A 72,089-nucleotide genomic window follows, 5' to 3' on the forward strand; every position below is an offset into this window, starting at 1 on the left:
AGAGCAGTTTCAAGTTCACACCAAAATTCAGCAGAAAGAACAAAGACTTCCTATATACTCCCTGCCTCCACACATGCATTGCTTCCCCCACTATCAACATCTCCACTAGAGCAGTACATTTGTTACAACAAATAAGCGAATAGTGGCACATCATTATCACTCAGACGCCATAGTACACATTAAGGTTCACTCTTGATGTTGTACATGGTAGAGGCATTTTTATCTCAAAGTCACAGCTTTTGTTTCTCTAGTTTAAAATCAACTAAAAAAATAGTATTTTTCATTGAAAGTAACATTTCTGTCTTTCTTTATTTTGACATATATTCATAGGAAAATGTTTGGCTAATATCAACGTTTCTGAGTAGTGGCACTTTAATCAATTATGGCTTTCTCTATTGCTTGAAACTTATAATAAGCATGTTTCATTTCACCAAAATAAAATGTCATTATTTAAAAATTTTAAAAACAAAAGAGAAAATATATACCTAAGAGACCACTCATAAATTGTCTCACTTTAAATGTTAATGCTGACTTTTAAAATGTTTGGCACAATAATCTTAGATACATATCTTGAAAAAAAGTGGGAGACTTAAAAAAAAACACAGAGAAATATATAATAAACATTTTTATTTCAGAAGGTAAGAGATAAGTGGAATACTTCAAATGTTTGTTTAGGCTACAAATGGGTAAGTATTTACATCAAACATGACCCACACTTAAGGCTAGTTAGACCCAGTCCCGTGGTGTACCAGTCTGCTGGTGCAGCCTTAACAAAACACCACAGACTGGTTGGCTTAAACACACAGTGTTTGTCTAGAAGGCAGGTTAATTTTGGAGGCTAAGTTAATAATCAGACCCAAGTCCTGCTTGTGTTAATTTTAAAGAAAATGTCCTGAAATCATTTTATTTATAAAACAAGACTAAAATAGAGAAAGAGAGAGCAAACTCCATAGCTAAAGAACAAGTTTGAATCTTAACCACCGGGGCTTGGTGAAAAAACTGAAAGGATTAAACAAACAAAAAGAAAACCTCACCCTAGTTGGTTTGGCTCAGCAGATAGAGTGTCCGCCTGGGACTAAAGGGTCCCGGGTTCAATTCCAGTCAAGGGCATATGCTGGGGTTGCAGGCTGGATCCCCACTAGGGGGCATGCAGGAGGCAGCCAATCAATGATTCTCTTACATCATTGATTCTACCTCTCGCTCCCTCTCCCTTCCTCTCTGAAATCAATAAAAATATTTTAAAAAAAATAAAACCTCATACACACAGACAACAGCGTGGTGATTACCAGAGGGAAAGGGAGGTGGGTGGAGATAGGAGAGGGTAAAGAGGGGATAAATGGTGATGGAAGGACACTTGACTTGGGGTGGTGAACACACAATACAATATATGGATGATGTGTTATAGAATTGTACACCTGAAACCTATATAATTTTATTAACCAATGTCATCCCAGTAAATTCAACTAAAAATAAAATGAGCCTTTAAATAACTTTTAAAAAGATCTATATTTACAATCAATTCAGATAAACCAAATGATACGATTTATGAATTTAATTAATTTTTCATATTTCATAACATTTTATAATTTGATATAACTTTCTAAAGGGATGTTTCCCAAACTTAAAACTAATTCAATCTTAAGTGGTCCTAATATATATTTCATATTACCTACACAGCAATTCTCAGACGGTTTGGTCTCAGGATCCTTTTTTACCCTTAAAAATTATTAAAGATTCCAAAGAACTTACTTTAGAAAAATCTAGAAACACACACACACACACAAACAAATAAATACACAAGAACTCCATAAGCCATCAAAGTAATATAAAGAAATGCCGTGTAGCGTCTCGAACACTCTATTTTGCACTCATGAGAGAATGTAAGTGCAAACAGCAAATAACATGTTAGCATTATTATGCAAATAGAAACAACCTTGAAGACCACATGCAAGGTGCTTGGACCACATTTTGACTAGAGCTAAACTAAAACAAACTTGAAAGCCCAAAGATCTGTCATCTTTTTTTAAAAATTAAATTTATTGGGTAATATCGGTTCACAAAACTATACAGGTTTCAAGTGTACTCTCAATAAAACATCGTCTGCACACTGCATCGTGTGCCCACCATCCCAAGCAAAGCCTCTTTCTGTCCCTATTTTCTGCCCCTTTGCCCAACTCCATCTACCCCACCCCCTTTCCTTCTGGCCATCACCCACATTTGTCTGTGTCCCTGTGTTATGTGTATATGTTTTTTGGTTAATTTCTTCACCTTCTTTCATCCAGTCCCCTCTTCTCCCCTCTGACTTCTGACAGTCTGTTCCATGTATCCGTGCCTCTGTTTCTATTTCATTCATCAGTTTATTTTGCTCATGAGTTCAACATATAAGTGAGATCATATGGTATTTCTCTTTCTCTGATTGGCTTATTTCACTTAGCATAATCCAAAGATTATTCTTCTATCCTTTTGTGTATCAAGATGTTAGGAAACTGAAAAATACAGAAAAATAAAAGTAATCTGATTCAGTACTTGTTATTATTCATCGGTCAACTCTAGTTAGCAAACCAATTGTGAATAAAAACTATTTGCACTTTAAAAATAAAATAAAAAAAACTTTCTTTTTATTACATATGTTATTTTCCTCCACATAGATCACAGCTGCACCCTTATGTATCTAAAAAATATGCATATAAGTCATAGAAGCTCATTTATATGGACAGTTGCTCCCAATCTTTAGTTCTTGTTAATAAGAAAAAAAAAAAAACAAAAACAAACAAAAAACTAGTTTGTCTGGCTGGTGTAGCTCAGTGGTTGAGCATCAACTTATGAACCAGAAGGTCACAGTTCAATTCCTGGTCAGGGCACATGCCCTGGTTGTAAGCTAGATCCCCCATAGGGGTCATGCAGGGGGCAGCCAATTAATGATTCTCTTTCATCATTAATATTTCTATCTCTCCCTTCCTCTCTGAAATCAACAAAAATATATTTTTAAAGAAAAAAATAGTTTAAATGAAATATACAAGAATTTGGTGATTTAAAACAAGTTAACTAAACAGAATACACACTCCTCAAGGATATAGATTGCATCTTGAGATTCCTGTACTTCTTCCATATTGTTCAATAGATAATATTCATGGCTGTGATAAGACACTCAGGGGTGACATGCAGATAAGTGAGGGCAATGGCACCAAATAGTTCTCTGCTATTCCAAATTTGTGAACAAATCCAAGGTCAATGCAAATCCAAGCAGGGCAGGATGAGGGCCTGTCAAGTCTAGTTTCCCTCTTACTCCCACATATAGCTGATAAGATTAGCAGAGAGGGTCTGCTGGGCACTGAACAGAGACTGGCATCCTTATAGTCTTCTTGCTCTATTGAGTGCTCGAATGAGGTTTATTTTTTATCTGAGTTGATATAAATCTGTTTGCTCCTAATCCGGATAAATCAAAGTCAGAACCTCCAAGAAAGAGATAAGGGTATAACAAAAATTAGGCTACTCATTACTCATTTCCACTCCTCTCTATATAAATGCAGATATTATATTCACACACACAATACAGAAGTCACCCATAAAACATGTTTACATAAGCCTTTAGAGAAGGCTGAAGCTCAAACAAACTTAGCTCCACCTGGAAGAGACAATGAAAACTTGTGGGATTTCATGCATTTTGCATAGTAACTTTGAGAGATTGCACACCATGTATTTGTCATGCAAATATAAAACCTTGTGAGATAAAAAATGACACCACTAAATTGCACACATAGAAATGAAAAATTTATAACCTGTTTTTGTTACATAGATATGGAATCCAATATCTATGAAAGTATAAAACATGGAAATTTATGCTGCTTAATTATAATGTAATGTAAATCATTCAAAGCATATTCATTATTTACCAATTGAAATAGGTTTCCTTTTTAACTTTATAGGTCCTATAAAAAGATTAAAATTAAAATAAAGTACCAAAGAATTAATAAACCATTTCTTGTGTCATACTCTTAAAGATGGTTACCAACATACAGATTATAGGATGCATATTTTCAGTTCAATTTGAAATAATTTTTTTCTTGCTCTTCAAAATATTTCTTTTGGATTAAATCTCTTTTCTTTGTTGCCATTTGAAAGGCAATACTGTGAGAGATCCACGGTGTAAACCCAGTATTATTTGATTATGTTTACCATATTTTTCCATGTATAAGATGCTATTTTTTTTTTCTAGAATCGTTTGAAAATCGAGGGGCATCTTATACACGGAAGTCAGTGGAGAAGGGAGCCACGGGGGTGAGTAGCTGCCCATACCTTGTCAAACAGGCTTCCTCCAATCACAGCCTTATTGAGGTCAGCTGATGCCATAATTGGAGGTGGAGGTGGAGAGTGCACAGATGTAACAGGGCCCGGAGCATTCTGAGCCCATAAAGATGTCAAAAAATAATAAAGATAAATACCGGTAAGCGATTATCTTACTCTGCAAAATTCAAACGGAATGAAATCAGCTATGCAAAAGAGCATGGAAATAGAGCCGAAGAGAGACAATTTGGACCTCCTCCCACTGAGTGTATGATCAGATAGTGGGGAACAACTCCTTAAGATGCCAAAAAAGAAGAAGGCCTTAAGAGGAAAACCAACAAAATGTTTAAAATATTGATTTTTTAATTTTGGGTTGGAAAAGTGGGAGGCGTCTTATACATGGAGGCATCTTATACACGGAAAAATATGGTATTTCATAGACAGAGATGCAACAAGTCATTTTCATGCCATTTCTACTCAGATAAGGAGGCCAGTCCCCTAGGAGCCAAGGAACGCACATCAATGGAAATACTAAAGATGATTCTGGTTTCCTTTCACAAACCAACAAAACAAATATACTACTTTAAATCCCTTAGCTCATACCGGACACAGGGGATGGTGCTGACAGTAAAAACCAAGTGGTGGGTGTAGGGGATGTGGGCTGGTTTTCATTATTGTGATGATTGTTTGCATAATTATGCTTTTTGTTTCATTACCTTTTTTTCTTTATTATTGAAAGTATTACAGATGCCCCCTTTATTTGTTCTCCCATTGACTCCCTCCACCCGGCACCTGCCCCCCCCACACCTTCACCTATCTATTGTCTGTGTCCATAATATGCATATAAGTTTCCCATTAATCACTCACCCCCTACCCTACCCACCCCACACCTTCCCTCTGAAATTCATCAGTCTATTCCATGCTTCGATATCTCTGGATCTATTTTATTCATCAGTTTATTTTGTTCCACATATGAATGAGATCATGTGATACTTATCTTTCTCTGACTGGCTTATTTTGCTTAGCATGATACTCTCCAGGTCCATCCATGCTGTTGCAAATAATAAGAGTTCCTTCTTTTCTACCGCTGAGAAGTATTCCATTGTGTAAATGTACCACACATTTTGATGGTCACTTGGGCTGTTTCCAAATCTTAGCTATTGTAAATTGTGCTGCTATGAACATAGGGGTGCATATATTCTTTCTGATTGGTGTTTCAGGTTTCTTAAGATATATTCCTAGAAGTGGGAGTTCCATTTTTAACTTTTTGAGGAAACTCCATACTGTTTTCCACAGTGGCTGCACCAGTCTGCATTCCCACCAGCAGTGCAAGAGAGTTCCTTTTTCTCCACATCCTCGCCAACACTTGTTGTTTGTTGATTTGTTGATGAAAGCCATTCTGACAGGTGTGAGGTGATTATAGGATGCATATTTCCAGTTCAGTTTGAAATAATTTTTAAACAAATTATCCAACAATGGAATTGACTCCCCTAAAAAAGTAGTGCTGTATTCTACAATAAGAAAAGTCAAGTGGTATCAAAGATATTAAAAAAAAAAAAAAAAGTATGGTAAGGGGGAACCTGAGGATGAGTGTTTCAGTGGGAATTGTAGCAATTTTAAACAGGATGGTCAGGTTAGGTAACATTTGAACAAAAGTTTGAAAGAGGTGAGGAAGCTAGCCATATAGATATCTGGAAAAAGAGCCAGTTATTCAAAAACCTAAGACAAAAGGGGGCTGGTAGGTTTGAAGGAGAGAGAGAAAGGCAGTGTCTAGAGCAGAGTGAGCCATGGGGAGAGTAGGAGAAGGTGAAGTGAGATTAGAGGAGTAACTCGAGTGGGAAGCAGAAGAGAGAGGGCCCTGGGAACACTGTAAGTTCTGGAGCTTTTACTCAGAGTGAAATGAGGAGGCACAAGAGTGTTTGAACAAGAGGAGTGACATAACCTACCCATGTCCTAACATGATCACTCAGGCTACTCTGTTAAGAAACAAACTGAGGCCAAAACGGTTTGGCTCAGTGGATAGAGCGTCGGCCTGTGGACTGAAAGGTCCCAGGTTCAATTCTGGTCAAGGGCACGTAACTTGGTTGCGGGCACATCCTCAGTAGGGGGTGTGCAAGAGGCAGCTGATCGATGTTTCTAACTCTCTATCCCTCTTCCTTCCTCTCTGTAAAAAATCAATAAAATATATTAATAAATAAATAAATAAATAAATAAATAAATAAATAAATAAATAAATAAATAAATAAATAAAAAAGAAACAAACTGAGTGAGAAGAGGGAAACCAGTTCTGAGGCTGCTGTAATAAACCCGTCCATGACTTCTGGTGGCTTTAATCGGGATGGTAGTTGTAGAGAGGTTAACTCGAGGTAGGAATCTGGATGTATTGTGAAGGCAGAGACAACAAGGGTTGTTTATGGATTGCATAGGGAATGTGACACAAAGGATTTAAAGATTATTCCAGGGATTTAGTCTAAGGAACTGAAAGAATGGAGTTGCCATCAACAGAGAAGTGAAGTATGTTTGGAAAGATAAGGGAGTTCAGTTTGGGACATGCTAAAATTGAGCTGTCTGTTAAACATCCAAGTGAATCTGTCAGGGATGCAGAGAGGCCCCGGCTGGAGGCCCAGACCCATCCCTATACTCTGAAGCTTTGATTTTGATATAAAAAGTTCAGTGTTATGCACAGCCTTTCTGATAATTCCAGTAATTGATCTCCCCTATGCAATGTCCAAGAGAAATTCATGTTACATTAAAACATTAGTGTGTCTTCTCCTCTTTTCTAATGAAAGGTAACAGGATAAAATGAAGAATATATAGAAGACAATGTTTACAGCCTAACAGATAAACTAAAACACTACTACCTATAGCCTACCAAATTCTCACAGGCTGTGTCAGAACTCTCATCATGAAAAGGAACAGAGTCTAAACCTTAAAAAAACAAACAAACAAAAAAAAAAAACACCGGAATCGTGGCCTAGTGAATAGAGTACATACCTTGGCATCAAAGAGACCACACTTTTCTGTTATCAGGTACGCAGCCTTACACAAAGCCCTTGCCTTTTCTGGAAGAGCAGGTATGAGGATTTTAGAGGCATATGGTGTAGCACCAGACAATAGTAGACATTCAAATAATGACACCTATTGCTGCTTATGGCTTGTTGCTGCTGCTGCTACTGTTGAAGTAGTTGTTGTTTCTACCTATCTGCCACAAGCATTGAATACGAGGACACTAGAGATAACACAGCAGGATCATAAACTTTGCTGCCTACAAATTCCCCATTTTAACACTTATACTTTGAGTGCACAGTCCATTTTAATTAACAAACCAATACTTGCCTGCAGTAAATTTCCAGAAAGAGACTGATCTCACAACAGTCCAAAGACCCAGAGGGAAAGAGAGACCTGTGCACAGAGTCTAAGGTATGGAATAAACTGGGGCCCAAGACCTTTAAATACAAAACCAAGTAATGCCTTAGAGGTGCATGCCTGACTGACAAGTCAGTTTAACCTACGGTGCATTATTGATGTTTATTAATATTTTTTGCTCAAAGTAGCAAAGGAATCTGGAGAAAGTTAGTTGTTTCACTTTTCTCTAAATAAATTACGGTATTTCTAGTGAAATTTTGCCTAAATTGTCTACAAAAAGTTCCTTGAGAAAATTACCTGTACATAAAACATCAAATGTCAGCATTCTGCTCAAAAAATTTTGACCAAAGTGCCATTTAAAATTCTTTAAAGAGTTTTATTCTTAGAAAATAAATATTACATTATACAGGGTGGGGCAAAAGTAGGTTTACAGTTGTTCTTATGGAAAAAGACATGCAGGTTAGGATTATTATAATAGCTTTATCAAATCTGTGTTTCATGTACTCACAACTGTAAACCTAATTTTTCCCACCCCTGTATAAAAGAAACTCAGTGAGGTATCTATATATATAAAAGCCTAAGTGACCATCGCAACCAAATGGACGACCGAACAGGCTGTGTGGGGCGACTAGGCCGGCAGGGGGGTTAGTGAGGGGCGACCAAACAACCAAACAGCAGGCTGCATGGGGCAACCAGGCCTGTAGGGGGAGCAGTTAGGGGCGACCAGGCTGGCGGGGGGTGGGGGGGGCAGTTAGGGGCAACTAGGCTGGCAGGGGGGCAGTTGGGGGCAATCAGGCAGGCAGGCAGGTGAGCAGTTAGGAGCCAGTAGTCCCGGATCATGCCTAAACCGGCAGTCGGACATCCCCCGAGGGGTCCCGGATAGGAGAGAGTGCAGGCTGGGCTGAGGGGAACCCCCCCCCCCCCATGCACAAATTTCATGCACCGGGCCTCTAGTTTTAGAATGTTTCCTCATATGATTCATAATATTTTTTAAAAGAAAAAAAAAATAAGAAAAGCTACCTGAAGATCTAGCCCTCCCCATTCCTACATGGTGCCTCTACTATTTCCACCACTCCTCTAATATTGCTTTTGTGACAGTCCTCAATGATCCACTGATCATCAATTCAAAGGATGTTTTAAGTTCTTATTCTATCTGATTTTTTTTTAAACTTTTGCTGCTTCATTCCTCAAACTGTTCTATTGGTTTTCATTAGTTTTCTTCAACCTTGATCGCATTGTCTCTTTTATCAGTTTCTCTCTTTTTGGCACACCCTTAAGAATGTGATGTTCCCTAGATTCCATCCATTGCCTGCTTCTCTATCCAATGTAATGCCCTGCCTTGAAAAATTGCACTCTCTCCCACCCGCTTACTTATGACTCCCAAATCTAAATCCCATTCTCACTTCCTTTGCTTTAAACCTTTATTGTCCAATTCATCTCAAAAGCAGATTAAATTCAAACAAACCATCTCCACTTTTTCCCTTGCACTCCTTCTGAAATCAATGACATCATCATACACATTACTAACAGTAACTCCTACTTAACTCCCATATTTAATTGATACAGAAATCCTATTGATCCCACAATTAAAATATCTTCTATATATTTTACATTTATGTCAAAGTCTATCCCTTTTCTCTATTCTAGACTATAAAAAATAGTCTCCAAACTGATCTCCCTGCCACTAATTTGTTTTAATCCTATTCCATGAAAACCATATAAAATCTCTTTCAGATCATGTCCTTCCCTTATCTGAGATCCTTTAATGTCTTTCTATTGCCTATTTCATAAAATACATGCTCCTTAGAATGGCATACAAAGTTCTTTACAATTGGGCCTTGGTTTATTTTTCAAGCTCTACATCTAATCCAGAGATTGGAAACACTGGCCAGGTCTGGATTACAGATCCTTATATTTGTTTTGAGCTCATGCAGTATTTTTTTAAATGAGAAAATTTTACATAACAACCTGATGTCAAGCTCTTTGGAGAAACTTAAAGATCTGACAATAATGGGCCTTCATTTTCTAACGGAAATCATGAGCTGGACCTGAAAAGTTAGATTAGTCTTGCAAATTTTCTCACCATTTAAGTGCAGTGTTGCTGATATTCACCACAGTTCCCCATCAAGCCCACTTGGACTCACCTATGTTAGCTGGCTCCTGAAGCTCCTTAATACACTGCTCTAGTCACCACTCACTCTCCCCACACAGAGTTTCCTCCAAGAAATTATATGAATATCTGTCTTTGTATATACAGTCATCTTTATTTAAAATGCATAGGCTCTAAAGTCAGATTATCTGGGTTCACATTCTGCCACAATTGTTTCTTAATTTTAAACAAGTGACTATGCTTCATCAAGTGAAAGAATGAATTAATTTTAACATATAAATTATGGTATCTATTGTAAGGTACATCCTGTGCTGGATTATTCCATTTGCCCCTCCAGATATATTCTCTATCCTTTCCTACCCTGATCTGTGCCCTAGGAGGCTGTATTCTGTGAAATACAAGTGAAGGAATACCAGAAGGATAAGGACCCAAAGAGATGAGAGATGAAACAGAAATAGCAAAAATAAATTAGGAGGGGTTCTTAATGAATGTTGATTTTCCTTCTTTTTTTTTTTTTTTTAACTAAAATTCCCTTTGTTCTGCAATCAGGGTAGTTACAAATTTGAACTCATGGCATTTCAAATTATTTGTAATGCATCTTTATTTCATTAAAATTGTTCAACTAGCATCAAATGACTTAGAGAAAGATGGGTAGAGAAGTCCATCTAAGTATAAACTTCTACTAAATACTAATCATTAAAATACATTGTCAGAATGCATTAGGTAGTGATAAACAGAAAAAAAAATTAACTTGAATGTAAAAATAGTCATTGTTTTAAATATAAACAGATTCTTCAAAAGATAAGATAGGGAAGAGGTATGAAAACTAATATTCATTGAACATCTATGTGCAAAGCACTTCTAGACTGAATAATAATGAATGTCCTAGAAGGGAGAAATGGCTATCCCCATTTTACAGATGAAAAATCTGCCTCTGAAGGGACAAGGCAAAGATTCATGACCATGTTTTTCTACATCACTCTGCCTCCAGAGTGCTTAAAACAAATGCTCCTGAAGTGGTCTAAATAGCCTAAACCCACATTTAAGGACCTTTACATTTATGTGTGAATTTGTCCTTAGACTCTTTTTTTTTTTTTTGCAAATGACACAAAGATATAGTCTAAGAATTGTTACAAGTCTCTCTCCTTAAAGAACAGGACTTCCTAAAGCCTTGCTACTCAAAGTGTGATCTACAGACCAGAAACAGCTGGAAGCTTGTTAGAAATGTAGAACATTGGGTCCCCATACAAGGACTATTCTAAAATTGTTAGCCAGGGGAACTAGAAAAGAAGAATAAAATTAAGCATTTTAAAGACATGGGAAATTCTGGTTGAAAACTAGATAAAGCATCTTTCTCATCATGGTTTTCTTTACTTCATCTCAACACATTTCACCCTCCTTCCCCCCACTTTTCCCAGCAAATTTACCAGCTGTGAAAGGGAGAAAAAAAATGTGAACAGTATGTATCTTAAGAGTGAAGGCATCTTCCAAAGGGAGATCCCTTCCATTTATTTTTCTGTCCTTACCTCTGTGTTTTACTTCCACCAGCCTATATACCTAGCCGTGCTCTTTTACTTCTCCTGCTCTGCCCCATAAGCACTGATGAGAAGTCCCCTTCTCTCTTACTACACTGTATTTCCTTCTGGTTGCCACAAACTTTTGCAGCAAGGATTCAGGATCTGGAGAAGGGACTGCGCAAAAACGGATATACTATACAAGAAATATAAATTTAGAAGGCATGGGAGACTTCAGGCGAAGGCCTTACACTCTAGTGGAGTGGCTCCCTGAATCTCCAGACCCATAGCTTTTTATTTACTAGAATACCCATTTGCCCTTTAGTAAAGCAAACATGCATATCAAAGATAAAGTTTGGTAAACAGTAAAAGATTATCAGGTTAGGGGATTGCCTTGAGCCACCATTGTCTCAACAGAACAATTGGTGATTAGCTTTTAGCCCTTGCTAAAGCCTAAGGTCCATCAGCCTTCTGTCTTCCCTGCTGCACTTTCATTATAGTATAGACCAGGGGTCCTCAAACTTTTTAAACAGGGGGCCAGTTCACTGTCCCTCAGACCGTTGGAGGGCCGGACTATAGTTTTAAAAAAACTATGAACAAATTCCTATGCGCACTGCGGGCCTGGGACAAGTCGGCTGCTAAGCAGGACAGGCAGCGGCACCCGGCGGGCTGGATAAATGTCCTCGGCAGGCCGGATGTGGCCCGTGGGCCGTAGTTTGAGGACCCCTGATATAGACAATGGGTAGCTTCCAGCACTGGTCATGAGCAATTTAAAAAGAAGCATTTCCTGTTTGGAGAGTTGAATTGATAATGATTGAACTTTCTGGTTTATGCTTTTATACATTTATTTCTCTCCAGAGAAGCATGCACATTCGACTCAATATTCAGAGCCTATGTAATCTATTGAGCTATATCCCAGACACTGTCAAAACAATTCTTATGAGAAATGTATAATCACATTCAATTTTGTAAATAATGAAGTAGAGAGTCAGAGAGGTTAAGTGCCTTATCCTAAGACGGTTAATGACAGAGCTATAGAACCAGGATAGAAACCAAAATCTTTTCATGGGTAGTTTCACTTCCCTTGCATTATATTTTATGTGTCTATGTATATTTGTTTGGTAATTTGTTGTGTGATTTATGAGAGAAGCCAAACATGATCTCTCCCTCCAGATGTATGCATTGTGATACAGAAAACACCAACATAGAAAGTGTTTAAGAGTAAAGCACTCAAAAAGATCATAATACAAATAGTTCTTCACTCATATGACCCCCTTCCCAGTAGGCTTGGGCTGGGGTTAGGGGCCAATCTAGAAGCAGGAATTAAAGGAAAAGGGAAATTTTTACTTCAATCCATCAAGTACATCCAATGCACAAGCCCTGGACTTCTGTTTTGCTCTGATGGGGAGAGGACCAGGCACCCCCCAAAAAAATGCTAGCTGTTCCTGATCTACATGTTGGCCTGGCATTTCTCAGGCACCTCCGACCTAGTGCCACCCCTCTGCACATGCCTCTGCCTGGCCTGCCTGTGCATTCACCCTCACACGTTCACATCCCGCCAGCATTTGGGAGTAGGATTACAAAGAAACATAAGAAAACTTTTTGGGGTGATGACTAAGTTCATTATCTTGCCTGGGCTGATGCTTTATGGGTATAAAACTATGTCAAATAACAAATTGTACACTTTAAATTTTTGCAAAATTTAACAAGTTGTGTATCTTAAATGTATCATTTATGCCACAACAACGCTGTTTTTAGGTGTTCATAAATAAGACATAGCCATTAATATATGTGTGTTACAATGGATAATTTGTAAACTACTGGAGGCGAAAGAAAGAAAAGAAATTAACCATTCCAGCAAAGCAGAGTAAAAGTAAATAAATAAAACATGGTGGGGATAGAAAACATAGTAAATGAGACATATAAAATAAGATTGTAGAAATATAACTAAATATGTAAGTAATCACAACAAATGTTCATGGCTTAAATTCTTTTATTAAAAGTTAAAATTCTCAAATAGCTAAAAAAAATTGCCTGTCTATATTTATAAAAGGTATAGTTAAGGTGTGCCTGAAATAAAATGTCACAGAAAAGTTGAAAATAAAGAGACAGATAAAGACATACTAGGCAAATGCTAACCAGTGAAAGGATGGGCTGGCAGTCAAGGTGGTGAGAAAAAAAGAACTAACTGCAAGGAGTGTAGCTGATGGTCACAAGTTGTTAACACCTTCAGGATACATTTCAGCTTTTGAGTTGAGGTCAAACTCTTCCCAGCCAATGACTAAGCTTGACGATGTATCAGGATTTGGCCATTTCTGCTCATGAAAGACTCTTCTTAGAAGCAATCTTTGCTTCAGGGTTTGTCATTGGTTTGGCCAAGACGTCGACAGCTCTATATAATGATCTTGGGCTCTCCTTCTTTTATCCTGCTTCCTCCCCTCTTTCTTTTTAGAGGTGTCATTCAGATCAGCTTCATGGTCTAAAGGCTTTTCCACCCATATCCTACCTTCTGCCCTTTTAATCTCTAACAAGTGTAACCTCTCTCCCACATTTAATCTTTATCACTCCTAACTCAGTTTAGCATCTGCTGACTGAGGATCTCACTGATACACCTGGTCCTATCTGTAGAATTTTCTGATTCAGTGGGACTAAAGTGGGTTTGGGGAATCTATATACAGTAGTCTCCCTTATCCAAGGTATTGCTTTCCTCAACTTCAGTTATCCATGGTCAATTGTGGTTCGAAAATATTAAATAGAGAAGTCCAGAAATAAACAATTCATAAGTTTTAAATTGCACTCTATTCTGAGTAGTGATGAAATTTCGAACTGTACTGCTCCATCCCTCCTGAGACATCCCTTTTTCCAGTGTATCGAGGCTGTATAGGCTACCTGCCTGTTAGTCACTTTGTAGCTATCTCAGTTTTCAGATCAACTGCCTTTGTATCACAGTGCTTTTGTTCAAGTAACCCTTAATTTACTGAATAATGGGCCCAAAGCACACAAGAGTAGTAATGCTCCAAATTTCGATATGCCAAAGAAAAGCCATAAAGTGCTTCTTTTACATGAAAATGTGTGTACATGGAGGAAAAAAAACATAGTATAGCTGGGATTCAGTACTATCCGCAGTTTCAGGGAACTATTGGGAGTCTTAGGACATATCCCCCATGGATAAAGGGGACTACTGTAATTTTTTCCCCACATGATTCTGATGTTCAACTACACTTAGCACCCTATAGTGGAAGATTTTAATACATTTTTTCCTGTGCTATATAATTTAGCATTTAAAAACCATCTGGAAATCTTTGCTATAGTGTCATTTGACATGGCTGTTTTGACATTATAAGGTGAAAATGTAAACACAGTTTTATTTTGTTTTGTTTTTCAGTAATATTTAAACAGATATTTTTGAACCTAACTAACTGTGAGCCTCATTCCAACTAGAGAAGATTGAATAATTAAGAAAAGGTCAAGACCAGGTTATGATATCTATTGTTTACACTGCTTGGTAATATTTATATGGGAAACTTAATGAATTAGGGTTTTGGGCCAACTCAAAATGGTATCAAAATGGCTTGATCAAATATCATGTGCCAAGTGCTATTATATAAATTTTTCATCCAAATAGATTAAAATTTATTTTAAAGATAAAGCCTAGAGTAACCAAAATGTCTGGAGGGAGGAAAGCATGTTAATAAGACAAAATAACTGTCTTAAATGTTTCAAATACATAATTGAAGAATGAGTGGATTTTGTTTTCATTTCTACCATGCTGAAAAATTTTAATGTTTTTCCTGCTGTGGAGAAACAGACTTAGTTTTTCATAAATAAAATATATTTTAATAATATTAAAAATGATTAATATACATAGTCCTAACATTTTATTCCACTGAAAATAGAGGGGAGGGTCATGTCACTCCAGAGCCATTCTCTTAGCACATAGAACCTATTTTATAGATTTCCAAGTCCTCCATAATGCATATTTAGCCACTTACATAGTCACTAAACATTTGTTATTTGATAAATACATAACAATAGAATATATGTTATAAAGTACACATTTCTAATTTATCTGCAAAACTCTTAAGCATTAGATATTAGACATCAATATCTCTATAGAGATACAATGAGCCAAAGTCTTCATACATGTTCTCATTCTGTCATAAACATGATAGATATAAATCTGGTTTATTAAATAATATAATTCTTATTATAATTTTGCATTAGATTAGCCAGCTGGTTGATTAACAATAAAAAGTGGGAATTTGTGGATATTAAAATAACAGTATGGGGACAGGCACATTCAAATACAGTTGGAGGGAATGTAAATAGATATAATTTGACATATCAATTAATAATAAAAATACACAAACCCTTTGACCTGTAAATTCCACTCAAGGAAATTACTCTATAAATATACTCAAACAAGTACAAAGACGTATCCAGAAGAAACATTCTGTATGGTATTGTTTATCATAGTAAAATAAACAAACAAAACTTAAAACAGTTTAACTGTCCATCACAAGAGTTGTGGTTAGTTAAATTACAACACATCCATACAATGAAATGTTATCTAACAATTAAGAAGAATGAGGTAGCTCTGCTTGTGTGGATAAAAGATCAAAGATTTACAAGACATATTATATTATTAGTTTTCTAAAAGTATGGAACAGCATTGTAGCACTTTCTCATTTGTGCATCATCAAGGATATATGTATGTATACTACTATGTAAATAGACACATAATATTCACATATACCATGGGTATATAAATATATCATAGGCACACAGAAATTTTCTGAAAGAATGCATAAAACCTGTTAATGAACATTCCTTCTGCAGAATTATTTATTGAGGGAACCAGTTTTCATTACCTACTGTACTGAACAATTTGAATATTTAATCATGAGCATGTGCTTTCTTTGTAATAATATCAGTTCTTCAGAGAACTAGCTTTTAGCAGCTAAGATTCTAAAGTTTCAATTGTATTAAGATATGAATGCAAATCCTTTAGAACATCTCTATCTTCTAAGAATATTTAAAAATCTAATTTCAAAACAGGTCTTTCTTTCTAAAACTCTAAGAAAATCAAAACAGTGACTGCATTGTATCTCGACTCATTTCTCCTGGTCCTAGATTCTAGTAACTTATAAAGTATGGAGATTCGTCCCATCAACTTCACTTTGTAACAACTGAGATGGCTTCACCCTGTTTGTAGTATCATAGAGTGGATTGCTCTTCTCCGTATAGCTGGCATAGGGCTGCATTTCATCCTAAGAAAAATATTAAAATCAAAATTAATTCAAAAAAGCCAAAAGTCATTACAGAAACTACCTATGTTTTTGTTATAGGTGCCCATAGCTTTAGTATCTACCAATAGGGTTTATATTTGTGTCTCTGGGCTTATCTGAACATAGATCAAGACTTTTTAAATTTTTTTATTAAAATATTTATTTATTACATAAATCTTGGTGTCAGATGATAAAGGTTGGGTGAAGGTAGGAATGGAGAAGAAAGAAGTGCTATGCGAAGTATTTCATAGGAGAGCATCAAAGACTTAGTAAACTACTGGTTATAAGAGATTAAGGAGCCCTAGCCAGTTTGGCTCAATGGATAGAGCATCAGCCTGTGGACCAAAGGATCCCAGGTTTGATCCCAGTCAAGGGCTCATACCTTGTGCAAGCTCCTCCCAGCCCCGGGCCCTGGTTGGGCTTGTGCAGGAGGCAACCAATCGATGTGTTTCTCTCAGATCAATGTTTCTCTCTGTCTTTCCCTCTATTTCACTCTCCCTAAAAAATCAATGGAAAAATATCCTCAGGTGAGGATTAAAAAACAAACAAACAAAAAGAGGTTAAGGAGTAAGAGAGGTTTTATGCTTGGGCTAGAGGGAAATGATGATGGTATTAAAAAAGGGAAGACAAGAATTAGAGAGATGGTTTCACTGGGAGGAAACGCCAATTCAGTTTCTCCACAGATTACAGTCCAAACGAAGCAAACATTAAAGTGTTTTGTAAGATTCAGTTCATGAAATGAAAATATGGATTTAGGGTGGTATATACATAGTACTTGGTAAATAATTAATAAAATAAATACACTTCACTATTAGCATTATAAAATCAGAATTTTTGCTTTTCAACTAAAACACTAATATTGATGCAAATTACAAATTATGTGGATAGATTTTCAAACTACAAGGTTTAAAATTTGCAAATATTCTATTAAATCTTATATTACCTCCTCAACACCTGGAGTAGGTTCTGTTTTTTTCAATTTATATTTTCTGTAAAAATAAAAATAAGTTGGAGTAAATTACAATAAATGTTATCATTTAGATTGAAAATGAAAACACAAAATAGTGTACTATTGACAATTATGGTTCATTTTGATAGAAGCGATACTAAATCAGAAATGAACATTCAGAAATGAGTGAAGAATGCTGCTTGTAGTAAATACACCCAAACAAGATAATTCTGGATTTGGGAAAAGGGAGTGAAATTATGCAACAGCAGTTTGTTGTAATAGAATATATGTGACACCTCCTCTTTGGTACATGAAATGAATTACGGTAATTCTTTTCCCAAGTAGTAAATTTGCATGCACAATCTCTCCCAAAGCCCTGCCCCAAAAGGCCTAATTCACTATGCTTGCATGCCTAGGTAAACCAGCAAATCCTTCTCATCATTCAGAATAGTCCAAGTCTAACACATTCAGAATATGGAATAAATGATGTTAACATCTTAATTTTATCCTCTTCCTGATCCCCTCCTAGCCCAATAAAGCTGAAGAAGAAAAAACATCAGTCAATACCTGCAGCCAATGATTTTCAAAAGCCAAACGAATCCCACGATGATCAAGATAATAATAGGAAGGATGCTAACTAGAATAATTAAGGTTTTTGATGTTTTGGCACCTGTATATATAGACACAAAAATACATGCTGTAATATTATTCAGCATTTTAAAAATGAGCTATTAAGGCATGAAAAGACATGAAGGAATCTTAACTGCATATTACTAAGTGCAATACGCCAACCTGAAAAGGCCACTCTGATATGATTCCAACCATATCTGGAAAAGGCAAAACTATGGAGCCAGTAAAAAGATCAGGGGTTGCTAGAGGTTAGGGTGAAGAGGGAACTGGATAGGTGGAGCACAGAGGATTGTTAAGGCAGTGAAACTGCTCTGTATGGTACTGCAATGGTGAATACATGTCATTCATACATTTGTTAAAACTCATTGAATGTACACCTAGACTAAACCCTCATGTAAACTACAGACTTTGGGTGACAATGATGTGTTACTGTAGCTTCATCTTTTATAACAAGTGTACCACTGCAGTGTGTGGGTGTAGATAGGGGGCATGCTGTGCATGTGTTGCGGCAGGAGGTATATAGGAACTCAGTACTTTCCACTCAATTTTGCTATGAACCTTAAACTACTCTAAAAAATAAAAATTGATTAAAATAAAGTTCCTATACATATATTTGTTTCAAGGATGCTGCACTGTACATAAAATACATTTCTGTGTTTTTATTTTAAACACTTCTGACCCATTAATCATTAATAATTGTTAAAGTTGTTTTATCAATTAAGACTTTAGGGTTTCTAGTAAGACATCATCTTATGTCAGGATTTGTGAATGGTGAATTCTATAGCAGAAATGTAAAATGTTGATCTCTGTGTTATAATAATAGCAGTGTTTCTCATCTGCAAGATTCAGAAATAAACAGGAAGTTGTAATGAAGGTAGTTGGAAAAATAACCCTAATTTTGAAGTCACCTTTCTATTAGGGCATTGAGACTAAAATGAATGTAGGGTAGCAACTTTAAGTTGTGTATTAACTGTTGGCAGCAATACACTGCTCAATCTGACAGAGGACAAGTCAACAAAGGAATTGCCAGGCAGTGGTTTTAAGACTGTGCTCCTGGCGTTCCATGAATGGGATGGGGGCAGCAGAGGAAGGTGAAGTGAGGGCTGAGTAGGCTGGCGTCCCTCCCTCTACCTTCTTTTAACTGTTTGTTGTTTTTATTTATTTATTTATTTATTTATTTATTTATTTATTTATGTACTTACTTATTTATTTATTTATTTATTAAATTGATTGGGGTGAGTTTGGTCAACATGAACAGATAGGTTTCATGTGTGGATTTCTATGTTACAAGATGTTTGTTTTAAAACACTAATTTCTCAGTATTTCATTAGAAAAAGAAACATTTGGTTTTACAGTTTAAAATAACATTGTTTTGAAACCCTCTCTTTTCACTGCACTCTCTTTCACTGGAAGTGTACCAGGAGAAACTGAAGGTCCCCCAGCAGGGAAGATGCAGGAGATCCCTGCATGGTGTGGGAGTGGCCTAGCCGGGCCCCTTCAATTCTGAGATTCTATAAATACGACATCATATTGTACTAGTGGATGGTTGTACATCATTAATAAACAGGGTGCAGTTACTCTTCTCAGTAAATACTGTAAACTCCTTAAAATAAAAAACAAATCGCACTTTAAGAATGGATATTGAGCCAAAACCGGTTTGGCTCAGTGGATAGAGCGTCGGCCTGCGGACTGAAGGGTCCCGGGTTCGATTCCGGTCGAGGGCATGTACCTTGGTTGCGGGCACATCCCCAGTAGGGGGCGTGCAGGAGGCAGCTGATCGATGTTTCTCTCTCATCGATGTTTCTAGCTCTCTATCCCTCTCCCTTCCTCTCTGTAAAATATCAATAAAATATATTTAAAAAAAAAAAAAGAATGGATATTGAGAAGTGGCAGTTCAAACACATGGGTTTGTCACATCTCCCTTCTTAAAACTTATTAATATATCAGTAAAGAAATTTTTAAAAGTATACATTGCAAAGACAATGAAAACACGGATGAAGTCAAGAGCAGATGACCGATATCAAATTGTTTTTAGATTTTTAAAAAGTAAACAGAAGAATGGCAAATAATTCAGAGTAAAGTAAGTAATAACCCTAGTGCTCATAGAACTTCAGGAAAAATTCTAAAATAGGAAGGACTAAATATAGAGGAAAGGTTTGGGGAAGTGTGGGCTAAAAGTTGGAGGCTTCTTTGAAAGTCTGCATTGAGAACAGGTAGCAACCAAGTCTCCTCCCACCCTGTGCAGCAGGTCACTACACTTTCCCCCATCAGCAAAGAACAGAAGTTTTACCCAGAGAAGATGAACTGGTGAGACTCCAGAGTCAAGGATCCAAACATAATGGAGGGTGGAGATGAGGTGCCAGACTGCAGAGAGTTATTAAAGAGAAGTCACTCAGTCACTCACACACACACACGCACACACACACACACACACACACACACACACACACAACTCTTCTTCCCTGCTCCCAGAAAACTGACAGCAGTCAGGGTTATCCCTCTGAAACAAGAGACTGGAGTTATTTTCTGCAGAACCCGAATAGCCTCAGAGAAAAGACCTTCAGCTAACTAAGGAATCCCCAATATAAAAAAAAAAAAAATTCATTTACCAGCTTTCAACCTATTGAAATGAACTATTTGACAAGCTCAGCCACAGAGAGCAGAGCTTCCAATCAGCTCACTTTTGAATGCATGCTTTGAAATGAATAGACAGTGAAGAATTACCAGAGAGTTAAGGAATGCCTCACGTGTGAAAGAAAGAGATTAAAACTAGCAAATGTCTGGAAGGGAGAAGGAACTCAGGTTAAACAGACACGGATGTGGCGGAGGATCCAGGGAAAGAGAGCGTCCAGGACAATAGCTGTGCAGCAGGTCTAGTGGCCAATCGGGCCAAATTAGAACAAGAGCATGTAAAGCCTCAAGAAGAGATGCCTCAAGAAAAACTGGGACTGATGGACTACCTAATAAATCAAAAAAAGAAAGTATGAGTTTATTTCTTGACTTAGCACTTAACAAAGTTACATATTCAAAATAATGTAAACTATGGCTATTTAATTTAACCAAAATTGCAATATATTCATGCTATAAAAGATGAGGGAAGGAAGGTAAAGTGGTCACATAATGTCTAAATTTTATATTTTAAAAAATATCAGTAGGGGCACATTACTTAGAAAAATGAAGTTAAAACAAAAACAAAACACCTAAAGATTTTAATGTACTTGCTTCTACGTAACTGAGTGAGGATGGAGAGGTAAAGGTGGAGAGTCATAGATGTGCAATAATATAATTTAAAAATTCTAGAAAGAGCCCAGAGAAGAAAATTCTACCACGCTAAAATTTTGTGAAGAAAAGTTATGGGTGACTTTATCTTTCTAGTAAAAGTATAAGCTTTTGTTTAAGATTATAATTTGTCCCTCTACTATAAACATAGATATTCTTTTAAAAGTACACTATTCAAGCCAATTTACTACTAGATAGAAGTGAACATTAAATTTTTTTATTTTAATTATTAAAGAACATAACTCATTCTTTTAAAATATGGCTTCTTACAAGAAATTTCTGTATTATTCTCCTAGATATCCCGCTTACTTGGTGTAAGAGAAGGAGATAACACAGAAAGTGGAGGGAACATCCTTGAGAGAAATTCTCTGCACACTCTTTTTCCTTCTTACCACAACTCCTCTGAAAGAATGGAAAATCAAACACAAAACTAGAGTTACTTACTTTGATTCAGCTCTATGGACAGACTCCAGTTGCCAGACTCATGGGAGACAGAGCAGGACACAATAGACACATTGCTTTCTGCCCAATGGCACGTGCTCTGGACAGTCACTATGCCATTGCCCCAATCTTTGTGCTCAGGGACACAATCGCCTGCTGGGGTCCAGGAGATCCGGGCAGCCGGCCTCCCTGCAACCGCCTTGCACACCGCAGTTCTATTCTCACTTTGAAACAGAGTCACCTCAGGGGCCACTGCAGAGATGAAGAAGTAAATGCTTTAGTCCTAAAACATTAGACATGGAATTTAGAGAGGAATTCCTTTAAGTCCCAAATCTGGTTATCTGAAACACCACAGTGTATAATTTTCCTTACCTAACACTCGGAGGTGATATTCATACTGGAAATTCCCATCAGGTGTTGCCACTATACACCTGTAATACCCTTCATGAGTGATGGCCACTGGGTCAATCTGAAGGACAGGAATCTGGTCAGGTCTGTCGGGCCAGGTCATTCTCTCGTCAGTGCAGTTTGTTTCTGTGGTCTTATTTGTGTCTCTCCTGTGAGTTCTGATGCAGAAAGGCTTGTCTCCAAGGGTTATTTCCCATGTTGTTAAAAGCACATTTGTCAACAGGATAGGAGGGCAAGAGAGCACAGCCTTTGTATCCACCAGTGCAGGCAGGGTAGTATTAACTGGACACACACACACACACACACACACACACACACACACACACACACGAAGAATAAAAAAGAAAAGAAGAAAAGCTTGGTAAGAACTTCATGTGTTATATTTTCCACAACATATTACATAAAGTTGTATTAGCCCATTACTTGGCTGGTGGTTTTATTCCAAAAATATGAGACTTAAAGAATTAAACATTCACAAGATGTATATACCATGTTAAACCTAATTCAAAGATTAACTCATTTTCTCCTATATTATGTTATTAGGTAAACAGTGTATATTACATGTGTGAGAAAATTTTTAAGTATTTTGAAATTAATTCAGAAGTTTCAATATCTATGAAAAAAAACACAAGAAAATGCAATTCTCAACTAAAAGAGAAAGACAATGAATCTTTTGGTCAGAGACTATTATATTTATTTTATACCTCATGCTCCTTGGGGTAGAAAATTGAATAATTAGTGATGTGGTTGTATTCTTCTAAGTTTTATGAGAGATAATAAATCAGTAATATCAAATCTAAATGCCTATCCCCAAGGGTGACACTTCAGACAAAAATAAATATGAAAAGTAAGTGTTATAAAAAATAACTAAGATGGCATTCGATTTAAGCAAGCTAGAAATTTGAAGTTTCTTTTTTTTGAGAATCAGAAAGCAAATTCAACAAACCCTTCCTTCCTTCCTTCCTTCCTTCCTTCCTTCCTTCCTTCCTTCCTTCCTTCCTTCTTTCCTTTCTTCCTTTCTTCCTTCCTTCCTTCTTTCCTTCCTTCCTTCCTTCCTTCCTCCCTCCCTCCCTCACTTCCTTCCTTCCTCCCTCCCTTCCTCCCTTTCTTCCTTCCTTCCCTCCTTCCTCCCTTTCTTCCTTTCTTTTTTCCTTCTTTCCTTCCTTCCTTCTTTCCTTCCTTCCTTCCTTCCTCCCTTCCTTCTAATTGCACACACTCTCAAAGAGATCAACTATAAATTTTTTCACAGATTTTGTTGCCATATAATAACTCTAATTATGAGGATTAAATATAGAAATTGACTTCTTTTGTTCATTTTTTAAAGTAAAAAGTCCTGCAATCTACAAGTGTTTTCCAACATGGAAGCTCACATTTTTCCCATAAATTGACATAATGTGTCCATGACTGGTAGTCGTTTGCTGAGAGGTGACTAGGTGTACCTGTTACAGCTCACCTGTAACAGAAGTGTCAGGAATTTCATCACTTTAACATGAGCTGTATGGTGGGGCAAAATTTTTATGAGTGAAGCTTGCTTCTGCTAACTTCTGCGTTAATCTCTCTCCTCTGTTGGTGCCACCTGCCTCTTCTGTGAAGTACTCAAACCTTTGAATTTCTCAGCCAAATAAAGATCACTTAACTAGATGAGGAAAAGGGGGATTTTAAAGCAGATCTGAGAGGCAGTTAAATATGGAATTTAAAAAGATATTTATTTCAGTCCCAAATCTGGTTATCTGAAACACCACAATGTATAATGTTTCTTACCTAACACATGGCTTGTTGGGAACCACTAGAGTTAGATGTGGGTAAGCTACATGTGCACAAGGGAAAGATGCTGAAGATAAAAATAGAAAGAAAAGAGACTGCTGAGGACGCAAGTTTGAAGGCTCTCAGGAGTTTGAAATTTAGTTTGTAAACACTATAAGGCTTAATGTTTTTGCCTAATATTTATCCTCAAGATCTGACTATTTTTTCAAAGAAAGTACTAGGTAATCATATAAACATATGAATTTTAACAGGGCCAAGTATCCGAAGTATTAACTCCAATGGCAAGAAATCTAAGCATGGTAAGTATTCTATGTTCTTTCACCTTCCTCCATTATATAACTTTCAATCAATCGCCCTCTCCTTTATAATGATAGTTCTAACTCAGTGGGTTTGGCACCTGTCTACCACTATTATTCTCCATTCACTCCTATAATCAGCTAGGATGATTTCACCTCCTACTTCATTAGGGAGAGAGAGGGTAGATTCCCATATTTATCCCAGAACCAACTTTCATATCTCATCTTTTCTGAATCCTTTGTCTATAAATATCTCCCAGTCTTACCCAACTACTATCCCCTAGTTTAAGTCTCCATCACCATTCATCCAGATACTGCAAAAGTATCCTAATTGTATCTCTGTCTCAAAACACTCCTGTCTTCAATTCATACCTTACAATGCAACCAGGTACATCATTCTATAACACAGATCTGATTCACTCAACTCTGAGACCCTTCAGAGATCTCTCACTGCCTGAAGAAAACATTTAAATGCCTTTGTGTGGCTTTGAAAGCCCTCTTTTTCAAAATGACTCACCTTCCAATCAATCACTCCCTACATTGCTCCCCCACTTCAGAAAAAAAATACCAAGCACAATTGCATTTCTGTGTCTTTCCTCACACGTTTTTGTGGTCTGGCATGCCCTACACAACATTCTTTGTCTATTATAATACTCCTTACTCTAGTGTTTCTCTTCAGAATGTGTAGATCTTTTGACTTTTTTATTATAATACTCCTCTTCCTTTAAGACCCAGTTCCTGTGATACATCCCCTGTGAAGCCTTCTCTGAGCCTTGGTGCTCACAGCTCCCTCCTCTAGACTCCTGGCACACTTGATATGACAGCTGTGCCCATGTCTGTGTGACCCCATAAAACTGAGCTCCCTGGGGGCTCTCTCATAGTGTTACTTAACTTGCTCATCCTTGTGTTCCCTGTAAAGCCCTAGACCAGTAGTTCTCAACCTTTCTAATGCCGTGACCCTTTAATACAGTTCCTCATGTTGTGGTGACCCCCAACCATAAAATTATTTTCGTTGCTACTTCATAACTGTAATTTTGCTACTGTTAATGCATCATAATGTAAATATCTGTATTTTCCAATGGTCTTAGGCGACCCTGCTAGCGGTTCTCAACCTGTTGGTCACGACCCACAGGTTGAGAACCGCTGCTGTAGAGCCTAAGACCATCGGAAAACACAGATATTTACATTATGATGCATTAACAGTAGCAAAATTACAGTTATGAAGTAGCAACGAAAATAATTTTATGGTTGGGGGTCACCACAACATGAGGAACTGTATTAAAGGGTCGCGGCATTAGAAAGGTTGAGACCAATGCCTGATAGAGAAAGCTCCACAATTTTCAAATGGAATTAAATTGCTTTGGGGGCAGAGGGGCAGAGGGGCAGCGTCATTCAGGATCCCTCACCCCACAGCATTGAGATCACCATATTCTTCAGCTAGGAAAAGGCTGGCCCTCAGACCATACCATCAGCTATGTTTCTAAGGAAGCTCAACACTCCATTTCTTCAGTACGGGCCTCTAGAGAAAAAAAAAAAAGTATATTACCTTCTGTAGGAGGTGTTACCAGTAAACGGTTCTGCTTTCTGTCCACAAATGAAACTAGAAAAAATATTTAGAAAAAAAAAGGAAATCAATTTTAGGTACTTAAATCAAGTGGGAGACACTATTCTCCACAAAATCTTATTATATAAAACATGTTTGTAAACAATCAGTTAACCATAGTAAATTACATTGAAAGCCTTGTAAAACAAATTAGAGTTATTTCATCATTAAATGGGAAAATATGTTAACATTTGTAAGCTCTTAATGAATGATTTCCCATTTATGGGACACCTTCTTTTTTACTTGATTAGTATTTTATATGAGGTAACCCTGCCTTCACCCTTTGCTTAGCCACAATGAATTGGCCCAGCATGGGCATTACACATGAGCTGGGATGATTACAATCCTTTCCCCAGATGCACCCCTGACTAAAGTTGTTTGGTCCAGTGGTAGGTACCTCACCCAGCTGGATAAATAAGAGTACTTTCTTGAGAATTATGGAACCAGAACTGAGAAGAATAGTTCATTCTTCTTCCTTTCCCATTTTTCCTACTCTGGTGGTTAACTTGGCTGGGCCACAGTTCCAAGATATTGAGTAAAACATTATTCTAGATCAAGCATGTCAAACTCGAAGGCTAACACGGGCCAAATAAACGAGGCATGCAGCCACAGGCCGCAAGTTTGTCATGCTTGTTCTAGATGTTTCTGTGAAGACATTTGTAGATGAGATTGACATTTAAGTCAGTAGACATTGAGTAAAACAAATTAATCTCCATAATGTTGGTGGGCCTCATCCAATCAGTTGAAGGAAGGCATTACTAAAAAAAAAAAAAAAAAAAAAAAAAAAGAAAAACCTGACCTCCTGGGAAAGGGAATTATGCCAGCAGACTGCCTTCAGACTTAAACTGCAACTCTTTCCTGGGTATCCAGGCTGCTGGTCCATCCTGCAGATTTTGGACTTGGCAAGCTTCTATAATTATGTGAGCCAATTCCTTAAAATAAATCTTTCTTTCTCTCTTTCCACATTCCCTCGTACACATCACACACACACACACACACACACACACACACACACACACAATCCTATTGTTCTGTTTCTCTGAGAAACCCTGACTAATACATCTATCTTGGAAAAAAGAAGACAGAAGCCAAGTTGGGGGTGTGGGAAGAGAGAGAGACAGAGACAGAGACAGTCTTCAGCTAGCTTAAACTTCTAATTCCATAGTTCCAAGATCCCCGTGCATTTCTTTCCTTGGGTTTACAGTTTCTGACAATTGAAGTAGTCCTAATTTATTTCAAGTTTGATTTCTGAAAAACTTCTGTTTTGTAGTATTTAAAAAAAAACAATGAAGATTTTAAAAATATTTCTTATGTTTTAAGGGCCTAAAAAAGTGCTTTCTGTGAGTTTAACCACTCAATAAGCATTTATCTGATCTCTGCTTATAAAAATACTAGAGTCCTGGTGCACAACATTCATGCACTGGAGGGCTGGGGGGTCCCTCAGCCTGGCCTGTGCCCTCTTGCAGTCTGGGACCCCTCTCTCTTTATGGCCCACCTGCAGCGGAGGCAGGAGAGGCTCCCGCCACTGCCACTTCGCTTGCCAGCCATGAGACCTGCTTCTGGCTAAGCAGTGCTCCCTCTGTGGAAGCTCACTGACCACCAGGGGGCAGCTCCTGCATTGAGCTTCTGCCCCCTGGTGGTCAGTGTGCATCATAGCAACCGGTCATTCTGCCATTTGGTCAATTTGCATATTAGGGTTTTATTATATAAGACTAGAGGCCTGGTGCACAAAATTTGTTGATTGGGGGGCAGTCCCTCAGGCTGGCCTGCACCCTCTCCAATCCAGGACCCCTCGGGGGATGTCCAACTGCCTCTCACAATCTGGGACCGCTGGCTCCTAACCACTCGCCTGACTGCCTGCCTGATCACCCTAACCCCTCTGCCTACCTGCCTGCCTGATTGCCCCTAACCACCTCTGCCTGCCTGATCACCCCTAATCACCTCTGCCTGCCTGCCTGATCACCCCTTACTGCTCCCCTACCAGCCTGATTGCTCCTGACTGCTCCCTTGCTGGCCTGATCACCCCTAACTGCCTCTGCCTTGCCCTGCACCTGGGACCCAGGATTCCCTCCTCCAGCCAGTTGCAGGCACCCAGAACCTAGGCTTCCCTCCCTCTGGCTGGCCGCAGGCACCCAGGATGCAGGCCGGCTTCACCCGGCTGGCCGCAGCCACAGGGGACCGTGGGCTGGTGGCTTCGCCCAGTCTGGAGTCTCAGAGACTGGTGCCTGGGACCGTGGGGTGGGTGGCTTGTCCCTCTCCCAGGCCACAGGTGCAAACACAGCTGCTGACACCCAGGACCAGGGGGCAGGCAGCTGGTCCCTCTCCTGGGCCGCAGCCCCAGCCACTGACACTCGGGACTGTGAGGCAGGCCATTTGTCCCTCTTTCAGGCCGCAGCCTTTCTGGTCCCCATTCCTCTCTCTTGAGCTCATTTGTGCCTGGCTGGTCCCCATTCCTCTCTCCCCAGTGTTGAGTGTCACAGCATGACAGCGTGAGGGCATGACAACCATTTGCATATTAGCTCTTTATTATATAGGATACTCTTGCTCCCCATTCTAATTTTGCAACCAGATCTACCACATTTAAAAATAAACAAAGAAATTCAGTAAAGATCTTAGAAATGAGCAGCAAACAGGCATCTGAAATAATTTGGCTTTCGTAGACAGCTGTAATTGTCTTGGGATGAAGGCAGGCTATTATTGAGATTCTATTATATTTAGTTTATATTAGGCTCAAGAATCTACTCCAGAAACAGATAAGAAGTCAGAGCTGACCTCAGAGAGCTTATCCAAATCAAGCTATGACTTAGATATTCTAACTTCTAGAGCACTAAAATTCATAGCATGAACTATAGCTTAGCCTTCCAGACCTCTCCCATCCTACCACACCCAGCTTCCAAGGGTTCTGGAGTCTGTCATTTTCTTCCATTGTCAAATTCACCACCAGCCAAGACTGTGTGTTTGTAATGGAAGAAAATTTAGAATGTAGGTAGTTTGAATATGGTTTGTTGGAGTTGCCATTTGGAAGCATCAAGAGGAAAATTTAAAGTTTTATTGGGAATAAGGGGTGTAAGTAAGGTGGGGTAAAATAAGTATCTGCAGACATTTCCATAAAGGGCAAGAAGTAAACATTTGAGGCTTTGTGGTTCATACAGTCTCTACTGAAGTATTCATCTCTGCTGTTGCCTCAAGAAAGCAGCCACATATAATACTTAAACAAATGGGTGCGGCCTTGTTCCAATAAAGTTTTATTTATATGTTTTATTGGTAATAAATGCTTATTTTTTTAATTTAAAATACTTAATGTTGACATAATTGAAAGTGTGTCCCTTTCCCCCACCCTTTGTGACTGGTTGGATTTTGCCCATAGTTGGGCCATACATAGTTTGCTGACTCTTGATTTGAAGTATGGTGTTTTGTTTGTTCTAATTTCTTACATATGCCACAATTTAAAACAATAAACATCTATTGAGTATTCTATTTTCGTCTGCTTATTTTGTCTTTTAAAAATAAACTAAATTCTACTAACAACTGCAAGTTCTCCCTCAAATTAAATAAATTTTCTATTCTGTTTTTACCATAACTAGCAATTTTCCTTCCTTCCTTCCTTCCTTCTCCCCTTCCTTCCCTTACCCTAAGTGAAGTGTGCCAAGTGTCAAGAGCATCCAATAGGATTCTCACACAAAAAAACCTACAATGTGCCCTGCTCCATTCCCAGCTAAGGTAGCTGTCTGGTCACCAAGAGATGGCAGCCAGGATAGACAAAGGTTACTATAATAGATGAGGGCTTTCTCTTGTGGCATTTGGACTCTGAAGCCCTGAGACCTGCTCTCTGTTTTAAAGGCATAAGCTCTTGTCAATGGAAAGTTTAAAAACTCAGCCCTGATTGATATTTTTAAAAGGATATTTAAAGGCTTTCCTTCTATCCTTTGGATTTTTCTTCATATGCCCCATAGAAATTGTTATTTTAGAGACAAAGCAAATATTTTCCATGCTCTGAACTGTTAAGTTATTGGCACTTAATTGGATTCTCATTTTGGCAAACTTGTCTGGGAATATTAGCAATTTGGCCACATTAGTTATTAGCAGATGTAACTAAATAAGAGTCCAGAAACTAACAGGAGTGTTAGAAGAGCCTGGTCTTGGTGGTGTTTTCAAAATTGTGTTGAAGTCTTTAAGCATTTTGTGTCTCAATGATCTCCCAGGGGGCTGGAATGTGGACAACATCTTCTGCTTAATAAAGTTTTCCAGTGAATGGAGACCCATGGGGAAATCTGTCTCCTACAATCAAGCAAAAATCCACCTCCTTCCAAAGAATACCCTGAGAAGAAAAATCAATAAATTATCCTTGCAACTTCTCATACCAGAGATAAAACTCATAAGTTAAAATGTACTCTTAAGTGGGCAAAAATTGTTATTTTTAGAAGAGAGAAAAAAATCATGCTTATTTTCACAAATGTTCCTCTGATTATTTTTATAATAGTGGATATGCTTTTTAAACATCATTAGTTGTTAATACAGGAGTCCTTTAGTTTTGTGGTCTCATTCGGCAGCTAGTTGCTATAGATACCAATTTCATATCAAATATCATGACTTCATTGAAAATAGAAAGTGTCCTTCTTGTTTAAAGATTTGTAGAGTACCGAAGTAGTATAACAAACATTCAAAGTTTCTGATCAGTGCTCCTGTGTTCTTTCTTTAATTTCTTCATATGAAACTAAAATTTCATTTATAATAAAAGGCTAATATGCAAATCAACCAAATGGCAGAACAACCAGTCACTATGATGCACACTGACCACCATGGGGCATATGCTCAAAGCAGGAGCTTCCCCCAGTGGTCAGTGCCAGAAGCCCGGCTCATGGCTAGCCACAGTGGCAGTGGTGGGAGCCTCTCCCACCTTCGTGGCAGTGCTAAGTATGTCTGACTGCCCTACAGGGAGCGGGCCTAAGTCATCAGTCAGACATCCCCCGAGGGCTCCTGGACTGCAAGAGGGCACAGGCTGGGCTGAGGGACCACCCCCCCACACACAAGTGCTAGAATATCATGCACTGGGCCTCTAGTAGTTTTATATTATTAACATCAGAAGTCTAATTAATAGTTCATCTCATGGTAAAATTTTGTAACATGTAATGAACCTAAAGCAGAAATATTTTAGTACAAAAAATTAAAATTTAAGAGCTATCAAGACTATATTATAAAATTTCCAAAAGCCTCCTAATATTTAAATCAAAAAAGGGGGGATAGTAGAAGAATATCATGTAAGGAAAAATATCCTGTAAGTAAATTACATCTAGAAAATTTTTACTTTAGAAAATTAACTTTCATTTGTAATGCTAATAGCAAGACACCCATGAAAAATACACATGGTGTCTAAACAAGCCAAAGGAAAATTGTTTGGGCAAAAATGAAAAAGGATCCCAAGTCAAATTTATAGAAAAGATTCCTTTATTAACTTTTGGTTGAGAATATGTTTGTATATTTTCAGAAAACACCTCCAAGACCATGTGGAATCCTGCAACAGAGAGGAATTGACAGGACTGCTCCAGCCATGAAGACAGAAGAGAAACAGTCCAGAGATGGAAGACGCTGACGACGCCTTGCCATACTAGCAGTCAGCAGCTGTGCATCGCGGCAGGTTGCCCAGGACCAAACCAGAGAGGGTCGGACCTGCATTACCACCATTTGTCCACCATCCAGAACTGAAATATCATTGCTGATATGTACACATAAGGAACTGTTTGACATTGAAATTGGGACTCAAAAGAACTGTCGGCCCAGAAAGAAACTTACTACAGACTGATTCATTTGCCTCTCAGCATAACCATTATTGCTTGTCTCATTTTCAGTTCTTATAAGTGTATTTCTAGTATCACATGATCTCACTCATCTAGGGGAAATAATGAACAACATAAACTGATGAACAAAAACAGACCCGGAGACAGGGAAGCATCGATGAAACTGTCAAACCTCAGAGGGAAGGTAGAGGAGGGTGGGGGTAAGGGGGGGAGATCAACCAAAGGACTTGAATGCATGCATATAAGCCTAACCAGTGGTCACGGACAACAAGGGGGTGGGGGCATGCGTGGGGTGGGGTTTGGGATGGGAATGGGGGGATGAGAACAAATATGCAATACCTTAATCAATAAAGAAATTAATTTAAAAAAAGAAGTCTAATTAACTCTTTCACCCTGTACCTGTATATGGACAGAAACAGTATGAATTGTGTTTCTTAAAACATATTTATAGGGGTTGGGAGAGTGGGGAGAGATTAATCAGGGAATTTATATGCATACTAGAGGCCCAATGCACGAAATTCATGCAAGAGTAACACTTCCTTCCTCCGGCTGCAGCATCAGCTTTCCTCTGGCACCCAGGCCCCAGGCTTTCCTCCAGCACCCGGGACCCGGGCTTCCCTTGCAGCCCCAGCTTCGTCTGGAAGGTCATCTGGAAGGATGTCCAGAAGGATGTTCAGTCTAACTAACATATTACACTTTTATTATTATAGCTATGCATAGCCCATGGACACAGATAGTGTGGTGAAGGCTTGGGAGGGGTGGGTGAAGGGTGGAGGTGGTCAATGGGGAGAAAAAACAAAGGGCTATCTGTAATACTTTCAACAATAAAGATAAATTTTAAAAATAATAATAATAAAACATATTTATAGTAGAAAGGTAACTTCATTACTCATTATATTCATTTCTTTGGCTGCCTTAATATATATAACTGCAAATTTGATCACTTAAAACAAGAGAAATGTATCTCTCATATTTCTGGAAGCCAGAAGTCTGATATCCTTCCTTGCTTCTTTCAGGTTTTGGTCACTGCCAAAAATCTTTGGTGTTCTTGGCTTGTAGATGGATTATTTCAGCTTCTACCTCCATCTTGATAACCTTCTTCTCTGTGTCTTCTCTTCAAAGGACACTGGCCATTGGATTTAGGGCCCACTCTAATTCAGAATGATAACATCTCAAAAGCCTTAACCTAATTACTTCATCAAAAATTATTTTTCCAAATACAGTGACATTCAAAAGTTTCAGATAGATATATCTTGGGGGAGGGGGGGGGCACCGTTTAACCCACTACATTCATGCATTATCCCCACCCCTGAAATTTATAGTTATATAATTATTTTATTTACTTTATTCTGTAGTTGATTATAAATATAGTTTATTCTGTAATTTTTCTAGATAGTGAATAATTGAGTATAATTTATGAAGGTATTTTTTAAATCCAAGAATGTATTTTGAAATCATTGGAATTATTTTTCTATGAAATGCTTAATGCAACATATCACAAAAGTAACATTTTAAAATACATACAAGGAGAGGAGGGGGAAGATGGCTGCCGACGGGAAGGTAGACTGCAAGATAGTGTGTGAGTGAGAAAACAAAGGGAGTGCGTGGTCGCACCAGGAGTGTTTGTTGGTGAGTTGAGAGACAGCTATACTCCAGGAGACTGTAGGGGACTGTCGGACGGGGCTCCCCTGACTGGGCAGCCCCCACTGCTGCTGGGTTCCCTCCCGGATTGACTGGCTCAGACGTGGAGACCACTCCATCTTGAAGGAAAAGTGGATGCTATCAGAAGCCTGAAAAGCCTGGGGAATCTACAACCAAACAGCTGCGAACCTGAGAATACCAGTTCCTAAGTGGCGCAAGCACGCGGATTCAGAGGAGCTCTACATTCCACCACGGAAAGGTCAGATTTCGCCTGGGATAAAGTGAGGTCTCTGCTCCCAGCAGGAGAGAGAAATGCGTACGTGGGAGCTGGAGAACCTGGTGAAGTCTGCGCCTAGAAAAATCCGTGGCTGTAGGAGTTGGCATGGTCCATGAATGTGGAAAGGGGTCCGCAGACCTGCTAACAGAAGGGAACTCTAAAAAGCAGCCCATTTTTATCTGGGTGCAAAAGGCAGCCTAAAAATTTTAAAAGTGTGCTGCCTGCATAGACCCAAGTGGAAAAAAGACTGCACAGACTTGTGTGCAGCCCCGGAGTTTGCACACTTAACTCTGGCTCTTTTTTTTTTTTTTTTCTTCCTCTTCAAATCCCTGCTTCTGATTACTAAGCCCAATACATAGGATCACCCAATTGGAGACACTCTAAGAGACTGCAAGGGAAAGTTGTTTTTCTGGAACCTGGGGATCAGAGCAGGGAATACCATCAGAGAACCAGCTCTGGGGCAACCCACTCCCCCAAACCAGTATTAAGTGCCACAGGGAAAACACTAGCTAGAGAGGATCTATAGACCTGGAGGTCAATCCAGAAACAATGCCACCCAGGGGTTGAATCACAAATTGACTCTTGTGTAAATACAAATAAACTGCCTGCTTAAAAATCAGGACTGGCTTACAACACTAAGGAGCAGTGAAAGCAGGGAACTTCAATACTGTCCTGACTAGGAAACAGGCGTGCCAAACAGAACAGTAGAGAAACTGAATGACCTTCACTACTATACATTTTTATTTTTATTTTTTTCATCATTTACTTAAGAAACTAATTTTTTTTCTTTTTTTCTCACTTGATTTTACCTTTTAAATTATTACATTTTTATTTTCAATCAGTATTATTACTACTACTATTTTACCTTTTTTTTTTTAAAGTGTCACTTTATTTTCTCTCTATTTTACTTTGGGATTAGTGTTCTATATTTTATTTTCATCTTTCCTTTAGCATCATTTTACTCTATCTCAACTTTACCTTTACGCCATAACTCTCTTCCTCACTTTTCTCCTTTTGTTGTCCTGTTTCTCTTACCCTATGCCTGCTTTAGATTTTTCCTATTCCTTCTTTTTACCCCCTGTTAAAATTTCACTCTACTTATATATCTAATTTCTAATCCCCTGCTCAAAGTACATACACACCTCTCTCTTCTCTTTCTTCACTACCCAAATTTTTTTTCTCTCTCTGTCCTTTTGTTGTTGTTTGCTTGATTGTTGATTACATAGATTTTTTTATGCTTGTTTGTGAGATTGTTTTGCTTTTTCTTTTGTTTTTTTGTTTGTTTTGTTTTTGTTTGTTTTTGGCTTCTGTTATCCCTCACCTCACTTGATATTAGTTGTTGTTTGTAGTTTACATTCATCTCCAGGTACTTCTTAGTGGCATGTGTTGGATTACTGGCTGTTCTATTGGAGTTTTCACCCCATATATATAGTTTTTCCCCTCTTCTTTCTTATTCTCTCTCTCTCTCTTTTTTCTTTTCCTTTTCCCAATTTCATTTTTCCACTCCTTTTTTTTTTCTCTTCTATCTTTCTTGTCCTCTAACTCGCCTTTCTCTAGTGGTAACCTTTATTTGGGGTTATTAATATCGTGAATACATTTGTGTTCAGTGCCTTGTTGTGTTGTATTTTGTGCCCTTAAATCAATGCAGGAGAGAGAGAAGTACAAGACCAGACACCCGGAGAAAAGAGAACATGGGGAGACAAAGAAACAGCCCACATATGAAAGAAAAGCAGGCATCACCAGAAAAGGAAGTAAAAAAAATGGAGGCAAGCAACCTATCAGAGAAAGAATTCAGAGAAATGGTCATAAGGTGGATGAAAAGAATGGAAGACAAATTCAACAATATGTGTAAGAACCAAGAGGAAATGAGGAAGAATCAAGAAGAAATGAAAAATGACATTGCAGCTGTAAAGAACTCAATAGAAAGCATCAAGAGTAGACTAGAAGAAGCAGAGGACCGCATCAGTGAGCTAGAAGACAAGGTAGGAAAAAATACCCAAGTAGAGCAGCTTCTAGAAAAAAAAATTAAAAAGCAGGAGGAGAGCCTAAGGGAACTTTGGGACAACATGAAACAAAACAACATCTGCATAATAGGGGTGCCAGAAGGAGAGGAAACTGAGCAAGGAATAGAAAACCTGTTTGAAGAAATAATGACAGAAAACTTCCCTAATATAGGGAAGAAAAAACCCACACAAATCCAAGAAGCTCACAGAGTTACAAGCAAAATGAACCCCAAAAGACTGATGCCAAGGCACATTATAATTAAACTGGCAAACACCAACAACAAAGTAAGAGTCTTAAAAGTGACCAGAGAGAGGCAGAAAGTTACCTACAAAGGATCCCTCATCAGACTAGTGACTGATTTCTCAACAGAAACACATCAGGCCAGAAGGGAATGGAATGAAATATACAAAGTCATGCAAAGGAAGGGTCTGAATCCAAGAATACTGTACCCAACAAGGCTATCAATCAAAATTGAAGGTGAAATCAGGAGCTTCACAGACAAAAAAGGACTAAAGGAGTTTATTACCACCAAACCAGCAATGCAAGAAATGCTAAAGGGTCTGCTGTAAAAAAAAAATCATATATATATATATATATATATACATATATATATATATATATATATATGAAGCAAAGAAGGAACACAGGGGTAAAGAAAAAAATGGCGACAAATAAGTACCTATCAATAATAACTTTAAATGTAAATGGATTAAATGCCCCAATCAAAAGACACAGGGTTACAGATTGATAAGAAAACATGACCCATATATCTGCTGTCTACAAGAAACTCACCTCATAGAAATAGACGCACACAGACTGAGGTTGAAGAGATGGAAAAAGATTTTTCAGGTGAATGGAAATGAAAAAAAGCAGGGGTAGCAATACTTATATCTGACAAATTAGATCTCAAAGTGAAGGACATAAAAAGAGATAAGGAAGGCCACTTCATAAGACTAAAAGGAGCAATCCAACAGGAAGAAATAACTCTGATAAACCTATACGCACCCAATACAGGAGCACCCAAATACATAAAAAAACTCCTGGAAGATATCAAGGGAAAGGTTTACAGCAATACAATCATAGTAGGAGACTTTAATACCCCACTATCACCATTGGACAAATCCTCTAAACAAAAAATCAGTAAAGAAACATCAATCCTAAATGACTCACTAGACTAGATGGAATTAATTGACATTTTCAGAACATTTCACCCCAAAGCCACAGAATATACATTCTTCTCAAGTGCACATGGGTCATTTTCAAAGATAGACCATATATTGGGTCACAGGCAAAGTCTCTTCAAATTCAAGAAGATAGAAATCATATCAAGCATCTTCTCAGATCACAGTGGTATAAAACTGGAAATCAACTACAATAAAAACAATCCAAAAAAATCAAACACATGGAGACTAAACAGCATGCTATTAAAGAATGACTGGGTTACCAGACAGATCAAAGAAGAAATAAAAAACATCATGGCAACAAATGACAATGAAAACACAACAATCTAAAATTTATGGGACACAGCGAAAGCAGTCTTGAAAGGGAATTCAAAGTTCTACAAGCCTACTGCAAAAAACAAGAAAGAATGGCAATAAATTACCTAACCCTACAACTCAAAGAGTTAGAAAGAGAGCAACAAGAAAAGTTCAGTGTAAGCAGAAGGAAGGAAATAATAAAGATCAGAGTGGAGATAAACAGCATAGAGTCCAAAAAAAAACAATACAAAAGATCAATGAAATCAAGAGCTGGTTCTTTGAAAGGATAAACAGGATTGACGAACCTCTAGCCAGGCTCACCAAGAAGCAAAGAGAGAGGACCCAAATAAACAAAATCAGAGATGAAAGAGGAGAAATAACAATAGACCCCACAGAAATACAAAGGATTGTTAAAAAATACTATGAACAACTCTATTCCAACAAACTGGACAACCTGGAGGAAATGAACATATTCCTAGAAAAATACAACTTTCCAAAACTCAATCAGGAAGAATTTAAACATCTCAACAGGCCAATAACTATGAAAGAAATTGAAGCAGTCATCAAAAAACTTCCAGCAAACAAAAGCCCGGGGCCAGATGGCTTCACAGGGGAGTTTTACCAAACATTCAAAGAAGAACTAAAAGCTATCATCCTCAGACTATTCCAAAAAATTCAAGAGGAAGGAACACTTCCAAGCTCATTCTATGAAGCCAGCATCACCCTAATACCAAAACCAGATAAAGACAACACAATGAAAGAGAATTATAGGCCAATATCCCTCATGAACATAGATGCCAAAATCCTTAACAAAATTCTAGCAAATCGGATCGAGCACTACATCAGAAAGATCATATGCCATGACCAAGTAGGATTTATCCCAGGGATGCAAGGATGGTACAATATCCACAAATCAATAAACGTGATACATCACATAAACAAATTGAGAAATAAAAATCACATAGTCATATCAATTGATGCAGAAAAAGGATTTGACAAAATCCAACACCCTTTCTTGATGAAAACTCTCAACAAGGTGGGAATAGGGAGTATCATACCTCAACATAATAAAAGCGATATATGATAAACCCAACCAACATCATACTCAATGGGCAAAAACTAAAACCATTTCCCCTAAGAACAGGAACAAGACAGGGATGCCCACTCTCACCACACCTGTTTGACATAGTACTGGAAGTATTAGCCATTGCAATTAGACAAGAAGAAGAAATAAAAGGCATCCAAATTGGAAAAGAAGAAGTAAAGCTGTCCTTATTTGCTGATGATATAATATTGTACATAAAAAACCTGAAAGACTCCATCAAAAAAATAACAGACTTAATAAATGAATTTGGCAATGTAGCAGGATACAAAATTAATGCCAAGAAATCCATGGCATTTCTATACACCAACAGTGAACTTACTGAAAGAGAGATTAAAAAAGCAATCCCATTTACCATCGCACCAAAAAAATTAAGATACCTAGGAATAAACTTAACTAAGGAGGTAAAAGACCTATAGGCGGAAAACTACAGGACATTGAAAAAAGAGATAGAAGAAGACATAAACAGATGGAAGAACATACCATGTTCATGGATTGGTAGAATCAACATCATTAAAATGTCCATACTACCCAAAGCAATCTATAGATTCAATGCACTCCCCATTAAATTACCAATGGCATATTTCATAGACCTAGGAAGAACTCTCCAAAAATTCATCTGGAATAAAAAAAGACCCCAAATAGCCACAAAAATCCTGAGAAAGAAGAACAAAGTAGGTGGGATCTCAATACCAGATTTCAAGCTGTATTACAAGGCCACAGTTCTCAAAACAGCCTGGTACTGGCACAAGAACAGACATATAGACCAATGGAATAGAATAGAGAACCCAGATATCGACCCAAACCACTATGCTCAATTAATATTTGACAAAGGAGGCATGAACATACAATGGAGTGAAGACAGTCTCTTCAATAAATGGTGTTGGGAAAATTGGACAGATACATGCAAAACAATGAAACTAGATCACCAACTTACACCATACACAAAAATAAACTCAAAATGGATAAAGTATTTAAACATAAGACGGGAAACCATAAAAATACTAGAGGAATCCACAGGCAGAGAAATCTCAGACATATGCCGAAGCAATTTCTTCACCGATACCACTCCTAGGGCAATGGAAGCTAAAGAGAAAATAAACAAATGGGACTACATCAAAATAAAAAGCTTTTGTACAGCAAAAGAAACCATCAATGAAACAACAAGAAAGCCCACTGTATGGGAGAACATATTTGCAAATGTTATCACTGATAAAGGTTTAATCTCCAACATCTACAGGGAATTTATACAACTTAATAAAAGGAAGATAAATGATCCAATAAAAAAATGGGCAACGGACCTAAATAGAATCTTTTCGAAAGAAGACAGAAGGAAGGCCAAGAGACACATGAAAACATGCTCAAAGTCACTAATTATCTGAGAGATGCAAATCAAAACGACAATGCAGTACCATCTCACACCTGTCAAAATGGCAATCATCAATAAATCAACAAACAACAAGTGCTGGTGAGGATGCGGAGAAAAGGAACCCTCGTGCACTGCTGGTGGGAATGCAGACTTGTGCAGCCACTGTGGGGAACAGTATGGTGTTTCCTCAAAAAACTAAAAATGGAACTCCCATTTGACCCAGTGATTTCACTTTTAGGAATATATCCCAAGAAACTAGAAACACCAATCAGAAAGGATATATGCACTCCTATGTTCACAGCAGCACAATTTACCATAGCTAAGATTTGGAAACCGCCTAAATGCCCATCAGCAGATGAGTGGATTAGAAAACTATGGTACATCTACACAATGGAATACTACACTGCTATAAAAAAGAAGGAGTTCTTACCATTTGCAGCAGCATGGATGGACCTGGAGAACATTATGTTAAGTGAAATAAGCCAGGCAATGAAAGAAAAATACCACATGATCTCACTCATTTATGGAAAATAAAGAACATTATAACCTGATGAACAAAAAGAGAAATACAGAGGAAATAAAGCACTGAACAGACTATCAAATTACAGTGGGAAGGCTGGGGAGTATTGGGGATGAGGGGTAAGAGATCAACCAAAGTACTTGTATGCATGCATATTAGCACAACCAATGGACACAAGACACTGGGGCGGGGGGTGGTGGGATGAGGGCATGCGACAAGGGGTAGGGGAGGCTGGGGGAAGATCAATAGGGAAAAAAAGGAGATATATGTACTACTATATGTAATACTTTAAGCGATAAAAAAAGAGAAAATCCTGTCTAAATACCTGAAAAAAATTAAATTAAATTAAATATATACAAGGAAAAAGTTAACTATAATGGTAAACAAAAGTTTGGGAGACTGTAGGGCTGGGTAGGGGGTACAGAAAATAAATTAATAATATCTACTAAGACCTATTTTTTAAAGTTTCTTATGTTTTAAAAATTGAATGACAAATATTTTGGAAATTGTTTTTGTTTAGTGATCACATTCTTGAAATAGTAGTAAATAAGCATAGAAATAAATTTCAGAATGAAAAATTTACCAACAATCTTAAACATAAGCAGTATTTTTTTAATCCTTACTGGAGGATATGTATTTTTTACTTTATTAGAGAGAAAGGAAGGGAGAAAGAGAGAAACATCAGTGTGAGAGAGACACATCCCGTACACACCCCGATGAGATCAAACCGCAACCTAGACATGTGACCTGACAAGAATCAAACCCTCAACCTTTTGATATACAGGATGATGCTCCAAGCAATTGAACCACCTGGCCAGTCAAAAGAGCACTATTATTTTAGACAATGCAGTCTATAAATGCATATACGACCATTTAAAATCCTAAAACGTAAAATGTATACAAGCATCAAGTACTCTTCTATTAGAATTATCATTAAAAAAACTAGCATTACCCAAACTGTAATTGTTCTTACCCATTTGCTGTGTTGAGTTGTTTGATGCACTTATGCACTCTGAAATGGGGTGAAGAGAGAAATATGTATATTAGCATTTAACTCCTAATTAAAACCACATTTTTTTCACATTCTTGAAGCCATCTTTGGATTGCAGTTGCCATTGAAAACACAAATTCTGAAAGACAAGCAAAAGTCTCAAAAAAATGTACCCCTGTATGAACTTGTTACCAGATCTTCCTGCCTGTTTGTTATACTCCTACTTTAGGCTCAGAATGCCTCTCACTACTTACTGTCTTAATATTCAAATCAGAGATTATCTTCTTCCAGGCCTATATGCATTTAGTCTATCTCTGTGGAAGAAAGGGCTTTACTATTTATTACAGACTCACTATGAACCAGTGACGAGGCAGAAAAAGTTTAGAAGTTGATTATATGCTGGTATGGAACAAAAAATGATTTTCCTAAATATTATTGAAATCACATTATGTGAACAACTATCTATCAATTTCAAATTTTATAAGGCAAACTCTAAGTGGGCATTGCTATTAACATATTTTGAGCAGCAACTACTGGCATAGTACTTGCTAGACATAGAAACACCCTAGTAAACAATACCTCTTCTCCCCAAGAGCTTAAGGTCCAGGCAAGGATGCTGCTATGTAAAAAATTATAATGTAAAGTTTTCAGTGTAATGATAGAAGTATGCATAATGTTTATAAGTTAAAAAGAAGAGAGGTTTCGTCTAAGAGATCAAGGGTGAGAGATTAGGTAAGACCCCCTACAATAGACCATATTGGAGCTGGATCTTAAATGAGTAGTTTTCCAGGAAAAGAGAAGGGAAAAGAAAATTGCACACAGAAAGAATGGCATTTACAAGGATGCATAAAGTCACATGAGATTTACAAAAACTACAAATAGTGCAGTATTGCCATAAAGTGAGGAAACTTGGATGTGTGATTAGAGTTCAGGCTGCATATAGCCGGCTCTAACTGTGAAAACTCCTAGAAAATGTTCACAAGGAAGTGACATACTTCTAGGGCATCTACAGTGCGTGTTTCTGACCAGCAATGGGAAACATTTTAGGTAAAATTTAATGCACTGTTTTTATGGATAAATTTTGAATACAGTGGCCCTCTTGGTTGCCATTTTCTTTTTCTTTCTTTCTTTTTTTTGTTTATAGATTTATTTTATTTTTAATTTACCTTTATTGTTGAAAGTATTACAGCTGTCCCCTTTTTATCCCCCCATTGAACTCCTCCATCCCTCCTCCACCCCCTAACCCCCCACCACCTCCACAGGCCTTCACTGAACTATTGTCTGCACCCACTGGGTGTATGAATAGATGCATATAAATTCTTTGATTAATCTCTTCTCTCCCCTCTCCCCCCTCCACTCTACCCTCCCACCCCCCACCTCTGAGAGTCATCAGACTGTTCCATGCTTCTATGTCTCTGGATCTATTTCGTTCATCAGTTTCTTTTGTTCATTAGTTTCCACATATGAGTGAGATCATGTGAAACTTGTCTTTCTCTGACTGGCTTATTTTGTTTAGCATAATACTCTCCAGGTCCCTGGTTGCCATTTTCTTTAATAAAATGTTCTTTTAAAATAATAATTTTTGAGCACTTACACTAGGAAGAGATTTTTTATAATTTCATATGTTTTTTATTTGAGTCTCTCCATCCTAAAGGTATTATTATCTTCATTTTACAGATAAAGAAATGTAGACTCAGTGATGAAACAATTTGGCCAAGGCCAAATTGCCCAATTATTCTTACGCAAGTAGGTCTCACTGCAGTGAGTAGAGACCAAGGTATGGATCCTAAGAAATACACTAGAATAAACACACTATCCAAATTAACAGAAATTGAAAGAGCTGGTGGACATGCATCCGCACAGATAAACACAAAACAAAATACAAACCCAAGAATGCTTAACTCTGGAAAAAAACCCTTTCCCATCCAAGTCAAAATCATCATCAGAAGTAAGGATGTTTTGTGATCTTACTACTAATGAAACCTCTTACTCACTCCGAGCACCAGAAGTTTCCTTTCCCAAGTCATCACTGTCATATGCCTGAGCAAGCATATGCCACCCACGCAACAGACATGGTCTAGGATGACTGTGCAACCCATACCCCGCAGGCTTCCTCCAGTAAGAGGGGAAAGAGGGGAAAGGGCTCTCGAAAACAGCACATGCTTTTCTTGTGATGTTAAACAGTTTTTAGTTATTGTAAAATCCTGTGCTCTGCTGTGCTTGACTGACTAAAATAGTTAGAGATAAGCATTTCTGCTATGCTTAGATTTATTTATTATCTCTAATGCATAGAGATGGGAAAAAAAATTTTAAAAATTTCCTGCCCTTTCATTCAAGTATGGGGGAGAGAAAACAAAGCAGTCAAGAGTATGAATTCTAAGGTAAAATAATGATTAAATTGGGACAAAACTGTAGCATAAAGTATTTGACTATGTTCTAATAAGGTGACCATATAGCTGTGAAAGACAATAATGTAGAACACTTTTTTTATTGTGTTTCTCTCCAGGACTTGAGGCCTCTGTGCTAGTATTGAACTAATTAGAATTCATTCTTATTGCTTATTATAGTCTTTACATCCTTATTTGTCATCTTTATTGTTATTTAACTTTTAATGAACTTATTACTTTAAAAAACAACACAGACTACATTAAAATACATTTCAACACATTGAAATCTGTGAAAATACTTTGATATTTTACATCAGGAAAACCACACAATAGAATTATTTCACTCTTCATTTGGTGTTATAAGCTTTCAAACTTCAAAACTGTGTAAGTTATAATAAAAAATACAGAGCTGGACCATTATGGATTAAGTAATAGTAGGAAAATATGAGGGATATGGGTTTTACTTCTTGTTCTGCTGCTTCTTTATAGAATCGTTTTAGGTAATCAAACGAATTTACATAGTCCAGTTCTGCCATTTACAAAACTCAGACGATCATTCTCACTTAACAATTAAGGAATAACTAGTGCAATGTATTCAAAACATTACAAATGGAGATTTTAAACCCAGTAAAAAATGAAGCAGTGCATTTCTCCTAAAGATTCAAGGTTTTACTCAAAAAATGAATAGGACTTTGTGGCTGAGATCTTAATCACACAAAGACCCAGAAATTCAAACTACATTGCCAAAATAACTTTTATTTAGTTACACTGAGCACATGACTTTTTCTAATCACCAGTGTGGTAAAAGCCAATACAGTGCAGAGAACTTTAAATTTCTGGCTCCAGAAAGCTAAAAATATCAGCCTTAGCATTTTATTACTGAATATTTGTACAGCATTTTCTAAAACTGCATATTGTAGATGTAGGGTAACATAAAAGTACTATTTTCCAGTTAAAGTTGTGGAAATAAATTGTCTACATTTTTTTAGAGGTCCTGAAAATAAGATGAATTGTAATCTAGATAGGCTAACTATATTTCTGCCTCTAATGTAGTGGTTTTCACATAGTGATGTGGGAATTAGAAGAAATCTAAGATAGCCAGAATATCCATAAACTTTGTAACTTTGGGGAAAGTGGACCTAATTTATTATTTTATTTCTCCTATATAAGTAAAAAGCAGTATCCTATAGGAATGAATAACTGAAAGCATCACCAATTTTTCTCAAATTCTGTTATTTTCTAAATAGCAAATAGGAATTTCAATTGGAATGAGACACATGATCTTTTTCTCTACAAAAGCTACTTGAAGATTACTGCATTAATTTAATGACAAATATTGGAAGTAAAGGAAATGTTTTGCTTTCTGCCTTAGATGATGATCAGTCTCCCAAACTAGTACTTTTCATTCATATGGCACTTGAGTAAAAGATCTATCACATATATTAGAGAATTTTAAATCATGTTTGTTCTTTCTGAGCCAGAATTTTCCCAGGGAAAAACACTGTTTTGCAAACATCTAAAATTCTAGGATAAATGTTGTTTATATTAATGAACTACAACTACAAACTTAAACATGGATAAATCTCAAACATGATACTGAGTAAATAAAAGCAGTTATAAAGCAATATACACACTATGATTTCATTTATGTACAATACAAAAAAGTCAAAACAAATTTTATTATTATATACATGGTAAAATGTAAAGAAAAACAGGAATTAATTATCCCCAAAAGAGAATGATTGTCTCATAAGATAATGGCTACCTTTAGACCAAAGGTTGAGGGTATAATTGGAGAACTGTCAATAGTTTATTTTTTAATTTACACAGATATTCACTGTATAATCATTCTTTGAATTGTATGAATATCATACACTCTGCAATATGTTATTTATGTTAATATAAAAAACTTAAAATAATAAATGCCAAGAAGCACAAAAAGTACAATTAACACCTATTTTTTAAACAGTGTCAACAATTGATCCTGGTATCACAGCATATAATTTATGTTGTAACGTGATTTACATTTTGAAAGACATTCATTCAGTAAAAGACAATACCTAGTTAGGTGTTCAGTAAACAAACTAATGGTTGGAAACCCAGTTTCAGCAGAGACAAAAATAGAACGAAAAAAAAAAACCACCAAAATTTTTAGAGTAAGAAAATCGACCTTTTGGTTCTTCCATTTATTACCTCTATAATCTTGCATAGATTACTTTCTGAACTTCAGTTGCTTCATCTACACATGTAGAAATTTAGTATCTGATCAAAGTGGTCATTCAAATGTGTAAGGGGAAGGAAGGATGATTATATCATTGATAGGAGATATTAGGGGGAACTAACTAACCATTTGGAAAAATAAGAGAAAACAAAACCAAATTTCTGTCTCATTTTTCACATAAAAATATAACAAATAAATCAAAGATTTTAATATAAACAAATAAGTAAACAAGTACTGGAAGAAATATAGGTAATTTTTTATGTTAAACACTAGATAAAGTGATAGAATTCCCGTTTGTCTGGGACTGAGGGGTTTCTTAGGACATAGGAGCAGGAAAGCCCCAGGAAAACTGGGACTGTTGTCATCTTAAGTGAAGAAACCTTTGCAACCCTGGCACAAAGCGTAGAAACGATAAAGAAAAGTATTGAGAAATTTAACTGTACAAAGAATTTCAAACTTTTGTAGGCAAAAACATGCATAAAATAATGTTGACAAGCAAAACTTTGTGGAATATTCACAACAGTTCTGATAAACAAAAGGCTGCTTTACTCCAAAAAATATACAGAAAACATATAAATGAGATGGACAACCTAATTGAAAATATTTGCCAAAGATATGGAAGGCTGACAAAAGATTTTATATATATGTTGAAGTGTGACTTAGCTAGTATCTATAATTATACTCTTCAGATACAACATAGAGAAATAAAACACCCATCAAATTTATGAAAAGGAGAAATGTTTAAGAAAAGTAATAAGTTCTAAAACACAAGCATTCAATAATGATCAATGAATGGATAAAATTTTGAAATAAAAAAGAATTAAGATAAGTAACAAATTCAATCTTTTCCAAAGCAATATAATCACAGAGTCTATATCAGTTGGTTAGAACACGGTGCTAATAAAAACCATATTGCTGGGCCTAATTTTTTTTTCCTGAGGATAATCACAAAGTCTGTATCAGTTTGTTAGGACACAGAGCTAATAAAAGCCATATTATTGGGCTAGATTTTGGGGGGTTTTTTTTGTTTTCTGGTGGGGTTTTCTTTTGTTGTTTTTGGAAGGGTTTCCTTGGGGAATTACTATCACATAGCCCAAAACTAATTATTGGAGATAGATTTTTTGTACAAACATATATTAGTGATAACAAGGATCAAGGTTTTTAATGAATATATGGTGAATATATATGCATATCAAATATGCAAAGATATATGCAAGGATATTAATTCCAGCATAGTTTTTCATTCCAAAAAATGTAAATAACCAAAAAGTCAATCTGTAGGGGCTAATTAAATATTATTAAGTAATATCTATGCATGTGCTTTGAAAACCACAAAATGATAATTAAGGTACCATCTTTTGAATGTTTGTAAAATTAAAACACAGTGCTAAGTGTTTTATATACATAGTTTAAACCAATCCTCACAGAAACCCTAGACATTAAATCAAGGCTTTGGGGTAAAATCTCCCAATTTAAAAAAATTAGAAATGAGTTCAAATTTTTAAAAATATTACATGAGCCAACTAAAAGTGTCAGCAAGCCAGATCTAGCCCAAGGGCTGCCAAATTGCACTCTCTGATGTGGAAATTAGAGGGGAAAAACAAAGCCAGTCTTGAAAACATTTAAAATTAGGAATCTTTTGGAGGAAATGAAGTTAGCAAAAAGTGATGAAAAACATGGAAATTAAATGCAATTCCTTACACCAGGGAAAGAGGAAATTTTAGGACAGGAATTATTATGTAAGAAAAGTCTTAAAATAAGGACTAGGGGGCTTTATGATTTGCTAACAAGAAGGTGGTCAGAGACATTTCAGAGCTGTTAAAGAGTGGTGTTAGTACAGAGAGAGGAGCAGAAACAGACTATAAGAACCCAAGCAGAAGCAATTTTCAACAAATGTAGACTTATTCTTTTAGAAATTTTGACCTAGAAAGTATTGGAGAATGAGACAATTTTTTTTTTTCCCTTTTATGTCAAACTGGAAAGAGATGGGACAAAGCTGGAACTATGAGGACTGAGAGGGTTATCTGAGAACAGAGAACACAGGAGATTGAAAGAGGGTGAGCTGCGTTACAAGAATGAAGGAGGCTAAATGGGAAAGCAGGATCCTAGAGGTGCTGGGAGCAAAATGGAGGTCAGCTCTTGAAAAGACTGATACTCGGTCTCTGAGAGATGAGCAGAAAGGGAAACAGTGGTTAGAGACACAACAGACATTTTGAAGAAGTTTAGGTTGACAAACGTTTTCTGAGTATACCTACTCAGCATCAGGTAGCTGTGCAGAGCTTTGGGAAAGTAGGCAAGGTCTCTGCCCTAAGAAATCTCATCATCTGGAAAGTTAAAGATACCTACACCAGACGATGGATAAATCAGAAGGTGAGCAGCCATGTGCTGAGTATAAGGAACAACAGTGACAGTTTGGGTGATAAAGAAAGACCTAGGACAGTGTTCTTAATCCTGGCTCCCATTAGAATCATCTGCAAAGATGCCCAGACTCTATACTCTGAAAAGTCCAATTAAATAGACTTGAGCAGGCACCACAGTATAATATTTTAGGCTCTACAGGCAACTCTGTCTGTCAACCTGCTTTAAATTGCTGGTTTAAAACAACCTTTGGCGAGGGAGTTAATAAAGAATAAGATAGAATTCTTTTTCTGGAGAATAAAAATAGCTAGATTTCATTATTTTGAATCTATCAAGTTTTACTAATTGGATATCTTTTCAAAAATTTGTCAGTACTACAAGATGTATCATATAATTAGATATTCTTATATTATCTAATAGGTAAAGCTTTGGGAAAAGATAGTATTTCATGGTAAATTAACAAAATGGCAAGGACAAAAAGAAATCACTAAGCAATTTAAAGCTACATATGTACAAACCCAGTTTGGAAAAATACTTTTACTGAATCACTGAATGTTTTCAAATGATACTCAGAACACACTCAAGTTTCTCCTATGTTGATGGGGGCAGGGGGAGGAATTAGATGCTGCTTTCTCCTTCTGGCTATCCTTAATCCATTCTTTGCTGCCAGACTTCTAGAACGAGTGGTCTGTGCCCACTGCCTCGATTTCCTCCCCACCCCCTCTCTCCTTGATACCAGCAATCTTGTGGCTCCCACACCCTTCCAATTCAAACCACAACTTTGAAGGGGTATCATCAAACTTTCAGTCTTTCTTCAGTGCTTGTGCTCCTGGATTCCTTGGCACATTCAGATGCTATTAACCACTTTCCTCGCCTAAAACCCCTTCCTTCATGACCACCACTACCTATCCTTTTCTGTGTTTGCCTCCTTCTCTGCAAGCCTGCCTGTTTCCTCGGGCATCTTAGTGTAGGATTCCCCCAAAGTCTCACCTGCTCTTCTTTCTCGTTATTCTTTCTTCCATTATCCTACCCACCCCCAGAACTTCACCTGGTCCTCTACACAGTTGATTTCTCCTTGTTTTACCACTTTAATCACAATTTAACTCCCTCTGTCCTTCATACAGGCTGTTTAACCTGTCTGGAAGGTTCATCTCCCCAACTCTTCTTGCTAGCTGTTTCTGTTCTTCTTCATCTTAAACAACACTTCCACAGGTAAGTCTTCTTTAGCCCTCAGAGCAGATTAGATATACCAATTATGTATTTCTATGTCACCCTCTACTTCTCTTTGCACAGTATGTATAATTTAATTATTTGCAATGATTTGTTATGTATCGTTCCTAGAAGATTCTAAGCTCCATGAGAGCAGGATCTGTGTCTGTCTTGCTCAAGTATCCTAGCATGAAGCACAGTGTCTGACACATGACGGACACTCCCTTACTTATTGACTAACAGAACAACTGACCCACATTTAACTTTTCCTGTTTTTCCTAAACAGGAATCTCAACTTTGTAGCTGTCCTTTCTTTCTATTCCAATGCCTTCTGCCATTTTCGGTGCATCAGATCTAAAAGTCATAGATTTCCCCACATGTACTTGCCACATCTCTTTTCCTTGCTATTTTTTGGTGCTATGAAGGAGTTTCAAGCTCAGCTCATCCACTAAAAGTTTAGTAATATCTTTAATAATTCCTTGAACACTCCTAGGCTTTATTTGTCTATGTATAAAATGAAAGGATTAATTTGAAGGTTTCTAAACTTCTTTTATGAAAGCTCTATACTTCTCAATAGTTTCACATATTTCCTTCACTTCACAAATGAGGATATTACTGTCTACAGAGAGTAAGCAATTTGTTAAAGATGACACAATTATATCTCATGACATACTTTTAAAGCCAACAAAAACATTTATAAGAATCTAGAAATTGGGGGAAAGAGGAGTGAGATTTTGTTGAGGAAGTGAAAAATACCAAGATATTCAATGCATGAATGAAATTTAGAAAGCAAAAAGGCATTTAATAATATAGCACATTTGATCTCAATGTCCAAAATCAGTATAACCAGCCAAATCAATATCAGTTGATAAAAGCACAATGAGATTAGCCCTAGCTGCTTTGGCTCAGTGGATAGAGTGTCAGCCTGCAGACTGAAGGGTCCCAGGTTTGATTCCAGGTCAAGGGCACATGCCTGTGTTGTGAGCTCGATCCCCAGTCAGGGATGTGCAGAAGGCAGCCGATCAATGATTCTCTCTCATCGTTGATGTTTCTATGTCTCTCATTCTTCCTTCCTCTTTAAAATCAATAAAAATATTTTTTTAAAAAAAAGCACAATGATTTTAAAAATACATGAATTTGAAGAAAGTTCCACTTCTTTTATAGCAAAATAAGCTCTCACATATAACAACTATAAGTTCTGGAAAAATATAAAAACAACTATCTGAAGCCACTGGAGAGTGGAAAAAACAAGAAGATTCTTGAAGAATGTCAATTATTGGAAGAAGGAAGTGGTTCAGGGTTGAGGGTGTGGACTCCCATTTTTTCCCATTTTTACCACTGTTGAACTTTGGGAACCACATTGAACTTTTTAAAGCTCTATTAGAAAACCCACAGTTTTCTGAAGAAGAGAACAAATTTTGGGGCAACCTTGGTCTCTGGAAATTGAGAGAAGCAGAGAGAGAAAGAAAGAGTTCCAAATTCTGTGTGAAAGAGTTCCAAACTCTACCAACATCTCTCTCACTGACTCTAAGCCACATGTGGCAGGAAACACCTGAAGCCAACTAGCTAAATGTAAAAGCACTGTCCAAGAGGAGGACTTAGCCATTGAGTCCAACCAAGTTAAATGTTTTCTGGAGGCGGGGGAGGGGTCAACAAAGCAATATGACAAAATCCAGAGTCTCTATGATGCAATATTCAATATCCAAATAAAATTGCTCAATATACAGAGAACTAGGGCAATGTGGCTCATTCTTTCTTGGGAGAAAAAAAAAAACAAAAACATTAAAGGAAAACCAAACTTAAGGTGATCCAGATATTGAGATTATCAAACAAGGACCTAAAATCAGATATTAAACTATGCTCAGTGATGTCAAGGAAAATATACTCACAATGAATGAAAACACAGAAAAATCACAACAGAGAAAAATAAACTAGTTAAAAAAATAAATGGAAATTCTAAAATTGAAAATATCTAAAATAAAATATTCCATGAATGGGCCTAACAGATGAATGAATATGAGACAGAAAATTGTTGGCAAACTTTAAATATATCAATAAAAATTACCCAATCTGAATGAAAGAGAGAAAAAAGAGATTAAAAAACATAATAGCCACAGAGACCAGTGATGAAATAGCAAATTTCCTTGAACAAATGTGCAATTTGAGTTCTAGAAGAACAAGAAAGACAAAGTTGGCAGAAAAATTATTTGAAGCAATAGCAATTGAAAATTTTGCAAAATTTGCTGAAAAGCATAAATATACAGATTCAAATATCTCAGTAATCTTCAAGCAGAATAAATATGAAAATAACCATACATAGACATATAAAATGTACTAAAAACAACAATAAAGAGAAAATCTTAAAAGCAGCCAAAGAAAAATGACATTATAGCCAGGGTAACAATAATTTGAATGTCTGCTGACTTCTCATCAGAAATAGTGAAAGAACATTTTTAAGATGCTGAAAAATGAAAGTCAAGCCAGAGTTCTATATCCAGCAAAAAATATGCTTCAAGAATAAGGCATATTTAGACAAAAGGAAACTAAAAGAATTCTTCACCAGCAGGCCTACACTACCAATAATGACAAAAGAAATTACTTAGGCTGAAGGGAAATAATACCAGACAAACTCAGAAATTCAGGAAGCAATGAAGAACATGAAAATAGCAGCTCTGGTGGACATGGTGTTTGCACTCAGAATCTCCTTGAAGGAATGACCCTTTACTGTTACTGCTAGGAGCACTATCGGCAGACAGCCTTCAGTTATCAGCATCTTCAGAGACCAACTCAATTACTTTGCCCAAGTCAGACCCTTCTCAGGGTATCCCGCATTTAATGACTGGCTGAGATGAAGGTATAAAGGCCCAGCCACATTGATAAAATAGAGGGCCTCTCTATTCTAACTCAACAGCTTCCCATGGGTGGGGAATCAGATAAGGTGTCAAGGATTGAGATTGCAAATAGACTTCTCCCTCTGCAAACTTGCCCTTCCAGGTGTTTCTTCCAACTGTCCTCCCTAATAAACATTCTCTACTCAAAACTCTATCTCAGTGTTTGCTTCGTAGAGAGCCTGCAACAGCATCAACAACTCAAAGGAGCAGATATTTTTTAAGAAAATGATTTACCTCTAAAACCGTTCATTTTAGTTTCTAGTACTTTTCTATACTGCTTTCCATAAACACACATAGGATTATGTTGTTCAGATTGTTTCAAGGCTTTTTGAACAGACAAGGCATATAAACTCTAGCTATGAAAAAAAAATTTCAAAATTGTTTGCTCAATGTTCATGCGTGAACAATGTTGTTTCTTCCTGCAAACAATTAACTGATTGTGACCCTTAGGTGAGTTTTGTTAGAATATACAAAGCTATTTCATAACCATAGATCTCCCTAATCCTAATCAGAAATTACCAGTGTGTCACTGATAACAAGGAGGAAAAGTGTATCAATGATTATTGAATTTTAGACACTGTGCAGTCTGGTTTTTTAGATAAATCATAAAACCAAATGACAACTGAGTTATTTTATTAATTAGCAACATTAACTGAAATACTCATGACTTATTGGGAGGCAACTTACCTACTGTGAAACTGTGGAACTATCTCATCTACTTATTTCTATTCTCAACTTATTAGAATCTCTATATTTAACTTTTCATCTTACTCCTCAATTTCAAAAGAGTTTTCTGCTCTACCTGGTTTGGCTCAGTGGATAGAGTGCTAGACTACGGACTGAAGGATCCCGGGTTCTATTCCAGCCCAGGCCTTAGTCAGGATGCATGCAGGAGGCAACCAGTCGATGTGTTTCTCTCACATCCATATTTCTCTCTGACTTTCCCTCTCTCTTCCACTGTCTCTAAAATCAATGGAAAAATATCATCGGGTGAGGATTTAAAAAAAAAAAAAAAGTTTTCCTCTTATTATTTAAGGTTAAAAATTGCCTTGTCTCTCTTCTCAGATCTTGCTCTCTGTTATTGAGAGGAAAGAAATAATTATTGCTCCTAGGACCCAAATACAAAAGTATATAGTGCCTATTCTACCATTTTTATCTCTATGAAGACCCCCTTTGTGGGATCCTCCACTCCATGAATGATTCACAAATCCTAGATTGTGTCATATTTCCAGATACGTATAGGAATTTTCCTCCTAGTTTTCCTCCCTCCCTGCATGGAATTTAACATCTTCCTCTGCAAAGACACTCCTCTTCTCAGCCACCAATGTCTCACAGCAGAAACATAGGACTTTCTAAAATAAAACCCAAGGGTAGGAGCTCTTGATTCCTTCTGCAAAATTAGTCCTTTACCAAATGCCACTCCCACTGAAGGGGACACTGCTGCCACATTATTCTCTAAAAATATCGCTTTAGTATATTATTTTCCTCTTCACAAAACAACAGATGGCTCTTCAATGCTTACTGCACAGTATCCAAGTTCCTCTGTTTAGTTATCAAGGACTCCTGAAATTCAGCTTTATTGTCTATGATCATTTCACACACAATCTCCATTCCATCAGGCAAGAGTTCTTTCTTTTCCCAAAACAACTTGCTTTTTTGTTCAACTGCACATCTGCTCCTCCTTATTTCTAACTCTACCTTTCCACATCGACCCAAACCCATCATTCAAGATCCAGCTCAAGACCCATCTCTTCCACAAAGTCTTTGACAACTCCATCCCACTGTAATTTCTCTCATGTTTTACTAGACTCATAGACAATTTCTTGCCCTGCCCAGGTAGCTCAGTTGGTTAGAACAGCATCCCATTATGCCAAGATTGTGGGTTTGAGCTCCAATCAGGGCACATACAAGAATCAAACAATGAATGCATAAATAAATGGAACAACAAATTAGTATTTCTCCCTCTCCTTTTGTCGGTCTCTTTCTAGAAATCAATAAAATTTAAGAAATGATAAAAATAATAAAACAGAAGGCAGAAGGGGGAACAGGAAGAGATTAACCAAAGAACGTATATGCATCTATGCATTACCAATGGACACAGAAAATAGGGTAGTGGAGGGAGACAATGGGGTGGGGGGGACGGAGTAGGGGGACATCTGTAATACTCTCAACAACAAAGATTTTTTTCTTAAAAGTTCTCTTAAAATGTCTTCTTAGCTTGATTTCCCTAATTTAGTCTGCTAATAACTTTTAGGCACTATTCACAGATAACACATACCCTCCATTCACACGCAGTGTTCTTAACAATGGCTTTTGATTCATTTATTAATTACTTAAGCATGGATGTTTAGAGAAAACATACCTAAAATTATTGTAATATGTAAATTTGCAACTATCACAAACCAAGAAAGAAAGATAGAACTGAAATTAATGAGAACAAACCCCTTCTTTTTCGTAATTTTTTTTTAAGTACCATATGATGTCGCAATTGCTTTTAATCCCTGTTCCATCTTTTGCAAACCTGCTGAAGCTATCAGTCCTGTCTTGATTATAACTCTTCTTCTTAAGAAGTTACTGCCTGCCCCCTAGTGGAACATAATGATAAATGGTCAAAATTAGCCCAAGGAAGGAAAAAAAGGGGAGAATTTATTTTCAGGAATTCACACATAATCTCAGCATCAGTGACTTTTATAAAAGGTAGAATTGTATTACTTGGAATAGCAAAATATAATTTGAACACAAGAAAAAACTAGAAGATAACTTGCTAAAATAAGGAGGAAGAAGTGGTGTGGGGTGAAGGGAATACAAAGAAAGGAGACCAGACAAAGTTGCAAGTTTGGACCATTTACGATGTTTTAATCTTTCCCCTCAGGTATTTTCTGTATAAACTTAGTCTGCCAACTTCCACATTGCTTGAATTTATAAGCAAATTAATAAAGATGAAAGTAAATAGTTTTTTTAAATGCTATGTTTTACATTGAAGTCATTCATTGAATTTATGTTGTATATTAAAGTGAGTTATTTATGTTTGGCAGTATTTCTAGGTTTTTTGAACAGAGAAGGCATATAAACTCTACCTAAAACCTTCAAATCTGTTTGTGCAATGTTCAAGGGTGAACAATATGGTTTCTTCCTGGAAATGATTAACTGATTGTGACCCTTATGTGAGTTTTGTTAGAACATACAAAGCTATTAAAGTAGTACCAGTAATAAAGGCAAATTCATGCTCCAGGTGGTTTGCTTCTCATTATTCTAAATTATTTCATGGTGAATTTATTATGCCAAATCACTGCATAGAATTTGCTTTCCATAACTTGAGTCTAGACATTTTGATAAGTTTATAATTATTGAAGCACAGACTTCAGGTATTTTATATATGTAGTATCCCTAGTTGTGCTTAGAAATAGTTTTAAAACTCAAACCTTTAAACCATTAAAATTCAAAATTATCAATTATGTTTTAATATTTTAAGGGGGATGAAATGTTTATTACTTAATGTATAGTTGGCATACAATATCATATTAGTTTCAGGTGTACAACATAGTGATTTGGCATGTATGTACTTTTAATGTGTTTGCTATACTAAATGTAGTAACCATCTGTCATCATGCAAATGGCTTCTCTGACAAGTTGGGTTCTGCACAGGTTTCTGTACTAGCTTTCTCCAATATGATCTCAACTATTGAAAGATTCAGATCACTGGATTATTTTATAAATAAATATAACACTAAATTTATAACCAATATTGGCTTAACTTTTTTTTCAGTGGTGCTCTTAATAATGTGAAAAGTATAATGGCTAAATATTGAGGAAAATTGCCTATTCAAATGTTTATTGATGCTTATAGTTGCACCCACTAATAGTATATGGTGTGACTCTGCCATATACTATTAGTCTTGGGCAAATCATGTCACCTCTCTAAACTTCAGTTTCTATCTTTGTAAAATGGAGAAATGTTTTTTATGCCTATTTCGCTGAGTTGCTTTGCAGATCAAAGGAGAAAAAGTATGTGAAAATTCTGCACAGAAAGGTAGAGTAGTACAGTATGGTTATTTTGTGTGTGCTCACCAGTAAGATTATCATGTGCAAAACGGATTTTTTTTTTGCTGGAAGATAGGCAATACTTTGAAGTCACTCACATGAGAAAAAAATACCTTTTCTTCTTTCAATTATCAAATTACAAAATTTAAAATCAACTACACTGTTTCCTTGCCACTGCTCCCTTTACTAAAAGCGAAACCTAAAAGCTCCCTCCCACATCAACTCCTACCAACCCTCTGCAGTGAAACCAGGACACCCCCACAATAGTCCCAAGTCCTCTACAACACCTACAGCAACCTAGACATTGAAGTATGTCCTCTAGCACAGAAAGTGTCTTTTATAACCTGCACTTCTTAAAACTAAACACAGACATACATTGCAGATGCACCAACAAACTCTGAGTATATTATATTTTAAAAAGCACCTGGTCATAGACAGTGCTAGAAAGCAATAAAATTTCCTAATTTATATTAACAATATAGACCTAAATGGGTTGAAATTATCATTTTATTTTTTTTAAATAAAGAGAAGAAGATAAAGAGGATCCAGATGACTTGGATTGCTACTAGAACGTATTTAATGTATTCAGCTTCATTCAGAAAAAAGGGAGGGGGAAATAAGAAAATGGGCAATGAGGCAAATCATAGAAATGAATACACTGTAGTCGGATACGAAGTAAAATAAGTACAACAACAAGGAAAATAAGGATAATAAAGTGAAATAAATCTGGGAGCAACCCCATCCCCCATATCTGTGACTGTATTTATTTTGTATTGCTCCATAAGAAAGTCAAAGAAAGCACCGGAAAATCTGAGACCAGGTTTCTCACCAGTCATTCTCTTGTCACTCTTCCAAAGACAATTCAAACTTACCAGCCACTAAGAAGACAATCAACATCAGTAGTAACTGTAGGTCAGAAGTTCTCCAAGAGCAGGGCATTGCTGTTCTCTTCTTTTCCGCCTTTCACTCAGCCCTTGTCCTCCACACAGGTGCAAAAGGAGCTGTGGGCATGGTGAGGCTCTCTCCGGCTGACTTCTCTGAGCTGAACCCTCCTAGGCCATCAGCAGCCGGGCACTCCTTTCCTCCTGGCCCCTTCCTTCAAGTCTATGTGTCTTTGACTGATTAGTAACTTGAAACAGAAGAAACTCTTCTCTGGAACTTGACACAGCAATAGATTTCCTGTATGAAGCACTGAAGCAAAGACGGAGGAAGCAGATTGATTGAGTTGTCTTTCAGCTCATTGGTTCTCCTCTCACTTCTGCTGTACAGAGATAAACCTTACAGTGAGGCATTGACCAAGGTCAACGAACTTGTCTAAACTTGGATTAAAAAGCAAAACAGAATATTTATCTATTTTTGGCCCATCCTATTAAACTTCCCAATCATGATAACTTTCAGAAGCTCTCTCCAAATTGAAGGGGTGGACAGCCTCAGTAATAAAGTTTGTAATAAAACATTTCCCTTGAAAAATTTTGCATAAAATTGCTGTCTACAATATTTACAACTCTAGATGCATCATAAGTGTATTACTTTCCTATCACTACTGTAACAAATTACCACAAACTGAGTGACTTAAAATAACAGGAATGAATCTAGTTCACAATGGATCTTATGCAGCTAAAATCAGAGTTGGAAGGGCCATGTTCTTTCTGGACATGTGGAAAGAATCTGTTCATTGACTTTTTCAGCTTCTAGAGGCCACCAGCATTTCTTGGCTTGTAGCTGCATTATTCCCAACCCCTGTTCCAATGTCACATTCTCTCACTATAACCCTCCTACTTCTCTCTTATAAAAACCTTTGTGATTATATTGGACCACCCAGATAATCCAGAATAATCTCCCAATCTCAAAACCCTTAATTTAATCATATTTGCAAATTCCCTTTTCACATGTAAATTAACCTATTTACAAATTTCAGAATTTAGGTCACAGATTTTTTGGGGGGGTTGGGGGGCGGGGAGGAGAGCATTACTCTATCACAATGTCATACTTATTTCCATTCATTTTCACTTCTGAAGAACTAGACTGATCATTTGAACCAAATTACAAATAAGCACTCATCTTTAGTTGTCACAGAGCTATAATTGAGAATTACAAAACAAACAAAAAACAACAACAAAAAAAACCTCTGCCTTAAAGTGCTAGTTCATGTGCATTGGATTGTTTGGAGGAAAGAAAATTCTCTATGTGTTAAGAATTTCTACTCCAAGGCAAAACTCTCCAGGAAGGGGAAGAAAACACTGCAAACAGGAAAAAGACTAAACAACATGCAATTTTTTTCCTGTAAGTTAGCAGTTTCATCTTTCCTCTTGCCAAACAGTAAACTATATATATTCTCCCCCTTCCTCTTCTCCAGCTTTCCTTTCAGTAAGCCAATAATACACAGTGAGATCGGGTGCTTGAGGGCATGGAATACTTGAAGATATGGGCTATGTGACAATGGTGGACTACAGCAAAAACAGCTTCCTGATGTCTAAAATTGTACCAAGTGTCAAAAAATCAGTGATGAAATGTCAGTTCAAATATAGCATTCTTGTTTCCACCACACTGATGTTAAAGTTCATAGTAGTTATGACCATGAGTTTTGATATCAGATAGACCTAGCATTGAGTCTCTGCTGGGCAAGTACTAGTCGGATGATACTGGGCAAGTTTCTTAATCAAATCAGTAGCCTGTTTTTTTCCATTTATATTAAACTTACATGAGTGCTTTCTTATGCCATCAGGACTTCTTGGTGATCATTTATTTTAATGCCTGTTCAATGTCAGTCAAAACTGAAGCACAGAAGGGCTACATGGCCTGCTTAATGTCTCAGAATGACTTGGCGACACAGCTAGGAGTAAAACTCACATTGCACGTTTGCTAGCCTTGTGTTTTTCCCACTGAACTCCACTGGTTTGAAATTTCAGCCAACAACTTTCATAGACATTCTCTCATGCACTCATCTCAGGTCAGACCACAATCTACCATCAGCAGTTTAAGAATCAAATGAATGGTGTCAAAAACTATAGAATTCTAGAAGTAGATTTGGCAGGATGAGACTTCCTCCCCCCACCCTTTATCCCCTTCACCCCAATTCTCAACCCCCACCTTTACCTCTTAAGGAGAGCAGGTGTTTGGAAGAACAATAAAGGGACCCAGTGTTTGTTAGCATAACCATCCACCAAAGATATACCATGGGAGTCAATATAATAAGAGAAAAAAGTGCTTGTCTAGTTAATGCACCTCTATGAAAGATCTAAAGGGCCTAGGTTCTCCTTAGAGGTGCCCCCTTGGGCCCTGGGACCCAAAATGCAGAGCAGAAGAGCAAGACAAGACCAAAAGAAAGGCGCAGCTCAAACCAGAAATCAAAAATTTTTGCTCCACCGATCTTCTAACTCCTCTTCAATACAACCAATTATGAGTCAGGGCACAGAAAAGAATAAAGAAATAATGTTATTGCTGGTTAATGTTGTGGTGGCCAAAACAAAAGGGCTTGGTAAGCTTTAGTAATTTAGAGCTGCTTTAAAACATAATGCCCCCAAATTTGTACATTTGACTTACTCACAAGCTGGTTTAAAAGCTTTTGAAGTAAATTTTTCCCATTCAGATCTATTTCTTTGTCTTCAATATCAGGTTCAGACTTAGCCGCAACCTTAAACCAGTTAGAAGACATTGCTTATATGCATGCATACAAGTCCCTTAGTTGATCTCTTACCGCACCCCCCACCTTCCCCTGCCTTCCTGCTGTAGTTTGACAGCCTGTTCGATGCTTCTTAGCCTCTATATCTATTTTTGTTTATCAGTTTATAATGTTCATTATATTCCACAAAAGAGATCAACCAAAGGACTTGTATGCATGCATATAAGCATAACCAATGGACACAAGACACTGGGGGGGGGGGGATTTGAGGGCATGTGCCAGGGGGTAGGGGAGGCTGAGGGGAGGTCAATGGGGAAAAAAGGAGACATATGTACTACTATTTGTAATACTTTAAGCAATAAAATAAAAAAAGAAATATTTAAAAATTGTTAAAAAAAAAAAAAAAAGACATTGGTATCTTGCCATTGGCATACCTCCCCTTTATGTAGAAGCTTTGCATGGATCTTGAATCCTTACTGCTCAGACACTAATAACCACTTATTCCTGGCCTCTTGTTCTCCATTGCCTGCTCTTTCACCTCCTGAATTTGAGTCTTGACTGCCTAGAACTTAAGTACTTGCCTGCCTCTGATACCTTAGCTAAATTTTCTGAGTGTATGCCTTTGCAAAAAATGGGGCAATACCTATTTGCCTTGTCATTTTTACTTTCTGTGAACTCTCTCAGGCGTGTGACCTGACTTAGCCTCCCATAGCATGCACACACATGCATATTCACACACACTACTGCACACTTGTCCCAAGTCCCTCAGTCTACCCTGTCCTTATGCTGCCCAAGTCCTAATCTAACATTTTCAAAGAGATGAATGACCAATGCCTAACAATGTGAAGAATTTCAAGGACCTCACACTTTACAACACTCCACTCTTTATTTTGCTTCCCTCCCTGCCCTCATAGCACAACGATTAGAGATATGAAACTAATGATTTGCCGCAGAGGCATATAATTCAATGACTGCATAAAATGGCTGCCCTCCTGGCCAGGTCCTAGTTTCCTGTTCCCCAATTCACTTCTCTACAGTCTTCATAGACCCACGCTCCGAACACATATCTGAAATCCTGGATCTCCTACACAATCACTAAATGTACTAATGAGTAACTTAAACAAGCCTCACAAAAACGTATATATCTATTTTTACATTCTACTATATCATGGATATTTACCTTGAAATTTTTCACTTTCAATATACAGTGGGTGCCATTATCACCTCCATAACTCTCCTTTGAAAGTTAGACAAAATATATATCAGATGAAGGTTAATCATATTTTTCAGTATGAATTCACAGATTGTATAAAAAGAACAAATTAGAAATAGATGCTTAAAAATAAAAATGTGTGCAATAACAAATAAAAAGTAAAACCGGGGAAAAGAAATTATTAACCACAGTTTATATTTTACCTAATATCAATTGTAGACCTCAGTGGTCATATCCATATTAAATAATCAAGCCCTTAGCTTAACACCCAGGCCCTGTTCTAAGCACTTTATAAATATGGCCTCATTTAATCCCCTCAACAAATCTATGAAGTAAACATAACTGTTGTCCCCATTTTAAAGTTGAAGAAACCACCTGACCAGTGTGCCTCACTGGTTGAGCATCGACATCTGAACGAGCAGGTCACGGTTCGACTCTCGGTCACGGCACATGCCTGGGTTGTGGGCTCCATCCCCCCGAGGAGGGCATGCAGGAGGCAGTCGATCAACGATTCTCTCTCATCATTAATGTTTCTCTCTCTCTCTCTCTCTCTCTCTCTCTCTCTCTCTCTCTCTCTTTCTCCCTTCTTCTCTGAAATCAATAAAAATATATTTTTTTAAATTTAAACTTGAAGAAACTAAAGCTAGAGAGGTTAAATAAAGTGTCCAATCATATAGCCAATAAGTGATGGAAACAGGATTCAAGCCCAAGAAATCTCACTCCGAAGTTTGTTTCTTAGTTATGTGGCTAATTACTAAGTATTTTTTTAACTGTCTTGTCTCCAATGCATGTTCCACACTCCTCACCCCTCCTAAATCTGTTCATCTATTCACTCACTCTTTCTTCTAGTTGAGCACTCTTACAACTCCATAGTTTGTTTTGAAGACAGACAGAGAGAGAGAGAGAGAAAGAAACTGCATTTCTCTCCTTATATTTTTATATTTGCCTTGGGAGCATTCTCTGCTGCCCCCTGCAGATAATTTGGTGAAACCAAAACTAATGTTTTCATAAACTCATTTAGCAAATTCAGTAACAGCTGCACTTTGAGAATTTGATCACCAAGTATGCTAACATGCTAAACATTGCACATTTATTTATATCTTTTGGAAACTAGTTAAACACCTGGCTACCTGATAAATAGTGTGGATATTATAACTTGAAGAAATATTACTGAATAAGAAGAATAATGAATCTTCTGAAATGTCAGGATGGTTTAATAAAAGTAATAAAGAGATAGACTGGTGGGTGGATAAATAGGTAGATTAATTAATGGAAGATAGATTCAATGCCTCATTTCAGATAAATTTGAAATAGATTGTCGTAAGTTGTGTACCCTGTGAAGCAAACCCTGAAATGGAGTTTAATGTGAAGGGTGGTTATTAAGGAGTAATCTTAGATCGTTTCTTATAGAACTAAAAAGACATACACTAGAGTGGGCAAAGGGAGAAGTAAAACTATAAGGGAGGTCCACAACAGGCTCAGCTAACCCCTGGGGAGATCTGGAGTTTGAACTACCCTTTAGAGATGTCCTCTGTTGAGCTGAAATGGCCATATTTAATACTTGTGAATTTATCAGTTATTAGATATAGCTCAGGGAAGGAGCATGACCTTGGGTGAGGCAATCCATAGAAGTCTTTCTGAACTGCCAGCAATACTATCAACACTGGAACAAAGTCCTTCTTGAAGGGAGTCAGGTGGTACCTCACAATATGGATAAACATTGGAAAATGAGCCACTCTAATTCTAGTCTCGAGTACTGGTACAGTGGTATCCCAGTCAACCAATTATCTTTCATTCCCAAGACCAAATTAATAAATAGAAATCTTGTTGAAAATTTAACTTTGGAGGAGCTCTGTCTGCATTAAGATGCATGAGAACCTGGGAACCCTTGCTTCCACTCCAGCACCCATCCCCCTCGTGGGGCCCACCCACACTACATCCTCTTCCAACATCCTCCTACCCCACCTTACCCCCAAAGAGAAACTGGACATGGGAGAGGGGGAGGCGTGCTGGCCAGAGAAGAACCTTCTTCCTGTGGAATTAGAAAGGGGAAGGACAGCCTGGCCAGAGTGGCTCAGTTGGTTGAGCATTATCCTGTGCACTGAAAGGTTGCAAGTTTGATTCCTGGGTTGCAGATTCAATCCCTGGTTGGGGCACATATGGAAGGCAACTGATTGATGTTTCTCTCTCATGTCAATGTCTCTCTCTCTCTCTCTCTCTCTCTCTCTCTCTCTCTCTCTCTCTCCCTCTCTCTTCCTCTCTATAAACATGACTTCAGGTGGGGGGAAAAAAAAAAGAAGAAGAAGAAAGGGAAGAGCAACTGGGAGTCCCACCACCCATTTCTCCATTTCCTCTTCCTCCAAACTTGTGTTTGGGCCTCTTCATTACTTTTATAGAAACCCCCCAAACCCGTGTCATACACACACACACACACACACACACACACACACACACACACACACACACACACACACAGGAAAAAAAACTTTAGAGGCAGTTATATTATTTTCATCTCTGAGTGACAACTGGAAAGGGGAAGTCCAAAAAAATACACAAATGAATTGAAAAGAATAAAAAGCCAAGTCATGTACCTTGGCTAGAAACTAACATTCAGGCAAAGTATTCTGAAAAGAGACAGGTATCATCTGATCTCCAAAATGCCCTAATTACTAGAGTCAAGAAGAAAATTTTTAAAAAAGCCAAATGGAATCACCTTAAATGTTTCAGACAGTATTAAACTAATAAAATGGTTTTTGTGCAACTTTCTAGTAAAAGAATATGAAACATGAAAATTATGTCAGTCATAGAAATTATCTGTCTGCAATGTCGTTCAATATTTAGTGGACATTTTATTATGGTTTTATTATATCAGTTGCTTAAAAATTTTGTTCCCAAATTATATATTTGACCATGGTGTCTTTTATAAGATGTTTATGTTTTTAATAAATAATTAGACAGTAGCTTACATTGGTTGAATTCTAGTTAAATTTGGAAGTTTAAGAATGTCATAATTTTTTCCTAGTTTTGAAAGTAGCTGTTAAGGCTATAGCCCCTAAAGTTGAACTTCTTGGGTTCAAATTTCAGTTCTGTCACCTATTTCTGGTTACTGTATATTTTGTGTTTGTTCTAGAATATCTATTTGATTTTTTTTTCAAATCTGATGTCATTTTTATAATTTCTATTCTTCCATCAAAACATTTCCCTTTGTCTTTTGTCTTCTTTAACATAAAAAGAATACTTTAAAGTCTCTAATTCCAAAAGGAGATATATGTAATATTCTCAACAATAAAGAATTTAAAAATAAATAAATAAAGTCTCTAATTCTAATATTTAAAGTGGCTGTGGGTAAATCTCTATTATTTATTGTTCCCATTAGTTCTTTCTGTGAAAGTCTGCTTTTCTCTTGTCCCAGGCATTGTGTTTTGTTTTTTCAAATAATAGAAATAATTTGAGACCAGGTAATTCTTCATTATCTTGAGAATTTCCTGATACCTTCCAGCGGATTTCATTTATATACTGGAGGTAGGGTGCACGGAAGTTGTGCACTGGGGTGGGGGGGGGAGGAAGGGACGGGTCCTGGGGCGGGTCCCTCAACCCGGTTTGCACCTTCTTGCAGTCCAGGACCCCTCGGGGGATGTCCGCCTGCCAGCAGTCAGACAGCCCTCTCCCAGGCCAGGACCCCTCGCTCCTTACTACCCACGTGCTTGCTGCTCCTTACAGCTCAGCTCGTGGCTCTCGCCAGCTGTAAGCCCAACTTCTGGCTGAGCAGTGCTCCCCCTGTGGGAGTGCACTGACCACCAGGGGGCAGCTCCTGCATTGAGCATCTGTCCCCTGGTGGTCAGTGTGCATCATAGCGAATGGTTGTTCTGGTCATTCCTCTATAAAGATCACTTAGGCTTTTATTATATAGATTTATTTATTTGTTTGTTTGTTTGTTTATTTATTTATTTATTTATTTTAGCTTTTCTACTTGTCTGGGAGTGTTGTTCTAAATGTCTATCTGATATAGAAGTCCCATCCTTTGATTCTTTACTTTTTCTCTTCACTCACAATCCATCAACTAATCTTTTTGGTTCCTCCTTTAAAATACTTCCTAAACTTGATCATTCAGTAAACTCCACTGTATTGGGTTAGGAAAAAAAATAAAAGTTATTATTTCAAAGCATGGGTTTGAAATGAAGCACTATGTCATTTAATTTGTGGGCAGCAGCAAAAAGATAAACAGGTACTAGAAGCTGAAGAAACCTTGCACTGGGTAGCTGCTCCCTTTTGTAACAACTTTCTTCCATCTGTTCTATTGAAATCCTTGTTTATTTTGGTCACTTATAACACTGATTATGTTAATGCCACATAAAAGCTCAGATATTCTACACATTAAATTTAAGAACTTTAAAAGTCAGAAGTCTTACATTAATATATTTTTCCTTAAGCTAGTTCATGCTGCATTAGTATCTATCTAAAGTATGTTTTTGTGACTATTTTCCTATTAGCGATCTTTCTTCCTTATATGCTTTAATTCTGCTTACTTTTTTTAATATGCTACTAATGATTTTTGAGTGGTTTCATATAATTTGAAAGTGTGTCTAGGGGAATTTTTTAAAGAATACTGTTATGATTATTTCACCTTTGGAAAAGAAAAAGGGTTATAAGACTGTTTAAAATGTTTACATGATCAATGCTCTGTATCTAGAAAAGGAAGTAGATAAGATCTCTTTTTCTTGACTTAGTGTTTCTATATTTTACTTGCCTGAACATGATAAAGCAATCAAACCTATAAGAAGTGGTGCCCTGCTTCTAATAAATTTGTCCTAAAGAAGGAAAAAACAGTTATGACTGAGTTCCTGCCGGCAATGCAGCAACCGTGGTAAGAATGAACCAGGGATGAGCTTGCACCACAAGTTGATCTGTAAACCCCAATTCTTCAGCAGGAGAACCCCAGAACCAATGGCAGTAGGAATATGAGCAGCCGTGCCTCTATCTTCAACAGTAACTCACTATCAGTCTGTTCAATGCTTCCGTGTCTCTGGTCTGTTTTTGCTCATCAGTTTATGTTGTTCATTAGATTCCATATATGAGTGAGATCACTTGGTACTTATCTTTCTCTGTCTTATCTCGCTTAGCATAATGCTCTCCAGGTCCATCCATGCTGTTGCAAATGGTAAGAGTTTTTTATTTTTTACAGTCAAGTAGTATTCCATTGTATAGATATGCCACAGTTTCTTAATCCACTCGTCTGTTGATGGGCCCTTAGGCTGTTTCCAAATCTCAGCTATTGTAAATTGCACTTCTATGAACATAGGAGCGCATATATTCTTTCTGATGAGTGTTTCTGATTTCTTGGAATATGTTCCTAGAAGTGGGATCACTAGCATAACCCATAGACACAGACAATAGGGTGGTGAAAGTCAGAGGTGGGGAGCAGGGGGGCGGGTGGGAGAGGTCAATGGGGGGGGCGGGGGGAAAGGGACATATGTAATACTTTCAAAAATAAAGATCTAAATAAATAAATAAGAAAGAAATCCTCAAACAAACAAAAGGTAAATCACTATAAGGGTACCTCCACCCAAAGTGAGGACACCCAGACCATTAGAATTTGGGGGGAGCTACTTTTAGGAGCAGGGATGTGGGCAGCTATGTGCAGAGTAGGCTGCTTTTATCTTTGTCCATTGGATATGTATTAAATAATTTCTGTTTTAAAGTGATGTATTTTATCTTTCTCTGACTGGCTTATTTCACTTAGCATAATGCTCTCCAGTTCCATCCACGCTGTTGCAAATGGTAGGAACTCCTTCTTTTTTACCGCAGCGTAGTATTCCATTGTGTAGATGTACCACAGTTTTTTAATCCACTCATCTGATGGGCACTTAGGCTGTTTCCAAATCTTAGCTATGGTGAATTGTGCTGCTAAACTGATGAACAAAAATAGATCCAGAGACAGAAAAAACATCGATCAGACCATCAAACCTCAGAGGGAAGGTAGGGGAGGGTGGGGGTAAGGGGGAGAGATCAATCAAAGGACTTGTATGCATGCATATAAGCCTAACCAATGGACACAGACAACAGGGTGGTGAGGGCATGAGTGGGGGTAATCGGCGGGGGGGGGTGGAAATGGGGGAATAAGGGCACATATGTAACACCTTAATCAATAAAGAAATTTTTTAAAAAGTGATGTATTTTATGACTGCTAAAATTTGGTTTGCTGATACAAGAGGATCAGGAAAAGAGGGAAAAATAAACTATTACTACTGGCCAATAGAGTTTAGTTCTCCTAGGAATATTTCATCAGGTATTTAACTTAATATTTGCCTTAGGTCCTAATATTTGTTATTAGGAAGCAAATAACAACTTAACTCCTTGGCCCCTGGGATATCAGTATTAATAAGGTACAAGGCCCAGATTGGAACTAGCTTTTTGGAAGAGACATGATGAAATACTTCCCAAGTCTTGTTTGTTTGTTTGTTTTGTTTTATTTTGTTTTGTTTTGTTTTGCCTTATTTGCATTCTTTTATTCCACTGGTTATACTTCCAAAAGATTTCCCTTTATTCAAGCACAAATATTAGGTAACACAATTATGCTCTACATATACCTATTTTTATCTCTATTAAATGGGATTATTTAAACAAATGACTTTACAAGGCTATCAAAATAATACAAGGCAAAGAGATGAATGATATAAAATTTGCCTTCCAAAAATATACATTTAAAAATGACTGAGGGATCAAAATATATTTGTAAATAGCTGTTATAAAAGTAAAATCTTCTTGGCAAAAGCAGTTTAAACGGTAGCACAAAATGATATTTTTTAAAAGTGAAAATCTTTTTCTAAGTGCTCTGCTTTCTACCTGCCTTTCCATTCCCACACTCCATTTGTGATAGACAGAATAATGTCCCCCACCAAAGATGTCCCTATCCTAATCCTTAGAACATGTGACTATGATACTTTACATGGCAAAAGGGACTGACAAGTGTGACTAAGCCAGTGAACTTGAAATGGGGAGATGATTTTGGAGTATCTGAGCTTCCAGAAGGAACACAGCTTTGCCAACACCTTGATTTTTTTAGCCCAGTTAAAGTTATTTTGGACTTCTGACCTCCGGAACTATAAGATAGTAAATTTGTGTTGCTATAAAGCCACTAAGTTTGTGCTACTTTGTTACACCAGCAATAGGAAATTAACACACCATTTAACCATTGCTGTACTTGTAGAGTCTTCCAAATATGTACAAAGGCCTGTTGTGATATTCTTTTATTCTTCTTGCACCTTTATCAGGCTGTCCTCTAATATTTGTGGGGCCAAGGTGAGGGTGTAGATGGAATATATCTAAATAAGTTAAAGTTAACAAGACAACAAAGTAAAATACCTTCTATCCTCCTACCTTAACAAATATAACTTCAAAACAAAAACAACAACAAAAAAGATTTTTGATGCTAATCTAGGATTGTATAAGACCAAATGTTGGCAAAATATTAAAGGTGGCCAAATGTAATTACTATCACATAATGGTGGGTGTTCTCTTGATGGTGCATCTGGTTTGGAAGAGTCATATGTAATTCATAAGTGATTATATAATTATGCCATAAGTCCTTTTCTTTTTTCTACAAAATTCCATTTCTCCCTCAGTAGATTGACTATTCATATACTTTGCCTAGCCTTTTCTCTTTCTACTTGGGGTAATTTTATTTTTAGGTGATATATGAAAGTTCCTTACATTCTGGATATTTATTCCCTCAGCTGCCTCTTGCTTCCAATGAATAGTTTGTAAGAAGAAGTTAAAGAGTTACATGTTTTTATTTTAAACTTTGTCTCAAAGACAGCATATAGAATTATCTGCTGGATTTGAACCTTGCCCCTTGGTTGTTTCATTTGGTTTTGTTTTTTACCAATATAAGAAACCTGCCATTTGTTAGTTTAAACTATTTACACTTACTGTGTTGCTGTGATAGTAGGCCTTATTTTAGCCATCTTATTTCCAGTTATCTATTTACCATACTTTATAAGTTTGTTTACCTATCCTTGTCTATTACCGTCATTACAAGTATTCAGGAACTTCTGGTCAAGATGACAGTGCAGGTAAACGCAGTACTCACCTCCTTCCACAACCACATCAAAATTACAACTTAACTACAGGACAACCATCATTCAGATGTAATCTGGCTGAATGGAAGGCCTGTAACTAAGGATATAAAGAAGACACATAGAGACTGGTAGGAAAACAGGCTGGTCCCACACCCACATGTGGCAGATGAAAATCGGAAGGAATATCTCAGCTGCAGAGGTCCCCCCTGAGGAGCAAGGGCTCCCACCCCCACACCAAGTCCTCCAGCCCAGGGTTTCAGTGCCAGGAAGAGAAGTCTCTGTAATTTCTTGCTGCAAAACCCAGCAGGGTTTGAGGCTGAGGTAGATGGAGGGTGTTTGGAGCCCCAGGCAGATCCTCGTAAGGGCTTACTTTCACTCCCTCCCTCTGAGCTCCAGCGCTGGCATAGCAGCTTGAGAGGCACCAGAGACATACGGGGAGGACCTGAATTGTCCAGCATCAGGTCAAGAGCTGGGGAGCAGCTTTATCACAGACAGAAGCTCTGGCAGAGGCCATTGCTCCTTTGATAAGCATTGAGTGGGTGTCATATCTGAGACTCCAACAACCTCGCTCACACTGTTAGCCTTGGTATTTCCCTGAAGCCCTGTCCCCCCTCTCCCCTGCAACTTTCTGCCTCACCCAAGCTGTTTCCAGTGGATTTCCCACATAAATGGCCTGTCTTGGCTCATTATCTTGGTTCTTCATTATTTTCTCCTGTTTGCTGTTCTTTTTTTTTTTAATCAAGAAGAACAGACTTCATTCGAACATGAGTTCTATTTTGTGTGTGTGTGTGTGTGTGTGTGTGTGTGGCATCAATAAGTATTTAGATATAGGGAATACATAACTACACAGTAACATTATTCACCACCATTGAAAATGGTGTTTTGTTTGGCAGGATTTTGTTTGGAAAAACAATATTTTTGAAAATTGCACTCTAAAAAGATTTACACAGCTTCAATAGAGATGCAAGATACAGACTTTAAAAAACAACAAACACATTATATTCTTCAATAGGGTTGCATAAATAAAATATGGTTCAGGGCTGCTCTGTTTATGAATTTAGGCAGAGTAAGACTTATACCGTAAAGTGCAGATTAAGTATTATTAGCTTTTCTAATGCAAATACAGCACTTCCATTGGTTTGGTTTTTGAGACATCAAAATCCCAAGCATTAAGAAATGAATCTTAAGTTTAGAATAGTACAGTAAATTCAGTAGTGGCAATGTTTCTTTTATTTCAATTAACAAAAGACAACCTTGACAACTCAATCCTAGTTTATAAATTCTGCCATTTTTATACTTTCTTCCAGTAAAAGCCAATCATTAAAAAGAAAAAAAGCCTGTCTTGTTGCCAGTTATTTTATAGTTAACAACAGCACCTTCTACAAGGCTACATTGGCTTGTCATAAGTGTAATTAATAATTTAAACAAAATGAAGAACCTAATTCAAAAATAATTTTGACATTCATGCTCACCGTATTGACCACAAAGTCTAAATAGGTATGTTTTAACCATAATTGCTCACAAAATCCATGACAATAGACTTAGTCATTAGCACAGACAGTAAATGTACATGTTTTTTATCATCAGAAGGAAGAAATTGTTTAAGGGTGAAAAAAATAACTTAAAATGGATCAAGGACTTAAACATAAGACAGGAAACCATAAAAATACTAGAGGAATCCATAGGCAGAAAAATCTCTGACATATGCCAAAGCAATTTCTTCCCTGATACTGCTCCTAGGCAATGGAAACTAAAGAGAAAATAAACAAATGGGACTACATCAAAATAAAAAGCTTTTGCACAGCAAAGGAAACCATCAATAAAACAACAAGAAAGCCCACTGCATGGGAGAACTTATTTGCCAATGATATCAACAATAAGATTTTAATCTCCAACATTTACAGGGAACTCATGCAACTTAACAAAAAGAAGATAAACAACCCAATCAAAAAATGGGCAACTGATCTAAATAGACACTTTTCAAAAGGAAGGCCAAGAGACATATGAAAACCTGCTCAAAGTCACTAATCATCAGAGAAATGCAAATCAAAACAACAATGCGGTACCATCTCACACTTGTCAGAATGGCTATTATCAACAAATCAACAAATGACAAGTGCTGGCAAGGATGTGGAGAAAAAGGAACCTTCGTGCACTGCTGGTGGGAATGCAGACTGGTGCAGCCACTGTGGAGAACAGTATGGAGTTTCCTCAAAAAACTAAAAATGGATCTCCCATTTGACCCAGTGATCCCACTTCTAGGAATATATCCCAAGAAACTAGAAACACCAGTCAGAAAGGATATATGCACCCCTATGTTCATAGCAGCACAATTCACCGTAGCTAAAATTTGGAAACAGCCTAAGTGCCCATCAGCAGATGAGTGAATTAAAAAACTGTGGTACATCTACACAATGGAATACTATGCTGCGGTAAAAAAGGAGTTCTTAACATTTGCAGCAGCTTGGGTGGAGATGGAGAGCATTATGCTAAGTGAAATAAGCCAAGCAGAGAAAGATAAATATCACATGACCTCAGTCATTTGTGGAATATAATGAACAACATAAACTGATGAACAAAAATAGATTCAGAGACAGAGAAACATCCATCAGAACGTCAAACCTCAGGGAAGGTAGGGGACAGTGGGAGTAAGGGGGAGAGATCAACCGAAGGACTTATATGCATGCATATAAGCCTAATCAATGGACACAGACCACAGGGGGGTGGGGGCATGAATGGGAGGTGGGGAGTAATGGGGGAATAAGGACACATATGTAATACCTTAATCAATAAAGAAATTATACAAAAAAAACTCCTAAGTCTTCTTCTCAGTGTGCTATATATAGATTAATAAGTCAGCTACCTTCAGCACACCAGGTTTTCAAACGCTAGCATCTCAGCTTATTGATTTGGATCTTCTGACAAAATAAATAAATAAATAAATAAATAAATAAATAAAT

The 72,089-nt window shown here is 37.2% G+C and overlaps 1 protein-coding gene and 1 pseudogene across 2 annotated transcripts in view; one reads left to right on the plus strand and one right to left on the minus strand.

Annotated features, from left to right (window-relative positions):
• Positions 1-16,418: 16,418 nt before the first annotated feature.
• On the minus strand, positions 16,419-57,155 carry CD200R1 (CD200 receptor 1; the record flags this gene model as incomplete). The annotated part of the gene is made up of 7 exons (XM_080654686.1): positions 16,419-16,544; positions 17,506-17,551; positions 18,079-18,181; positions 21,865-22,113; positions 22,234-22,551; positions 25,876-25,929; positions 57,089-57,155. 7 exons carry the CDS (start codon positions 57,153-57,155, stop codon positions 16,419-16,421), a joined length of 963 nt encoding a protein of 320 aa, XP_080510812.1.
• An 11,956-nt stretch (positions 57,156-69,111) lies between these two features.
• LOC308241261 (non-histone chromosomal protein HMG-17-like) overlaps positions 69,112-72,089 on the plus strand; it is a 3,596-nt pseudogene continuing 618 nt past the window's right edge. Inside the window, exon 1 of the transcript in view lies at positions 69,112-69,123. The product of the transcript in view is annotated as a non-histone chromosomal protein HMG-17-like (transcript). The remainder of the gene's footprint in view (positions 69,124-72,089) is intronic.

This window comes from Plecotus auritus, assembly GCF_963455305.1.
Source record: "Plecotus auritus genome assembly, chromosome: 2".
Lineage (NCBI taxonomy): Eukaryota > Metazoa > Chordata > Mammalia > Chiroptera > Vespertilionidae > Plecotus > Plecotus auritus.